The 72089-nt window shown below is 39.2% G+C and overlaps 1 pseudogene; it reads left to right on the top strand.

Moving 5' to 3' along the window:
• The first annotated feature begins 43919 nt into the window (after window positions 1-43919).
• LOC118611737 lies at window positions 43920-44038 on the top strand (annotated as a pseudogene).
• The last annotated feature ends 28051 nt before the right edge of the window (window positions 44039-72089 follow it).

The following is a 72089-nucleotide window of genomic DNA, read 5'->3' as shown; positions in this document are numbered from 1 at the left end:
TGATCTCTGCTCCGATGAGCTCCAAGCAGTGCTTTTGGGTGAAAGGTGTGTCGTGGGTTTCATTTAATTTTGCCTGAGGCCGCAGTCTCAGCCTAGCCTTTGGGTGTTTGCCAGGCAAGTAGAGTTTGGAGCTGATGGGTGCTGTGTATGTTGATGCTGCAAATAACGAAGCGGGGCATCAAGACCAAAGCAGCATCGCAGTTACGGAGACCCCTGCCCTGTAGCCATCTCGGGCGTCACCTGGTACCTGGACGGCCCCGAGCTCCCTCGTTGAGTGCCACTTAGGTTGACATACCAGAGTGGGAAGTGCATGGTCTTTGAAATCAGATTTAATTCCCGTAAGTTCTCTGGAACTCAATTTCATCTTATGATAAAATGAAATTAAAATATAAATTCTACCAGCCTGCAGTGATAACTCAGACATAAGATGAATGGAAAATGCCCGGCACCTAGCAGTCTCTTAATTCATAGCATTCTATTTCCATAGTCCTCTTTTCCATACGTGAATACATACTTCTTACCCCTTACTGGTCTGCAAGTATCCTAAAGGGAGGAGTGTCACAGCTTCACCTCTGATGGCCCAGGCAGGGGAGGCCAGCTATCGTCAAAGTGGGGTGTCATGAATCCTCTTCAGGGTTGAGAGGGTTAAGTGACCAGCTGAAAGAGAAATGAAGATTATTCATCGTGATAGAAACGGGCAGTGGGCCGCGAATCGAACGATTTGGGCGGGACCGAGACAGACGAGTGGTTGTTCTCTGGAGGGAAAAATGTCGAGAAAAAATTTGGAGGCTAAGGCGACATAAAATGATGCTCACGCGAAGCATGGAGGAAAACGTGCATGAAAGGTGTATGCAAATACCGTGTTCTGCATCTCACAGAGAGGATGATGGAGTGGTACCCAGTGATGAGTGGACTGATGGGCAAGAAATTCAATCTGTCGGTATTTCAATGAGATTCAGGGATACTGCCCTTATAAATGGCACAGACATATTTTGTAGGTCACGGGCAGCAAGAATGAAGTGCGTAGGCGCTGGAATCCTCACCCCCACATTCCTGTCTCACCTTCTCTTCAATCAGAGCAACACGAGTCTCATTTTGCCCCCTTAGAAACTGACATCCTGCTCCTTTTTTTTAATTAGAAAAAAAATGGTATATTATAAAAACAAAAAACAAAACACAGATAATGAGAACAATGGGAGGCAAATAAAGAATTTCAGCCTCTCCTGCAAAGACGATAAGGTTCATAAATTATAATCTCGAATCTACCAGGCAGATTTCAAAATAGGTCCATTTGAGCAAAAGCATCAACAACCACAAAACCTCTCAGGAGGGAAGGGCGAGAAAGCGAATTCTCTTCTCTGAGCTGGTACCTCTTTGGGTAACGTGCTACCTGACACTGAGCATTAATATTTTACATGCTAGGGAGGAATGTGGGTGTCACACCGCCAGACAGCAGCCCCATCTACCAGAAAGGGCACGCGAGGAAAAGGGGAAAGGAAGAGATCGCCTTAAGGCAAGCTCCACATTTAATTGGCACTGAAAAAAAAAAAAAAACCAAAAAACAGAAGAATATATGTAGAACAAAGCCGAATTTCAGAAGAAATTAACAGAGATAAGTGTAAAGGAAATTTAAATATTGTTTTTTGAAATAATGTGCCATCAGCATGCTTCTGAGAGAAGGGAGTTATATGTCTCAACAACGGTGTCATGACTTCTTTCTTTTTTTAAAAAAAGAACTTTTTCAGTTGTAATAAAATGCAGCAACAATGAAACACAAAGACGATGAATACGCAAGTAGGAATACGAATAAATTTAAAGACATTGAAATCTCTATTCAGTGTTACATTTCCTATGAGTCTTACTCACAGATCTAAATATAATTGAAACTGAATCTAATACTCTCTTTAGATAAGCAGAAAAATAAGAAGTGTGTTCATCCCACTTAAGCTGGACAGCGAATGTCATTTTGCTCGACTGAGACTCAGCTTGTGTCTGTAGGACAAGACTATGCTAAACTGCCCCAGAGAGAAAAATTCTTTGTTCTGTTTTTTTTCTTGATTATAAGAGTGGGTTTTATATTCATCGCCCTGTTCTCTGGAACTAGTATAATGTATAGAATAGAATAGTTTTTTAAAACATGTTTTTTAAATCTTCGTAAAAAAAAAAAATATATATATATATATATATATATATATATATATACCATAAAATTAACCATTTAAACTCTTTTTAAGTGGACAGTTAAGAGGCATTTCCACCATCCGCTGTTAGAACTGTCTCATCTTGCAAAACTGAAACTCTGCACCCCTTAAAAACTGACACCCCGTGCTTCCCTCCCGCGGCACCCCGTGACCACCATTATACTTTTTTCTCTATTAATTTGACTACTCTATAGCCTCTCATAAGCAGACTTGTACGGTATCTGTCCTTTTGTGTCTGGCTTATTTTATTTAACTTACTGTCCTCAAGATTCATCCACATCGTAGCACATGTCAGAATCTCTGTCCTTATCAAGGTCGAATAACGGCCCATTGTATGTACAGATCGCATTTTGGTTATCTATTCATCAGTCAAAGGAAATTTGGGCTGTCGGACGTATGTTTTGAAAGCATGGAAGTGGGGAGGAATGGATGAACGAGTGAAGAAATTAATAAACAAGTGAATGAGGGAAGTAGAAAGAACTGACGCTTTGGAGAAACTGATGTAGCATTACCGACCGTGAAACTAAGTGAAGGACTAGCTCCCCGCCTCCCATCTCCTCATCTGTCAGGAAGGGAGGTGACTCGATCAGAAAGCTGCCGAGCACATAGCCAGCTGTGGGACGATGGCACCAGGGCCAGCATGGGTGGTCATCCTCCCGTCAGCCACCAGCTTGGAGAGGAAGGCACAGCTGGGCATGTTGAGAATGAAGAAAAAGGCCTTAAGTACCCATGTATACTCTGCCCCGTTTGAAACCTCTCTCATCCACCCTGAGAAGTAACCTGTGAATGATTTGCATAAAAATTAACTTCCGCTCTTCAAAACTACGCACAGCGGTATCCATAACTTGACAATGGGGTGTTTGTCAAAACGTGATCTCAAGTGACTTACACCCAGAACTCCTGAACTGATATTTCCGTGGCAGTCCTTACAGGGGTACAATCTTCTCTCTTATTCCAGAAGAGTCAAAGGGACCATTCAAAGCTTATACAGCAAATCTGCCTTCCCCAGGGGACCCTCCGATGCCACCATGTCCATTTAGGATGAGCGTTTGTCCAGACCTTGAGGGTCTTGTGTGCGAGGGAAGATGTGGAGCCTAAGCCTGTGCCCATTTGAACAAACACACCCGATTGTCTTCCCCTCTTGGCCCCTGGGTTCCCTCCAGCAAACAGAGGCCACAGGAGGCGCCATTTTTCGATGAATCTAGATGGCCACTCTCCCCAATTGAGTGGACAATTCAAGTACTTGGGGCCCAGTTTTCCAGTCAGCCCGGGGCGCCTCTGAGAGAGGCAAAAGAGCCAGCTACCTCAGTTTCCAAATATGTCAAGCCAAGTACCGGCCCTTTGTGCAACAAGTGCCCCACTGCACGTAGATGAAAGGTGTTTTGAGGGCGGACATATTTCTTTTTATTATTATTTTGTCATCCACAATAACCAGAGCCCTTGAGTGCTTTCTGTGGTTGCTTAGAAGCAGGAGTTCTCAGCCCCTGCTTGAAAGGGGTCGACAGTACGTGAACACTTAACCCTTGCCCTGCTGAGCAGCCCGTGCGATCACACACACGTATAAACATTTTCTCCGTGTGGGTGAGCAACGAGCGACGGTTGTTTTTTGCTCACGGGTGCTGTGCAATGGTGAGCCCCACCTAAAAATCACAGCCTGACAGGGATTATAGGTAAAAGCATGATGGAGACAAAAAAAAAAAAAAAAAACCACGAGCTTAAGAGTTGGTCTTGGTCCACAGATGGCTTTAAAAACAGGCCCTGTCTTTTTAAAGACCGGTTAAAGGTGCCGTTTTGCAAATTGCCACTCATTTGGGTGGTGACCAAACTGATCACAATCATTTGATCGCATTACCCTCCTAGAGTCCTTGAAATTCGTCATCATTCATTTTTGCTACGTTCACTGAAGCCTGAGCGCTTTGATTGTCTCGCAGCTTCTAGATATGCGGCTGTCCCTAAGGCCAAATAAATCATAGACTTATATTTTTTTAAAAAAATGAAATCTGAGTAATGCCCCAAGTAATAGTTTTTAAAAATTAGTAAGCAATTCCACATATACACATTGTGCTGGATTATTATATTTGCTTCCCCTCTAATTAGCCAGCATTGATGAAGTTAACAAAATATACATACATATTTTCAATTAATCGATTAAAAAATTAAGTAAATAACAAGAAACGGAGAACTCTAGAGGACACGCATGAGAATTATCAAACCAGAGAGCACATTGCTATTCATAAGGCAGATGACAACTTGAGCTTTATAGATTTGAGGGTGAAAAATTTATATTGTAAATAAATATATGTATATTTTTTTCCTTTTGGATTTTGCAGCCTAAATGTTAAAAAATGAAATATTCAGTTACTTGGCATGGCTGATTTTCAGCCAAAGGCTTTCTAATTTAGTAATTGCAGAAATAAGAGACGCCTTTCTCAACGTGGCATTAAAACTCTCGAATAAAATAGGGAAAATGAAGGTCCGAGAATGATAGTCTTTATCAAAGTGTTTATAGAGACATTATATGTTCCCGTAATTGTTTAGGCCAGTGAATTAATGAATCTGCTCTCTAAGTCTCCATTTGAAATGATTTCGATGGTGCACGCTGCTCAGCTCCACTGGAAAAAGCCTGTTGTCTGCAGTTCGGGAGAAGGGCCTTGAACTCTGCCATTCAGTCCCTTTCAGCCCCTCAGCTGAGTCTAATTGCCAGAAAGCACACGAGACCTCGAGCCTGATTGTTCCTCCACCTCCTTTGAGGTTTGGAGGCATGAAAAGCAAAAGGGGGGAAAAAAAAAAGCTCCCTTTTGATCTTCTGTTTCATTCTGTCTCCATCTCCCTCTCTCTCTCTCTCTCTTCCTTTTTTTTTTTTTTGTCTGCCCACTCCAACGCTGAGAATGACACATTTCTTTATAAGACTTCTTCTCCTTCTTATAAGAACAATAATTAATAAGGCCTTTCGAAAAATGAGGCTTGAATTGGTGTCACCTCAGGGGTGGTCTGGGGCTCTGAAGTGGAACCTCGGTGGGCCCCGGCCTTGTCTGGCCTCTGTACAGGTCACTTTTAAATACTCCGACCCCAATTATCACTGCCTTTCTCTAATGAGGCGATTCGCACAAGGATACAATATTATACGGGTAGGGACGCGAGACAAAAGGGACAAGGTGTAGTTGACACCTCGCTAGCCACATTTGATTATTATCTTTGTGCCCGCGCCATCACAGCTATGTAGGGCCTTCGAGCAAAGCGCTTGTCCCTCCGTTCCCATGGTGAGCTTTCTGGAATGACTTCACAGACCCTCGTGAGCTGCCTGTCGCTTGACAGGATAGAAAGGGAGTGACCCGCTGACCAGTTGCCGCTGGCTTCTCGGGCCCCGGGAATATTATCTGAAGGCCTTTCTGAATTTCGGCGCCACCGGTCCCTGCCAATCGGACTGAATAAAAACCACATTATTTGTATCCATAGAATTTTGCGGGCTTCTCGCACGCATTGACATCGAGAGTTTCAAAACGTCGTTCCGTACGTGTCATCTGTCCCCAAGCTGGCGGAGAGCGGGCCGGCTTTGAACGGGGCAGCATGGGAACACAGCCTCTCGCCAAAATATCTAAGAGGCTTTTAAAATAACCTCAGTAAATTATACGCGTCCTTTATCCCAGAGTTGCTATGTATGAATTATGTCATTTTGGCTCTTTATATATATATATATATATGTAAAATATATTAAGATATATATATTAATATATATAATATATATATTAAGAGCCAAAAAGACATTATATACATATATATATGTTGTTGTTGTTGTTGTTTTTACTAATAAAATGTGACTGAGGGAAGGAAAGAGATGGTAAATTGGAGGTTGTATTAGGAAATATGAAAATAAGTCTTTTATTTTTTGCAATATGACCTATGATACATTTCCATTGATCTGGGGCTGCAGGGGGGGTTCTCTATGCAGAAAAAACAAATAAATAGGAAGAAACTTACATTGAGAGAATCTGATGGAAAATGTGCAGCCAGATCCCAAAAGCTAAAAGACTACAGAATCCAGGGAAAAAAAAAATAAAAAAATCTTTGCAAAAAGTATCGTAAATCCAGTTATACAAAATGAAATGAGACGAGGCGTTTTCATTATAGAATGTTTTTCTTTTTTTGTTTTTTTTTTTTTTATTTTTATTTTTTTGTTCAGTGGGCGGTCTGTTTCTTCACTTCGTAAGGAATGCTTTCAGATACATTACAGCAAAATAATCACCATCCCGAAAGGATCACCGCACATCGACTCTGTACAAATCTGGGTAATTAAATATGACCACTGTCTCTGAATAATGAAAGAAAAAAAATGTATCATGACAGTAGATTTTATGATGACGGGGCCGATTCTGAATAGGCTTTACCTAATAGGGAGTGTCTCTGGTTAAATTACTTTTGTCTTAGAATTTTGTCCACCAGTGCCGCGGTGATCTAGAAATTGTTCTGAGGTCCAGGTAAAAAAAAAAAAAAAAAAGTCAGTGAACACAAGGGTAAAGGGAATCCTCTGAGAAGAACAGATATATAATAGTAAAAGAGAGAGGAGAAAAAGAGAAGCAGAGGTGTCTACCCTCATCCCCCCAGGCCTGAGGTAGGAGTGAAACTCTGGGCCCCTATGTGAGTAGGTAGGCCATGTGGAAGATTCTAGCAAATGAGCAGTGAACAACAAAGTGCCGTGTGTCCCTTCTGGGTCACGTGTTTCATGGCCGGGCGGGATAAGACCTTCCAGAGAGCTTTGCTGTCCTGTGTGATACCACTGCAGGGAGCTTAGACATGATGTTGACCTTAGTCATTTCGAGCCACCGAGATTTTTAGGACTGCATGTTACTGCAGCACAACCTATGTATCCTGCTTGACAAAGGACAGATGCCATCCAGTCGAGCTGAGACAAAGCACATCGTGTCATCTCGAGAGAGGACAACAAAGAGCTGTGCATGACGCTATAGGTAGGGCAGCTTTTCTATAGCTCGAAATCGCTGATTACCATTAAAAGCTACCGAAGCCCGTATCGACGATCAAATCTGTCAAAGAACGCATCTCCCCTGAAGCCACACAATGGCAGCATGGTGACACTAGAATATAAAGAAATATCGAAGCGAAGGAACTGAAAAAATAAATACCCGCAGTGCTTTTCTGAAGACGCGTTTTGTTCTTTTCACTTGTTTTGTCTTGCTTTTAGAAAATATTGCACGTGAAGTGGTAAGGATGAACGTATCAGATAAACGATAAGGTACTTTGGCGGGTAAAACAGAAATCAGCAGTTATGAATGGAAATACCTGGGTGGAATCGATCAGGTGACATACATTTATGAATTGTGAATCGGGAAAGTATAAACCAGTAAAGGGAGGGCATGTCTCTGGCAGCCGGAAAGACCTGTCATGCCTCGAGGTATTCGGAATTTTTAAAATAATAGCGAGAATAATAATAACGGAAATTAAGAGTGGACAGACCAGTTATACAAAATGAAATGAGATGAGGTGTTCTCATTATAGAATGTTTTTCTTTTTCTTTTCTTTTTTCTTTTTTTGTTCAACGGGCAGTCAAAATTCATCCCTGTGGTCAAAATTCGTCCCTCCGGCACTGTCTTCCACCCTAGGATGTGATGTCGCTAAATGACAAGTGCTCTCAAGAGCTTTAAACCTACATTACAGAATCCTTCATTAAAACAGTTGTTAACCATGAACTTCTCTTACAGTAAAAAGATTTTCATCACTGGAGATCGGTTGATGAATGAGATCTGAAACGATCGTTTCAAATTGTCGTCAGATAGATTGTTCACTCGAGAGAAAAAAAATGAGTTTGGGAAAGAAACACAGGCTAAGAAACTGACAGGTCAAATCAATGACGAGGAATTTCTGAAATCTGGGCCCGTGATCATTTACCTGACTCACAGAGCCAGATGCGTTTCAGAATTCTGAGTTTTCAGGTTTTGGAAAGGCGCGTCACCTGGTAGTCCCCGTGTGATCAAGGGCAGCGTGTACGTCACCACCATTATCTAGCGTGATACATGTGCTTTGTCACACTGAGGAGGAGACAGAGACAACAGCGGCCTCATGGTAGAACGCGTCCAGCTCTGTCGCCAGATAAATCACGGAAAAGGAAAGCTTTTGGTTTGGGAGCATTTCGGAGCTTGGAATTACAGATGAGGAATTATAAATCTCGACTGACGGAGGCGGGCGTGACAGAGACGACAAGACCCAAACTGTGATCAGCTCCGTCTGTTCCTCAGCATTGCTCTGTTTCTCTCTCTCCCCCGCCCACCCATCTGAGGCCATGAACGCTTTAAAAACACACCGTAGAGGAGTTGTCCATGTTTTTCACCAAATTCTTTTATTAATGTTTGAGCCCTGATGCCAACATCCCTGCACATATGGACACAGGTGTCCCGAGTGTAACCAGGAGAGACAGATGCCACAGCAGGGGGAGTGGGGTCCCCCTAAACCATTTCTGCCTCAATGCGCCTTTCAGAAACCATCACATGCCCTGTGATGGAGACTCCCGGTACCCTTCCCCCGTGAGTTTCATTTTTATAGGTTTGTAACCACATCTGGGCATATTTTACATCTATCTAACGGGAGAGATACTTTTTAAAAGATTGTTTACTTCACTGCTGCAAACTCACAATGTGAAAACACCATTTCAATCTCTTGTGCTTGAATGGAATCCACTGAGATTATCCGAAAACTCCCCAAACTCTCCTGTTGTCTTTTAGAGCTTTTTCTGGTTTGTTGCTTTAAAATAACAAACATTCATTTCATTTACGGGGTGATACATGCTGTTTTCCAGTTCTGAGGACATTTTGCAGCATGTGTCAGTTAAGATCGGGGTGCTTTCCTTTTGGTACATTGCCATGTGTGTGCGCGCACACGTGTGTGGATATCTCACGTGCCTGCTCATGCATGTGCGTACATGTGTTGTGTGTGTGTGTGTGCATGCGTGTATGAGTGCGTCTTTTTAAATACTTGGTTTTGATACAAAAAGTCAGGGACCGGATGGCAAAGAGACTGTGTACAAAAGATCAGAGAGGTGTGAAGAACTAAGATTTTAAACAACCTCTGCCTGGTTCTTATGGAAATTAATTCCCTAATATAAGGTTATAACTTTTATATATATTTTTTGACAAAAAGAAATCTCCCTGGTATCAAAGTACTAACTTTCTGATTTTCTTTTCACCCTCTTCAGCTCCCAGCAATAGTGTCAAACTTAATTAACTTGTGGCTTAACTACGTTTACAATGTTCCTGAGCCAGTTTCTTTTAAGTGAATGATTCAAAGTGAGGGTCAATGCTATTTTTCCCCCGAGTGAGTCACAAAAAGTACTTGGCTAGGTAGGTAGACATAAAATCAGTGAATATATATGCCAAGTCACTGAGTTCGTAATGGATTCTCTGTCTCTTTCTTTTTTTTAAGGGGTTTCAAAATGAGTTTTAAAAGAGTTTTCTCTTTTTCGTTTCCCAAATTAGTGTTAAGGAAATGGTGATACATCAAAAAGCAGAAGGAAGGCCAACATTGGGTGGTCCCTTTTTCCTGTGACTGTACTGGTCACCAGCCCAACAGAGATAATAAATAGTAAACTCTAGTTCCTGATTCTAATCTAGTTTGAAGTACTTATGTGAACAGTATAGTTTACTGAAAAAAATGATCACTATTTGATCCAGTGCAAAATTGCGTTAAGCAGTGAATGTTTAATTGTGTAGCCTTTGCTTTTGCTTAAGAAATTGATATTATGATACTTAAAGTCAGACTCTTGGCTGTTGCAAAAGGGTGCCTATCAATGTAGACTAAATTTTCACATAAAAAGAACAAAAATTCTGCCGTTACGGTCACCCTCGGCAGAATCAAACTGCTTATGGTAAAATAAAACAAAACAAAACAAAAAGTCGCCTTCTCAATTTCCGTCATTTTATCCGGCATCTTTTCAAAATTTTTGTTACAGTCCAGCACAGTGCTGTTGGATTTCCCTTCAGATGACCTAAATTATGGCAGAACTCATACCTGAAACAGTCAGAGGTAAAAACAGACAAAAGCTTTCACACGTAAAACTGCGGTAATAAAAGAAAAAAAACTTCATGACTTCGTTCTCTCTCACGATAAACACGCAAATGAGATTTACAATCTGAAAATTTCTGTGCCATTGATGAAGCATTTTTACCTGGGGAAGCGAGTAACCGAAAGCCAGAATAAAGTGATTTTCTAAATGACAACAAAAATGCCATATATAAACACCCCTTGTAATCGTTCTGAAGATATGGATACTGCATGACAGGGAGAGGTGTTTGGTGGTGCCGTGCTCAGGACCTGCGTGTGGCGGGCGGTTTGTTTTGAGGGTGTGTGTTTGGAATCCCACGTGCTTACTTATTTACCCCCCTAGAGTAAACTCAAGGACCTGAGATTTGGACGAGTCGCAATACCACATCCTTCCTTGTGAGGTCACCCACCGCTAATGAGCAGAGATGCTCACAGATGAAACATCAGGCCGTTAGCGCTCACCCACCAGGGTCCCCTCGAGGGGAAGCTGCTTAGCCACGACCTAATAAAGACATCTGTCCTTGTCTCCACTCAGACCCGGCTTCTGAGGAAACGCGTGTGTAAGGATTCTTTCTTCCGTGCCATGATGTACTTGCAAGTTAAAAAATAAAAAAAGTCCAAATATTTGTGGATTGAAATATTTGGACGTTATCTTTGCTAGGATGAGCCGTTATTCCTTTGAGGATGTGATTCTTCGCTTAGTCTCCCATGGATTCTCTTTAGAAAATCGGAAATGCATATTTTTTCCTCGTTAATAGTATCGGAGTAACATTCCCAGTTTATTATTATTATCATTATTATCATTATTATTATTATATCTATAAATAGAAAACAAAGTGGTACCATTGAAATATCCAATATTCATAAGATTGACTGCAATGTCAAACTCACCTTTGGACATTCAGAAAACTTTGCCTTAATCAACGACCTAATTTTAAAACATGTTTTGATGAATAGGGAAAGTCGAAGAATGAAATTTTAGTTCCCTTTAGTTGGTGGGTTATTTCTAGGCCTTTCTTCGTAAAACACTTACTTGCAAAATAAAAAAAAAAAAAAGAATTGGTATGTAGACATGCAAGGTTATATGTAAATACACAGAGTTTATTTCAATGGCATTATATATTTATTTTATTGGGATTAATACGTGCCGTGTGCTTTTTCTTCGCTGTATGAAATGGAAAAGTCTGTACGTTAGTTAAAATTCAATCGTCAGTCATCAGGCCGCGTCTGAAATTGTGCTAAGTGCAAGGTGCAGGGGAGAGGGAGGGGGAATATTACTTGGTCCCCGGATGAAGTAGTATGTAAATAAATACATAATTATGAAACGTGAGCAGAACGGTGTCTCGCTCCCTCTTTCAGGCTCTGCTCAGCACAGCGATAGGTACAAACTGTAAACTCACTCTCACACACACACAGCACACGTACGTGCATGCACACATATACATATACACTCCCTCTTTGCACTCTTAATCAAAACGACTTCTATAATAAATCCTTAGACATGAATTGTCCCCAAGCTGAAATAGTACATTTATATCAGAAATGTCCCCTATCTATGTTTGCTGAATTTTTTTGTTTTTATCTTCTGATCTTGTCAGAAGTACTGAGTATTTATTTAACGTCTGCAAGAAACCCACTTTGCCTTTAAACGTTGCATTAAACGGCTCCTGTTTCCCTATGGGAAAGAATCGGGTTCTTGTAAATAATGGCTTGACCACATACCCTGTTAATATATGTATTAACAGATCGAATGGAGTGAAGTATGTTAAGGCAATAGACAGTTTACAAGGATTGTGACGTATGCCTACCATGTCTGCACAAAAGTAATAATATCTCAAGATTTTTAGAACAGCGGAAGGCACAGAGTAGAGATGTTGGCTCAGTCTATTGTGTTGTGTACTATTGGGTACCACTGATGGGATGAGGTGTGAGGGGGAAGCAGATTAGCAACAGCGGACGTCATGGGGACCAGGAACACTCCAGTCAATGGAGACACATGTTGAGAACGAGGCAGACGGCTGGGAACGATTTCTCCTTACATAGCTCTGGGCAAGCTCCTGAGCCTTTCTAAGAGAAACTAAAGAGAATATGTTTGGAATAGAGTTTTGTAAAATAGAACCGAGATGGGAGAGGCGGATGTTCTTATAGCTGAGCCTAAACACAGCAGACATCCCTAAATTTTATTGCTAGTGAAGCGGCAGCAGCAGCTGCTGTCAGGCCCCAAGCAGGGGCGTCTAGAGGTGACATGTCCTATAGGGGTGCTAGGGGACATCAGGAGAGCAGACCCACCACATGCAAATGGGACAAGAGTAAAACTCAGACTTCTTGAAGGAATCTATTTTGTTCTGAGGCGACGGATTTTTCAAATCTCCATCTTTATGTAGATTGAAATCTACTGTCTCTCTGAAATTACAAAGCTCTGGTTCAAATGCTCCCTTCTGAAACAATCAGGGTAAATAACGCTACCTTAAATTCATCTAACAATACCTCTCAAGAGCTCTAAAGAGGTATTACACTATGATATATTAATCCCACTTCTAAGAACCTTCTGTCAAGAAATATTGAAGATATAAGTGAAGATACACACAAAATGTTTATCTCAGCACTATTTATAATAGAGAAAACAAAAACCAAAAATTACCTATGCAGCCTACAAGAGAAATGATTAAATTAGGTGTGATATAGTCATAAGATAAAATGTTCTCTATATTTTAAAGTTTGGATACAGAAAAAATTGTTTTAGAAACAAAAGAGATACGCGGAGATAAAAATATACATTTTCACAGTAAATCACTGCTAAATTTTGGATTGTATAAGCATGTTTTATTACATATATAATATGTACATAGTATGTATATGCATGTGTTCAAAGGTTATTTCACTGATATTGCATTTGCTTTATAAATGGTAAAAATTAAATTACACAAATAGGTTAAAACTGTAGAATCATGTTATAAATTTTTAAGTGGTCTATTAATATGTTTTGATGTTTATCGAGTGCCTACTTTGGTTCGATCTCTAGAAATACCAAGCATATAAGACATTCTAAACATTCAGAAAAGCCCAGAGAGTAATAAAATTTCATTTAAGAGTTTTTATTCATTTAGTTGCATATGTTCAGCAATGCACATTTATTTAGTTCCAGTATTCATGTTAGGTTTTTGAAAAATCTACACCTCTGACAGAAAGAAAGAAAAAACACCATCAGCATCAATGATTAAGATCCTGAAGATGAACAAAATAGAGGACACAAAAGTTATTTAAAATTTGTCTGCATAGAGGAAAACAATGAAGGATACTTCAAATGGCAAATATAAATGTTTTTACAAACACCTGTGGAAAATATCATTTAAAATGTTTGCTAACAATAAGACCCAATTACAAAATGAATTGAAGAATTTTCTAAGCTGCATTAACATGTATGATCTAGAGTTCATTATCATGAATATCTTCATTTCAGACACGTATTAATTAGATTTTCCCATACTTCTTAGTTATAAAATGCGTTTAATCTATATACTTTTGAGATCAAATTAGCAAAACATTCATTTTTACGACGAAAGGTTATATCACGTATTTTAAACTTTGAATCGTATGTCTGTCTGTCTGTCTATCTATCTATCTATCTATCTATCTATCGATCTTACGTTTCCCATTCATAAATCTCGTGATTGCTTTGTTTAATATAGCCAAAGGTCGAAGTGAAAGAGCCGTGGAATTATTTAAGCAGAAAAGGTGCATCATGAAGGATTTTTAAAGAATTAGACTTAGGGTCTGAAGATAACGAATTGGATTTTTTTTTTCCCCTTACCATGGTGCCAAGTTTATTAGCATGATCTAAATATTGCCGGAAAAGTTTGCTCACATTAATAAATGGTCAAGTGTTTCGTTCTTCTGCACAGTGATGCTGTTTCAGAGAGAAAAGGGAGGGCAGGGTCGATTCTGAAATGTGGCGGCATGAACGTGACCTCCTCCTCTTCTACCGTCAACTGTCCTGCAATGAACAGCTGCTGAGGTTCATGCAAATGTGACTCAGTTGAAGTCTTAGGCTGGGCTGGAGCTTCTGAGGAAAGAATCAGCCTTCTCTTTCCCACGGGGCCTGCAAGATTTTCCCCTGTATTTTTTTTTTCTGAGGAATTCTGCCATTTTAGCACTTACGAGTAGGTCTTTGATTCATTGTGCACTTCTTTTTGTGTATGCCATTAGGTAAGGGCCCCAATTTACTCTCTTGTGTATAAATATCTGGTTATCTCAAAATTACTTGTTGAAAAGGCTATGCTTCCCCGCTGAACTGCTTAGACATCTTGGTCAAAAATCATTTGACACGCATGTAAGAATGTCCATATTCTCAATTCCGTTGCTCCTAATTCATATGTTTATTTCAGAATCACTATTATAGTGAGTATTGTGGCTTTACAGTACATTGCAAAACTAGAAAATATAAGTCCTCCAATTTTGTTCTTTTCCAAAACTTGTTTTGCCTATCCTGGATTCTTCACATTTTCATATGTATTTTAGAAAAAGCTTGTCGATTTTTACAAAGGTATGCTGTAATTTTGAGTCCATAGATCAGTTTGGAGAACGTTGTCATTTTAAGCTCCAAATTCTTATTGGTTTAACACAATGATGTTTGTTTCCCTTTTGCCTTACGTATTATCTGAGCATGCTAACATTGCCTGCGCTGTAGGCAGCGTGTAGTCTACTGTGGGACTTTGGAAAAGTAAAGTAAAAATTGCATCTTAATATGTTTTTACTGCATTGACTCTTAAAGTCATATGCATATTCTATTTTGGCACAAGGGTCGAGAGTGACCAACTCTACCTGGCAGTGGGGAAAGGGGAGTTGACAGCCAGAAAGTTTGCAGGAGTGATGACCAAGCCAGATATTAACGGATAATGGGAATTTAGCAATAAGTGCCAAGTGACAGAGGTATTGTTGGGAGTGCCGTGAAGTTATGGGAAATGGCCAAATCATGGAGAGTCTGTATTCTGTGCAAAGAAGCTTGGACATTTGTTCATAAAACGGGGGAGCTGCTGAAACGTGTCAAGGCATGAGGTCAGATTTAGAACATGCTGGAAGAGAAATTCAGTGTAGAGAGCAAAGAAAGGACCGGCGATAGATGGGGTGAAAACGAAGACTAGCTAAGAGGGTACCAAAAAAATAACCTGTGAAGTAAACGAAATTTACATTTAACATGACTCATGTCCTTGACGCTTATAATTATCGCTTCCCTTTGAACAATTGCTTCCAGAATTTTCGTGAGCAATGACATCATACCATCTCCTCTTGACTGTACAGATCCTCTCTCTTCATATTTTTATCTTTGCACATTGGGATATTTGCTCATATCTAGTCTTTTAGCTTGCTCTTCATGAAGACCAGAATCTATTTGACCAACTCGATCAAATATGATCAACCAGTTCTCTTAGCAACCTTTATTTTTGTTTATCTGGAGCAGAGATTTGAAACTTAAATTTTAGAAAATGTTTTGTTTGAAAACGTTTTAAACAGGGATTGTCTAAAAATTATCTTACAATCATGAGACTTCAATTCTTCTTTTACAAATCTTGTTTTTTCTATTCTGATCAAATGTTTTTTTTTTTCTTTTCTCTTTTAAAGAATTAAAAGAGAAAATGATAAGATCCTAACCAGCTTATTCAAGTAAAGCTGATATGTCCTAACTTTGACCCTAATCAAGTTTGAATAATTGTGTAAATTATTTTAGAGTAAAGAAATCTATTGGAAGAAAAAATTTCATGACAATTTTTTTGTAATCATTGTTCTATTTGTCCTTGGTATATTTTCATAGAGAGTTCCAATGACATTTCACAACTTGTCATCTATTAGACACACTAGATATCTGAGCAAGTTTGTATATGAACAACTTTCCAGGCACATTTACCTAAATTAAGATGATTTTAACATCTTAATATTCTCAGATTGTCCCCTGACTCAGGTTTGGGTATCAAAAAGGACTGTATGGTATGTCTAAAGAATTTAAGAGGAAAACAGATTTGTATGCTAGAAGAACACAAAGATTCAATTCCTACTCTATCAAAAAAAGTCTAAATATAACCCTTCTCCAACACTCCGATATGTCTGTCTTCGTTCTCCTTAGTTAGGGAGTTCAAGTAGCTTTCTCTGTATGGCCTAGAAATAACTCCTATTGAAATATCTTCAGAGAGGGGTTAACACGTTGATAAATACACTTGAGCACACACCAACATGCCAATCATAGCAAATGGATGTAACGGGTGGCAGAGGTGTGTTATTCACACGGCAGCGGCCTGTCTCAAGTTACCTGAGTGTCGTAACTATGTATAATAATCACACACTTGTCTTAATGTGTCACGATCTTAACGGGACAAACCACTGTCCACTTCAAATGGAGACAGTCTGGCAAACCTGATCAGATTATTGCTGTCATTATTTCAAGCAAATTAACAGGCGACTAGATCGTTCACCTCGTCTGACACCAGCGTGAAGGTTGACAGCCTGAGCTTCAAATGAGAACATACATCAGGTCGATTTGCAAAGAGCTCACCTGAGTTGACTCATTCAGTCCAAAGGCTCTTTACTTGGGGTATCGTTGACAATGAAAAACTTCCCTGGAGACAGTTTAGCATTTTCGCATTAAACATAGTTGTCACTTCTGCCAGAGGTCCCTGGAGTGGTTAGGTTCTGGGTGAAGGCTTTGAAAAAGACAGCCTGATCATTCTAACCTCGTACAGGTTACTCTTTTTGTACCAGAGCTTCCCCACCCCCACTCCCCTGAGAAGTATGGCTTTCTAGGCATCTCCAAGAAACCATAGATACCTCCTAACCCTAACCCTAACCCTAAGCCTGACCCTAACCCTAACCCTGACACTGACCCTAACCCTAACTTTTGAGGATCATTCATTATAATAATATCATCACAGCTTAACCAAAGGGGAAAGCTTGGTTAGTGACGCTTGGGACGGCAAGAACCCTCCTCAACGTACATATGTTGTCTCACAATATATGTCACCCCTTAATTAATATATCTCTGCACTGTCCTGTTTCCCTCGCTGCCATTTAACTTTGCTTCAGCTATGTGTTTGCAGGGTCTCTGGTGCACGCATGTCTCTGAGTGTAGCCATGTGCCTGCGTGTGTGTAAGGAACACCGGCACCATGCCTTCTGTGGCCTCCAGTAATTTCCAGCAGCTGTTCCCTGTCCAGTCCCGCCTCACGACACTCAGGTCTCAGATTACATTGTCATTTGGGTACACAAAAGAGGAGTGAATGGCCTCATCCTCCCAATTTCTGCTCAGTCTGGCATAATTGACTTTTCTCTCACATCATCTGTAAGTGCTAAGGAGTTTTTGCCTCTTCTTTAATTCCTCCTCTCTTAAAACTCCCAAATTCTTTTTCTTCTTTAAATCCCCAACATCAACATTCTTCACTGTGTGGTCAAAGCTGTTGAATGTCCTACGTCTGTAATTCTGGAGCAAAAAAAAAAATATGAAAAGTTCCAAGGAATCACTCAAAATCCTCATCACCTGGGCCCTGCGAAACCTTGAGTAAAAAAAAAAAAAAAAAAAAAAACATTATTATTAAAATATTTGGGGGTGCCTCCAAGACCTGTATGCTCATCTGGCCACCTACCTTACAAATCCGCACTTGTTGGGTATTTGGAACCAAGACAATGCGTTCAAAGGGTCACAGGTTTTGAGGGCAGATCCTCATGCATTTGAAAACTGCCTTTGCTAGTTAATTGTTTTGTGACAGTTAGAGTCATCACATTAGCTGAGTCAACACCTGTATTGGTACCTGTGTCAATCAGGCTTCCGGAGGAAATGGATAGTACATTTAGATTGGGTCATTTGAAGACAAGGAGTGAAAGAAAGCTCTTTTTTCATGATAAAATACTAGGTAATAAACATAAGAGAAATAATACAGCTGGAAAATCACCACTTTACAACTATCGAAGCCATAATTAATATAGGCAAGACTCATCAACAGATACTAAAACTACCGTATGACATTGTCCTTAAGGAATAAGTATATTTACATAATCTCAAACTATTGCCACATAGATTTCTTATTAATTACAAAGGTAAAAAAGATACCTTAAAAAAAAATAAACAACCTAAATCATAGTATCATGTACCTCCTGATGTGGTTCGCTGAAGACACAATGAATCTTATAGTGTTTCTGCCAGGAAGTGCATAACGAGAATCAGATCGTCAGGAAACAATTAGACATTCCAAATCCAGGGACTTTTAAAATAAAACACCTGGTCCGTTTCTTCCCAACCATCAATGTTGTGAGAGAAAAGGATAAAACTTAGGACCAATTTCTGTTTAAAGAGAATAGTGAGACATAACAACTAAGTGAAATGTGTGATTCTACATTGGAACCCAAACTGGAAGGAAAAACAGATTGAGACAACTACAGAAAATTGAATTTGAACTATATATTAGATAATACTGTTATATTTTTGTGTTCAGTTTCCTTAGTTTAATAACTGTATTGTAGAGGATGTATTCTTCTACGGTAATATCGTTATCCTTATATAAGAGACACATGTGGAATCACTTAAAAGTTTGTATCTCATGTTATATGACTTAGCAAAATAATAATAGTTATATATAATAGAGAATTTGGCTGGCCTTTGTCCCTGGATCCTAGGAAGTATCCTCCAAACAGTTGGAATTTCCTGCCGTTAGCAGTTTCTGTCGTTGTTATTTCTGGTGGGCCCCTTGGGCCTCATCTGATCGTTTATGCTAACGAGGTGCCTCATGGTGGGCCCCTAGAGAGTTCGTAGTAATGAAATTACTCAAGATGGAAGATGTTCATGCCAGAAAGACCAACCATGCGATTAGAGGGTTGGAGCTTTGAGATACTTGGTATCTTCCCAAACTTTGGGGAGGACAGTGGGACTGAATATTGAGTCATATAGCCAATGAGTCAATCGATCACACCTACTTAATGAAGCCTCAGTAAAAACTATGGAGATTAAAGTTTGGGTGAGTTTTCTGGTTGGGAATGTTCTTTGTATTCGTCACACATCAATGTGCCAAACCTGAGACTCTCTGGTTAGGTGAACAATTAGATCATTAGATTAATTTTTCTTTAGAAAGTAGGCTGTTTGGATTGGTAAAGGCTGTTGTAAGCCGGCGTGACTTTATGGTGTTAAAAATTCCAAAAACTAAATATTAAGAGATAAAACCATGCCACTACTATTATGAGAATAAATAAACTGGTAAAATTGGGGGAAAAATTTTAAATTAAAATCCTAAGACCATGCCGACAACAGCATTCTAAATAATGAAGCACAGTCAATCAATAGAGATAGTTGACCATCCAAAGGTATTTTAAAATCTGTGCCCGGCACATAGTGGATGCTCAATAAATAGTAATAATAATAAACAGCAGGCAAAAAAATGAGGGATTTGAAGAAATGATAATTTTAGTAGTTCTTTCCTTTGGCATTCTCCATTCTTAAAACTGAAAAACATTTCTGCAGCATATTTTCATCAAGCTGGGGTGCATTACTGGGCGGACAGTTCCAATGATCACTATAATACTGAAGAGAAAATTATCATAAAAATGAGTAGATTTGCAAGGTACTAGCAAAGTATTAGCCAGTGTAGTAGTTTTTCCCACCATGTCACATAGGTGTCCAAATTGAGAAGTCTGAGAACTCAGAGTGAGTGACGAGAGAGAGAGAGAGAGAGAGAGAGAGAGAGAGAGAGAGAGAGAATTATGAAATTAGAAAGGAAGAGAAAGAATGAAAGAGAAGAGAGAGAAGGTTAGGAGAGAAGGAAGGATGAAATGGAGCCTTTTCTTTGTTCAAAATAGGTATCACATTAACCATTAAAAATAGAACTTCGATTCTAATTTCTTTCGACTTTCTACACTGCTGTGGCTCCACTGTCCATCAGCAACCTGTGTCCTTCTGTATGACTTTTGTCCTCCTTATACTTTCTTTTTTTTACATCAGTATCTCAGTCAAATGCTCTTAACATAAATTTTATAAAATCTTGTACACGTTGCTTGCACCTTCTGTAGTAGTAATGCAATAGACTTGAAAATGCATATTAATTCAGTTGCAATCAAATTACATGAATGCGGGAGAAATAATTTACTCCATTTCATTCTGTCTCTTTCTCTCTCATCTCTACACATTACCTACGTTATATGTTGCATTTCACAGCATTACATTGTTATGTGGCTGTCACTCTGAGTGTTTTCTGCTAGGAAAACCGATTCTTTTTTTTCCCCTTAAAACAGTCAAGTGTGTGACAAAGCTGATTTCCTTTCTCAGCTATATGTACCGGCTTAAACATCAGAATATTTCAGCCAGACTTTTTAATTATATATCTTAGCAGTCCAATGTATTCAAGAGCTGTACTTAAATATTCAACCTGAAAAAGAGAGAGTATTAAATTAAAGTAAGCTACCAGCTAGAGCAACTTCGCTCGGTGTTCTGCCAGAAGAAGTGACAATTTATCTAATTAATTTTCCGTACTGGGGACATTCGAAATTATTTCCCTCTGGTATTTTTTGTTTTCATTGTCCCGGAGCATGTATGGTCCACAGGACGTACTTGGCTTCTGTTAAAGGATGACATCTACCAGCCAACACTTTAATAAGTATTTGTTCTGTGCCTAATGATATGTATAAGGTATAGTATTGAGCCTGTGAATAACCCAATGAATACAAATGATCTATTTGGGAACGTTACAATGGGTCTGAGATGCCTAACATCATGCAGCAGTTGGCCATAAGCCATCTGTGAGTTCTATAAGACAAGCTTCAAAAAAGGCGCAAACGGGGGCACAGTCCCACCCCTTCCTGTCATTCTTAAAAATATTTCAGTGTGCCCTTGAAGGAATAAGTCGAGCAAGGATGACTTTGAACACTCAAGGATCCATTGGTCGATTAATAACTATCAACATTGATCACCCCAGTTATCATTTTAGAAAAACAAGTCATTGGCCAAGTCATTGGAAATTCATCTGCTTTTGGCTCCTAAAGTCCTATAATCCGAATCATAACCAGTGTATTTTACTGTCGTCACCCAACAGTCTTTTGAATGGTAAATGATAAGTACTCAGCAGATGCCATTTCCCATAGTGACCACTGGGCTGGACCGTTTTCAAAGGCTCCCAGAGGGGCTGAGATTGACACCGAGCCTTGAAGGGTGCAGAGGACTTAGAGAAACCCAAGGCGGAGAGTGACACGTGTCCAAGGGGAAGAACAAAAAGAACAGTGTGCAGAAGGATTCAAATAAAAAAAAAAAAAGAGCGGAGGAGAGTTCAGTACCAAGGACAGGGACACGGGCGCGAAGAGGAACACGTGACATGCTTGAGGCCAATCAAATGCAACTACACGGCTTACCTTGTTTTCCAATATAAGCTAGTAGTGGGTTTTCATATACACTTTTCCATTTTTAATGCTATCTTGGAATACCTACTTTAAGATACGTTTTAATTGTTTTTTGTTGTTGTTATTCTGAGGTTTTTTGGAAGGGGATGAGAAGGCTGAGGAAAAATGTGTATAGTAGAGCCTCAGACCATCTCGATAACTTTGGTTAGCAGACATCAACCACGACAAAAAAAAAAAAAAAAAAAAACAAGAATTGGGAAAATGGCATCTGCTGAGCCTTCTTCGTGTTATTTACCATTTAATGGAATGTCGGCTGACAACAGTAAAATAAATATTACATTTTACCCGGCGTCACTTAAAAAGCAAACAAGACGCAGAGCCCTACAAGACAATTGCCGTGGCGGTATGGGGTAGATATAATGGGCTTCAAGCAGCATAAAGTTTAAGCTAATATTCTTGAGCTCAGGAGTTTACATCTTCCTCTCCCCTGAAACAGCCCCTTAAATGATCCCCATAGGTAAAATCATCTCAGTGGGCTTTGCAAAAGCACTGGAAATAAGTGTAGGTTCCCATTAAAGCCCTGGCTACATATTAAAGCCAAATCGACACCTTTTACCAACAGAGATGTTCGAGAAAGATAAAACACCGCAAAACCCAGATCCCGGTTTTGTGCTGCTATTTCATGTCAAGGCAATTACAGTGATCGTATTAGGGGAGATGAGGGCGGGGTGGTGTTGTCACCCACGGGGAAGGGGACGCAGGCCTTTAAGCAGTCGTGTAGAGCAAGCAGACCGTCTTAGAACTCTGGGAAGGAACAAAGCTCCACGCTGTCGGGGTATTGATCTGCTCAGAAAGTGCAGAGAGCTGAACTATGGGTGATTCTCTTCCCCGCTGGGTTTAGAGAGGTCTGAAAGAATACAGTATTGATCTGGCCCTGTTCTCGAGAAGTAACTTACAGATAAGCCCCGACTGGAGGCCACCAACCTTGAGAACTAACTGTTGCAAAGACACCCCCTCTGCCAGGCGTCCAGTATCAGAGCTAATGTGCGTGGGTGACAAGGGGAAGACACTTCAGCCCGGCCCCAGGGGGAGCTGAACATGTGTCTTCTCCCTTACCTGATTCACCGGCGTCTCCAAATTTCTGAAGGAGTTAAAACAGTGAGTGAGTGAGTGAGTGAGTGAGTGGGGAGGAGGGGCGGGCACAGCTGAAGTCTTGTTCGTGTAGCTGTGTTTTGTCAAGGAAGAAAGATGTGAGTGTCTGAAGTTGTATGCGTTTGTTTGAATCCCTTCAGAGCCTCGTTTACCTCACCTTTTAAATGGAATTTTGTAGATCGTGGTCTGGATTCAACGCCATACATAAACCTACTCAGAGAATGGTGGGTCTAAATGCTCAGGGTTCCGTTTGAGAAATCCATTTTCATCTTTTCTCCACTTTCTCTCCAAAAGACAATCTCCCAGACACTAAATTCCACAAGTCAAAAAAAAAAAAAAAAAACATTTTTTTTTTCAAGAAAAGGAAAACTTAACAAAATTTTCACATCCAGAGCTATGCGGAGAGCTCCTTTGCCACTTCGGCGAAGCTCCAGTTCCAACTTGGAGATAAACATTCACCCCACTGAAAAGTCTTCATTTGCATACCACTCGGAGCTTATGGTTTCCTGATGGAAATGAATGGAACCACAAGATTCCACATGGGTTCAACCTCCAGCCACAAGTTAAAATTGGCCAGATGTTACTGAGAAGTTGAGCGATGGGGGCGGTTAGCTAGGGATTTATCCTGGTGCGTAACCAGATGCAAATACAAATCTATTTGGACTGGGATATCAGGCTATAACGACTTCGTTTCCACCCAGGTTAAGGTTATTCCATTTCTTAAGGAAGATGGCTCTATTTTTATCACTCTTTTAGACGAGCTAGCCCAATAATTCTGCCGGAAGTGTAAAACAACCTGGGTCCCCTCCTCAGCCTGTGAGAGGTGACATTATCTTTCTGGATTATGTCGTGTGTAAAATGGGGTACGTCCTATGTCTCTGACACATTAAAAAAAAAAAAGACTTTTGATGTCCTGAGTGTGTGTGTGTTTCCTTTTCCCCCTAAATCAATATCAGTTATTTACAACTTAACCTAATTGCATCATCGCTTTCTGAATCAGGTGTGTTAAATACACAGGCGCTTCTCTCAGGCGATTTAAACAAAAACAGATTTTGTCATTTTGACATATTCGACCTCAAAAGAGGCAGGTAGATGAGAGGCAGGTGCCACCCCTGAGATGACTTTCTCCAGCAGGAAGGAAAGCTGAAGCAAAAGCGCCAGGAACGCATCTTACTGAAAGGTCTTGGCTGTGACAACAATTGCATCTCACAATTTTCAAAGCGTTTCCCGTGCATTGTCTATTTTTTATCGTCCTCGAGGGCGCTGGAGGTCGGCCTACGCATTCATCCCGGCTTCATTTCATCCACCTCTGGTTGACCAGAGCTGGACTTTTTCCCAGGCGATTGGAGAACACCCAGGAAAGAAGCAAGCTGGACAAAGGGGCTGCAGAGGTGGTTTGATTTCAACATAATCATTTCATCTCTCTTAGCAGAGATCCCCTGGGCCTGCCCTCCAGCATACAAACTCGCCTTTGTTCATACAGCAAATGGCAACGGAGATGGAAAACTCCCCTTCGAACTGTAACTTGTCTCTCTGAAACGTTTAAAGGGAATGCGGCCTCTCATTGTCCGACGTGAATGCGAGGGATTTGATCCTTCCTCCGAAAGCTAATATTTAATCTTTTAAAGCCCTCGGAAGGTATCTTGGAAGCTCTGATAGAATTTTTAAAGCCAAATCAAAATAAGAGTACGTACGTTATTTTCTTCCTGAAAAGCATTAAGTATTTAGCATCATGTAAAGCACACCCTCTCTAGGTCTGATAACCTTTATATATCAAATCATTGATTTTCTGAAATTCGTCCTTAATTAAAAAGTCTTTTTAGCCATCCTTTCGGGAAGACACGACTTTGAAAAAACAAACAAACAAACAAAAACACGTGTGACCAAGGTCGCTGACCCACAAAGGTAGAAACGCACAGTGACTTAAAAACGTCATGCGCGTAAGGAGTGCCAGATGCATTGTACATAGAAACCCCGTGAGCAGTACGCCACTGCCTCCCTGACAAGACACGCTGGTACGTGGGAACGCAGTAATTACCCATGTGATAAGAGCGCCCAGGGCCTTTGTTATGTCTCTGAGTCCTCCTTTTGTCTTCCTTCTCGGGTCTGCTGTTCTCAGAGAAATCAAGATGAAGGGATCGAGGCCTCCAAGCTGGGGCAAGGAATTCATGACTTTTTCCGGTGGTCAGTAAAGCATCCGAAGGGACAGTTAAAACAGAGTCACTGAAGTGAACAAGCTTGATGCGGCCGACAGGCAGAAGCACCCCCTCCAGGTACTCCCCACCCGGTCCCCTCTGGTCGCTAGGCCAGGAAGGTCAGCCATCTCCATGGCGCTTCCTTTCAAGTGCATGGGCTGAACGCCAGCAAACACTTTCTGCATGACTGCTGGCGCACAGAAATTCCTCAGAGGGAGACCCCTGACCGACCAGAGAGGCAGAACCAAAGCAGAGATCAGGCACTTTGCTGCGACGTGTGTGTGTGTGTGTGTGTGTGTGTGTTACTCACACACACACTATGAAGATAAGGCGAGCCTTTCCAATCTAGAAACACCACACGCATACACACATTACGCAGACGAAATATAGGAAATAGAAATAAGGCAGACCGTCTTTTCAGCAGTAAACAACTTCTAAGACACTGAGAATGTTGGTGGCGCTGCAGTTAGAAACCTCTATTTTGATCAAGTTCTATTGTTTTGAAGAAAGAGTGAATATAGTGATATTTATGCTTTTGCACATAATACATGATGCTGCAGTTAAGGTCTTCTCTCTAGTCAGGTGTCGTCCCATCATTACGTGATACAGAAAAAGCAAAACAAAAAAATTGCTAGAAAATTCTTTTCATGTTTTCCAGTAGAGGATTTTCTTTGCTATACAGATGCACAGGGCTGTGGTCAGTTGTCACATCATGCATCCAGGGATAGTTACATCTTAATTAATGAGCCGAGTTAGCAAAATAACCACACTAAATGGGTGTCACTGGCAAGTTCTGGAAGAAGCCAGAGACTTTGGGGGCTCAACGTTTTCCATTTGCAAAACAGAGGCTTTCTGTTTCCCCAAGCGATCTCTCTCACGAGCCAACGGCTGAGGAGCGTCGTTACGTGACCACCAGCTCTTGGAAATTTCTGTAAGATGTCATAGCTGCTAAGCACAGTACTAAGCAATTTTGTTACCTTCCTTTTCTGTGTCTACTAAAAATAAACACATAAATTAGAGTCACCTGTGCTCCAGCAAGTCATGGGCCAGAACATGAGTTTCTATAGTTGGACGATCAACCTTATTAAGCTGGAGAATCATTGTGCTGGAGATACTGAAGGAGGCTCAAGAATAATTCCCATAGTCAGCGGATTTTTTTTTTTTTTTGAGCTCCTACTTTATTTCAAGCTGTGCAGATGCTTATATGTGATGGACACAGCCCAGCCCTCAGGGAGCCCCTCCCCCTAGGGAGGATGGTGACATAAGGCAGGTGATTCTACAGGTGTTGAGTCACGTGAAAGACAAGCCATGGATACTGATGGAGCGTGAAAGAAAAGCAAACTTAGGCTGAGGAATGGGAAAGGCTTTGCAGAGAGCAGGGTGCTCACGTGATAAGATAAGAAAATGAAAGGACTTATACACCTGGCGTTACCGATTCTCTGTGATGATTATCACGTGTCCACAATAATGTTCGGGCTCATTCTCTCCTTTCTAACTGCACCCTAACTTATCTACCATTAATTGTCACAACACACCACGTAGATTTTAAAACGCTCTTTTAATTAAATTTGGAAATTACACTAGGAAAACTTTCTCGGTAATCTGTCTAATTAAAAACAGAAAAAAATCGATATTTTTTGGCATTCTAACCAAGCCACATAAAATACCCTCAACTGATTTTAAAACCCATACTTCAACCATATATTAAACTTTTATTTTCAAAAGCACTAACTCTGGAATATCTCTCACCTTGCCGTCGTCCCATAATTTATTGTCCTTACGAAATTCTGTGACTATTATGAAATTTAAGGCATGGGTTTTAAGCAGAAATAGGGTTCCTTTTCCCACAAAACTTAAGATATTAAATTCTCTCTTTATTGAGTAGCTGTGGCTTAAGGTAGTTGCAGGTGTAGTCTTTTCAAAAGTGGGAAATCCGACTTTTCAAATGTGGAATTTGAAGATAAACTAGAAAACGTCAACTTGCCAACTAGCAGCATATCAAAATGTCAGCTCAGCACCTCAAAGAGTCTAAACGGATTATTCGGCCCAATTTTCTCAGTGCTTAATGCCATATCCTGGCTTAACGCGGCCTCTTTTGGAGGAACGTTTAACTCTTTGTGCACCTCATGGCCCCATTTCACGCGATAAAGTTATCATTTCCTAAATGAGATTCTGACAGCCGGAAATATTTTGCTTAGCTGAGAAAGGACCCTGGCTTGCATGTCATATAGCCTGCACATTCGATAGCCTCAATTGCTTCCTGCCAAGAATGTACCCAAATCACACTCACGCTTCCATTAGTGGGGCCTGATGAGAATGTAATAAGAATACTCTTTGCATTCTCCTAAAAGGGACAGTGGCTTGAATCTTCCGATAATCTTCTCTGACCCTGTGGATGTTGCTTAATGCCTTAATAGCACAAATCTTTAACCGTGACCTCCAACCTCTGAAGGAGTAGGTATGCCACGTAATACTCGGAAGGGGCTTCAAAGGCAGTCAAGTCTGTTTTCTGTATGATTCATGAATTTTCTTCGTTGTTCTTCTGAGTCCTTTGCTGTCAAAAACCATCAGAAAACAGCCTGTCACCACATTTAACACATTGAAGATGAACTTGTTCCTTATACTTTGCCGTAATCAACCCTCCAAAACTTCAAGCACTCGAGTTATTTGGTACTAGAGTAGAGCTCATTTTCCCACAGGACGTCCCTACTAATATTTTAATTAAACCATTCTTTTATTATTCAGCCATTTACTGGCACCCACTATGAGTCAGGCACCCACCCATATCATGGCTGGGGATACGGCCGTGAATGAAACTGACAAAGTCATCCCCTGTGGGACTCACTTCCGGATTGAGTATGGAGGGAAGAGATAAGCAAACAAATAAGTGAAAGTATAAAATGTCAAGATGTAAAGTACAGCATGGGGAATATGGCCAATAATACCGTAATAACTATGTACGGCGTCAGACGGCACCTGGACTTACCAGGGTGATCACTTCGTAAGGTATAGAAACACCTAATCACTATGTTGTTCACCTAAAATTAATATAATATTGTATGTCAACTGCGATTGAAAGAATTTTAAAATGTTAATTAAAAATGTAGAATGTCGGGTAGGAAAAAAAAATAAGCAGAAGGGAGCGCTCAGGGAAGGTAGCAGAGACCTGAAGCAGGGGACCAGGGGGACAGAGATCAAGGATGCTGGTCCCTTCTGCTCCGGACTGGGAAATAGATCCTATTGGTTCTGATTGGTTGCTAGCACTGTCTAGACGTCCACGCCAAAAGCTGGGACATCAATCTTATCCTTGCTGGTATAAAAGGGAGCTTTATTTGAATAACAGTATCTGTCATGAATGTCAGTCCGGGATGGACAGTAAATATTCAATATATGCATCTTGTAGACCTGTAGTATATTTGCTGTCAGCCTTCCATGGTCTTCTCTCTGGCTCGTATATCTTCATTCCTTCTTATTTTATTCTTTCTTCAGTCTTTGCCTTGTGTGCCCTTTCTCCAGAGCAGAGGTTACTTTCTCTCTTAAAGTAAAAGTTAGGGCTGTTCACAGCAACTGAGATGTGGTCTGGCCAGCATACAGAAGACCGAGAATCTCAGAACCTTTTTTTCCAGACTCTATTCTGAGCCATATTCAGTCTAGGACTCTATTAATCTGATTTGCGAGGACTTTTCATCACATCCATGTGTTTCGTGCTAAGTGGCCACCGGTGAGCCAGGCACGTAAGAACCACTTTCCTCTGTCCTTCCTTGGCTAAAAACTTAACATCATATTTCAAGCAAGCAGCTCTGAGAATACCGTTTTTCAAAACAGAGCCCAATCACTTTAGCCTACAGGTTCTAAAACACGGTGTAAAGCCACAGTTTGATGTTGCCCGTTTCTAACAAAAGGTTAATGCTTTAAGCTTAAAAAAAAAAATAATTGGATCTGTTGGTTGGTAATTGGAATAAACATTCAAATTTGAGCATCAAATTTCTCATTAGTTTCACATCAATACCTGTGCTGCAAATATGGATCAGTGAGCTGGGCTTCTTGCTGCCCAAGTGAATTCATTAATCACTCCCCCCTAAGATGGCCATGTAAGTAGACAGCTGTTCTCCACAGCTGTCTGATACAACTTCTCTCGTGCAGACGGTGGGAAACTTTTTTGCACGAGTCGGCTGTTGTTTGAGCTGGAAGTCCCTCTTGCAGTGACAGATCCCGAAGCCACTGGGTCTGAGGTCAGCGAAGCATTCGAATTTGTAAATGGCCACTTTATGGTCACGGATACAAAGGTTGGAAGCCATTCAGGCTAAGTTTCCATGTCTTATCTAACTCATCACCGGGAACAAGAAATCCGAGGCTATGCATTTCAAGCCTGCAAGTGTATTGGGTGAAATCTACAAACCTAAATTGAACTCTGAAAACCCTTTTTTTCTTGCCCTAAATGATATGTCCTAGTTCTTTCACTCTCTTGATCTTCCAACTGGAGATGGTTAACTTTATTTTCATATTTTGGATACCCTCGGCTGCTCAGAGACATCGGAATCCCCACGCAGCTCCTGTTCTCCATTATATCGAAGCAAGGACTGCAGTAATTGGACCTTACCCTGTTTTAATATATGCAATCAGGAAACTCGAAGCGGCCTTGATGGCCCCTATAATATTTCCCTTAGATCCTGTGATATGTCGGTACCACAAGTCCATCCACACAGCAATGACCTCATGTGGCAACATTTTTCCATCCACTAGAAGAACACTTAGTAGTAACATGAGAACCCGATTATCTTCTCTTAGGAAAAAAAAAAAAAGAGGAGGAGAGACTAAGAAAAACAACACACATAAACATGAACTAAGAAACTATTGTGCTCTTGTAAACAGAACCAGCAAGAGAAATAGATACACACAGGAGAAAACAATTGTTTTGTGGAAAGGAAGTAGGTAGGCGTTTGTTGAGAATCAGAGACTTGCAGGCACTTTTATTTCTTGGGAATGGATTTAGTCTTTTCGTCTTAAGGAAAAGAGAAAGAAATGTCAAAAGTTCAACTCTTGAAAACTTTCGTTTCTCTTATTAATTGCAATCAGAAGAATGTACAACGCGAGGGGGAAGGGAAAAGACTGAATATTTCCTGGGTATTTCTTAGGCCAACCATTTATAATTGGACTTCGCTACTGTGTGCTTGGGATAGCTCTGAGGTAGACAACGCCACCCTGCAAAACGAGATAAGGCAACTAGAGTTCATTCATTCATTCATATTCATTCAGCGTTCACTTATTCATTCAATATTCCTGTATCAAATTTGTCCTGAGAAACTATACTACGTACCAGGTACTATTCTAGGCCTTGGGAATAAAGGTAAACAAGGCAGAAAAGAAACCTGCTTTCACAAAATGTACATTTTAGTGGGCCGAGACAGGAAATAGACAAGTGATTAAGAAAATATCAGCTAGTAATAAATGTCAGGGACAAAAATAGAATACAATAATATCATAAAGAGACATTGGAAGTCATCTGAGGTTGACGGTGTCGGAAGGCACACGATGTGGGGGCCTGAACCCACTTCTGTATGAGTGCAAAGCCCCAATCCTTCTCCCTATCCACATTATAGGGCCATCATGAAATATATGACCAGTTTTGTAAAGGCTAAAATCGAAAAGAGGACTGGCAGCCATGTGTAGAATGGACAGAATAATCAGATAATTAAAGTGCATGTTTTCTATTTCTGCTTGGGCCTCTCCAAATTGCTTATCTCTCCAGCCTCATTTCTCTGGATAATTGTCCAGGCTAAACTTCTTTAGGAAATAGCTTTACCGTGAGAATATTGTTCCTAGATTTTCACGTCCTTAAAATTAATGTATGTCCCCAGGTAGCCTAGTCCAGTGTCGCTTAAAATTACCCCAGCTCTGGCGTGGAGGACGTTGGGACTATGACTTGGATTGTATTCAAATCAGCAGAGGGATGCAGTGACAAGCAGGATGGAAAAAAGATTTATAAAACATTTTAAAGTAGTAGATAGAACGACACACCCAGAAAGCCTTAGAGAGTTGAGACGCCAGTTCCCAGTGGGGTCTATTAATGGAAATTGTTTAATGAATGTCTTTTAAAGTAATTACCTATTAAAATACTAAACACTTGAATTGAAACTTTGGTCCCTAAGAATCTTGGAGCATTTTCTAAACTCTTCACTCAAGGGATGTTTTCATTCACTGCTGAATTACAACCCCTTCCGAGGCTGATTGTTTCAACTCCTCTAATAAACCCATCAGCGTTTTGTTCTTGTATAAATCTAGCTGACTGAAGAATAACCCGAGAGGCAAAGCAAAGCTGATAACCTCTAACCTTTGAGATTTTTACAGACCTGTTGACGCAAAATCCAATATTTATATTTTCCCCTTTTCCCTTTTGTGTCCTTACTAACTTGTTTATATAATTGGTCCTAAGAGCTCATCAGACAAAACTGGCTTTGTGTCATGGCTTCTATGGAGGAAATTGCTGGGCAATAAATATGAATATAAAAAGTACCAAGAAGGCTCAGATTTTGAAATATGTTTGCTAATATTCTACTCATAAAAATGAATTACATTATTTTCCTGGAATGTTCCTCCTGGCTCCTGTTTTTGCTGAGATTCCGAATATGGATCCAATTTCTCCTTTAAATTTGAGTTGTATTTCATTCCTTTGGCTTGCAACTTTGAGGATGGAATTAAGGAGAATTCTATGTAGTCAAATCTACAATGATCCAGAAGACTTTGTGTAAGTGAACCTAGCGAGGAAATAAGCCCACCTTTGTAAATTATTTATATGTGCAATTTTTATACCGGTGAATTTTATAAAATGTTATTTGATTATGAAATTTCTAACAGTTGTATCACAGGTATGAGAATATTGAACTACAAGAAACAGTCCTAGATGAAGGAAATTTAGAACTAAAAGAAACTTGAGAAGACATCTGGTTTACTCTCTTCTCTTTAAAGATATAGGAATAAAGACCCAGAAAGTTCGTGGGCCTTGTCACACAGCTAGTTAAGGGTCACATAGCCCACACCCTCTGAGGCAAGATGAACCTTCTGCATGCTATTGGTGTGGAGTATTTTTGGCCTAATTAGATCATCTTATCTGAGAGTCAGTGAAATCTCTGTCTAAGGAATATCTTATTAAGAAAAATTCTTACCAACTAAGAAACTATACATTATGCATTGAATACTTGTGTCCCCCAAGAGTCATATGTCGAATAACTAACTCCCAGTGTGGCTGTCTTTGGAGAAAGGAGGCTCTAAGGAAGTAATTAAGGTTAAATGAAGTCAAAGAATTAGTGTCTTTCTAAGAGGAACGTCAGAGAACATTCTCGAACATTCTCAAACATTCTCTCTCTCTCTTTCTCTTTCTCTCTCTCTCTCTGATTCTCTCTTTTCACTCCCCCTCCCCTTGTCCCTTTCTCCCTACACACATAAAACACAGCAAAGTGATAGCCATCTACTGTAAGACAAGAGGCCGCAGAATGAAAACTATCACGCCGGCACCTTGATCTTGGACTTCACAACCTCCAGACCTGTGAGAAGTAAATCCTGTCGTTGAAACCACTCAGTCTGTGGTATTTTGTTATGGGAGGCTGAACAGACTAGTACACTATAACGATTCCAGTGAGATTTACCTAAATGTCCCATTTTTCATTTAGTAAAAGGGACTTATTTACTTAGCAAGTACATGATATTCAATGAAAGAAAAAAAGAAACTTTGCAAGACGGTGATTCTCTAACATGGATAGAGACATAACTAGTTTGGGAAAGTATATTTTAACATTATTGCTGCTGCAATAAATATTCTTATAAGTAAAGTTTGATATATCCTCGGTATTTTCTTAGAAAAGTTGAAATTGCTGGGTCAAAGTACGCACGTCTTAAGGCTTTGCAGGAGTAAATTTTCACAGAAATGTTAACTGCATATTATACTCCTCTCCAATTATTGGCTTCGAACAATAGGCCAGCATATCAATGGATAAGAAGCAGTGAAGAGGGCCTTCTGTGCAAATCCTTCTCATAGAGAGCTGCCTGTCACACTTAGAGAACTCTGCTTAGATCATGATCCCACAGAATAGTTGGAAATCTAGGAGACAGTGAGATAAACCAGGAGGAGAGATAGCTTGCTTTCACCTTTGTTTATTAAAGGCGAATTACCACCCACCACGATATGAGGATATACTGCGGTCAAAAATTGGCACGTGTGCGCGCGCGCGCACACACACACACACACACACGTGCAAACCTTTGACTTAATTCAAATGAAAGTCGTCTGTAAGAATAAAGACAAGCAAGATTCAGGTATGAATATGACCTAAACGATAGCTTCCTAAACCGGGGCTTTCATTTGAATACTATATTTTCTTTTTCTCTTCCTCCTTCCCACCCTCCCTTCCTTCCTTTCGTTTTTAAATTCTGGAATGTAAACCCAGTTTCACGCAAGGGTACAAATGGCATTCCTCTCGGCCACCCTGGAGAGTAATACTTATGAATCACACTCCAATCTCAGTCATTACCGAGTGACATGATAAGAATTTTATTTTCTACATCACTTCATATCAAGAAATTCTTCAAAACGATGACCGATGCAGTTAAGCCTCCCAGAAAATGAACAGTTCGGAGGATTTGGCTAAGAAACCTAGTCACCTTTTGAAAATCTCTGTCTAATAGCCACGTGGGGATTTTTTGAACTAAAAAGACCAGCTTTGCCTTGCCTGACCTTTGAACCTATCTCGGTCAGAGGCACAGGAATTGAAGTCTGGATGATTAACTTGCGTGGAGCAACAATGAAAAAATCGAGCTATGATTCAGAAAATCTAAAAAAGAAGCGGTCTGTCGTTTTACAGCTGTATCTCCTGTATTAATGACGTTTCAAACCAGTATCCTCCCACTCGGCCCTGCCCTCCCGTCCGCTCACCATTTCTTACACCTGAACATACTAAGCAAAGTTACATTTTTTTAAAGGAGAGAAAAGTATATCATAGAGATATACTAATCCTGGAATTCCTTAGAGGAGTGAATAACCTTTTCTATTGATATGGGAACCCACCATTGATCTGTCACAATGTTTGTTCTAGCTGGTTCCCAGAGGCGCATTCAGTTTGAAATGTTAAGGCTAGTTCATTAGGCGTCCCTCCCTCGTTTTTTTCGTTTCTCCCAGAGAATCAAGATAACACTGTGGTTAGTTAATGGCTGTCTCTTGTTTCCCCCAGAGTCTGCCTGTCTGAAGCCTGCAGGCTCCAGAAGCTTCTTTCCCCCCTTCTCTTTGCTATTAGTCACAGCTGGTAAGGCTCACAAGAGCCAGGCCTGTTTGAAAACAGTTGGATCCCGGAAAAAAAAAAAAAAAAAAAAAAAACGTTTGTCTTTCCGCTGCAAGCAACAAACTTGGCTTGGGCTGCCGGGAGGAGATGGATTGTGGGGGAGAGGGGGGCAGGTGTGCGCCAAGAATGAAGGAAGAAAGGGAAATCGCTCACCGAGTCTCTTCAAAATCCTCTCTGAGGAGCTCGTGGTGGGTCGCCTTGCTGGGAAGGTGGGCGGACTGGCTGACATTTCTAAAGAAGTGATGCTTCTTGAGGCTCCCGCCTCCTATCTCGCACCCGTGTGCTCCCCTATATTCTAGTAACGGGGTGACGGGGGGCTGATGAGGGAACCCTCATCCTAGATGTGGCGAGATAACTGTCGCAGTTCTCCAAGGACCTCCCCCCACCCCATCTCCACTAGTCACCCCCTTTCCTTCTAGACAGACTTTTCATGAAACCAGAGGGGAAGGAAAAAAAGAAAATAAGCACTTTGATGTCCCGGGTCAATTTAAATTGCAAAACCAAACCCAGGGGCCTGTCGCACACCCTCAGGTAGGAGAGGATTTCGGAGCAAAAACAAGGCCTAAGAATTATGCCCGATTTCTGATAACCCTGTTATGGGGTTGTTCGTTTGTCGCCGCAAAATTGACCCTAGAAATGCACAGTAATTTTCTCTTTGGTCTCTGAGAGGGTCTCGGTGAACTGTTAACAGGCGCCACACATCTGCTTGTCCCCGGAGTGGCTGGTGTCCTGTGTGTGCAAGGGACAGCTCCAACAGAGTCTGTGAGGATACAGGTGATAACAATGAAGTCATCCCCGGTGACAGATTACCCTTCGTCACAGCCCCTGATCTTGATTCATGATTGCTACGGTTGCCTTGGGTTTATGAGGCTAAGAAACATGGATGCTTTGGGGTCAAGTTTAAATACAAGCCGGAAGGGTTTCGTTTCCCTTTCTGGGTGTCTCCAGGATTCATATCATGCTCAGAAATCACAGAGGAAAGTTTTACGAGGGATCAGGTCAAACCCATAAAAGTAATGGCGTTCTTCGTGTCGCCTTACCCAGGGCAGTCCTAAGGTGTCTTCTTACCTGGTTCAGGTTTGAGGTAACGTGGGCGCCTCTTCCCAATTTGGAACGTGCTAATGAGAGGTGACAAACCCAGGAGGGTACAACACGGATGTCCAAATTCAAGCTCGATGAAAAGCCACACCACGCTTTTATTCCCTTTCCAAAAAGTAAACATGCGTGTGATGTTTCTAATTAGCGAGTCTATCACAAGTACGTTTTAGGTTTTCATCTTCGTTCAGAAGTCACAGAGATAATAAAGACCATGTGGGAAGATAGAAAATTAGAGATCACGGAAGTGTGTCTGGGTTGCTACACAATAGAAAGGCCACTAATAGGTGTGTAGCTATTTTATCTTACATTTATTATTGGGAAGATATGGATATTGTGTAATGTTCCTGAAACGCACCGACATTTACACCTATCCTTCAAATACGAATTTTTTCAATCGCCCAAATTGGAGTAAAACAGCCATGGCCCGAAATTAAATCAAATCCTACCTTACGTAAAGATTTTACTTAGACACACAGTCTGTGGGATTTTGTCTAAAACCGGCCTTTAGACGACTGTATCCTATTGACAGCTCACCCTGGAGGTAAACGTGCCTCTGGGTGCGCGCGCCGTGATATCGGCGTTGTTCATTTATTCATCAGGCATTAATAAGGGCTGCATTATTTAATACAACTCATTTTCAGCACTTTTGCTTCCAGCAAAGTAGCCTTCTTGGTTTTCTTCTCCTGGTGGGTCCTTCTCCGGTATGTCATCTTTCTGGCTTAACTATACGTTGATTGTCCGTGGCCCTGGCCCTTGGTCCTGAATGAACCACATTTTCCTCCTCAGAGAAAGAAAGACTTGTGTTCATTCAGCTTTCGCTGAACACCTACTGTATATGCGGCATTTTTTTTTTTCTGGTCACTGCAGGGACTATCAAGGTAAATAAGTCTTATCACCTGCTTTCTCGGCAGATGAAATAGTAATCATAGAATAACTAAAATCAGTTATCTAGCACTTATTATGTGTCACGTACTATTCTTGGTGCTCTGAACACATAAATTCATTTCATCTTCCAAGAATGTTCTGAGGAAGCTACTTCCTCTCTCCCCATCATACAAAGAAGCAAAGGACCATGTAGAAGGGTTGAGTTATCACCCAGTGTTGCACAGCAAGAAAACGAATAACCATGGGACAAAGGGGAATTCAAAAATAAGATGGGAAATCATACAGGACACACAAGAGAAACCCCATGGGGTCTCAACCAATAGGAGGGGAACAAAAAAACAAAGGCCAGATTTTCTGAAAAGTTAACCTTTTAAAAACAATTATTAAAAGACTGTGTTCCAGGAACTTGCAGAAGAGTCACTATCGTTCTTGTCCCTTTGGGGCAGAAGGAAAAAAAAAAACAAAGATGGGTGACAGAAGGTATGACTTCAGTTGAAACTTGGGTCCATCATTGATTGGTTGTAGGACCCTGGACAAGTCTCTTACCTCCGCTGAGCATCATTTCCTTCTCTCTAAGCAAGAGTCCGAATATTAGCCTGCTTCTCAGTAGTCAGGGACAGATGCCGAGGGTTAGGATTTGGGTAAGGGGAAAAGGAGAATGGAAACAGACTCCTAGGTTTCTACACTTGAACCAATACGTAAATGGTGGTGCGATTAATTGGAGAAAACGGGGAATGAGGGAGGCAGAAAATTGGCAACGATATTTTTAAAACGTTCCATGTGCAATACCGTTAGAGAACAGCCCGTTCCCACCTTTTTTCAGATCTCTTCTCCCTAACCCATCAACACTCAAAATCGCATGGTTAGTCACCTTCTGCTTCTCCTCTGCCTTGGGTTTTTCCATAGTGCGTATTTCTTTTAGAAATGATGTTAGATTTCAATTTTTTTATTGTTTATGGTCCATGCTGGAATATAAATGCTACAGGATGAGTATTCTACATTGCTTATTATGGAACCTCTAATGCCTAGTACAGAGGCTGGCATATCGCCAACACTCAACAATGAATGAATGAATGAATGAAGAAAGGAATGAATGAATTTAAGTAGATATGTTGATAAACTGTTGCATAGAGGCATTCTGGGATGGGGTGTTAGCCTGGAGCTAAAAAATATATACACATTGACTAGTCATGAGCAGTCGGATAGGATTGAAAGCCATGGGCATATGGATGATGGAGAAGGATCGAGAAAAAGATGAGGGAACACCAGCCAAGAGAGGTCGGGAGACTTACCCATTGTCCCAGAGCGAAAGGGCTGAGACTTTGGCTCTCTTCGGGATCCGCCTCTCTCCACCTTGGGAGGGACCTGGTCCCACCTCTCCAGCCTCCCCTTCTCCTGCCCACCACCAGCCAGATCCCAGGCAGCTTCATATTGTCACATCTGCGACAGGGAGCGGCTTATAGGACTTGAAACACATTTGCATTTGTAATGGGGAAAACATCTGTAATTGAAAATAATGTATTTTGAACAGCAGAATTTTAGGGTTCAGCTGCAGGTCGTTCTCAGGGATCATGAAATAAAAGCTTTTGGGTGTCCGTTAGTTGTAGTGAGTAGTCACCTATCAACATGTGTAAAAAAAAAAAAATCCCATTCTCAGAAGATCAGTGATCAAGTCGATTTAATATATCTCATCCTGTTTTTCCTCCTCAAAGAATTTCCCAGCCTCTTAATACAAGCAGAGTGAGAGCTCGCATCCCCTCCACCCGCCCCCAAAAGCCAAAATGGTGCCTTTTGCTATGGCTTTTGCTGCTAGCTAAAGAAAGAGACAGGCTCCACATTTCACACCAAGTTTTTAAGTAGGAAGCATTCGGCACCTGGTTAAATCCTGTAGCCTACGGCAAGTCACCGCAATTCACAAACAGAGACTGATTTCAATTCTGTTGGTTGCACACAGTGAGTGAGTTCTTGAGCTTGGAATGCTTGCGAGTAAGAAGCAAACATGCTGGCAGGAAATCCATGCTCCTCTTAGGGTAACAAAAAAAGAGAGAGAGAACATCTTTTTCATTTGCTTCAGGGGACAGGTGACCTAATGTGGCCTTTTCCCTAAAGTCCGTGATGGAAGGTTTTAGTAGTTGTGAATTCATGACAAAATTAGGAAAGCAAAAAGTTTGGAACATTCAATCTGCTGAGTGATTCACTCTTCTGTTCTTCTGTGATTTAATCAGTACTGAGACTTGACTCGTAAGTTGAGGAAGGGCAAGACTTCTGTCTTCATCAGAGGAAAAAGGCCTGACTATCCATTTATAACTAACTAGTTCTCCAAACGTCTTCTTTCTGGCTTATTCTATACATTGATTGTCTCCTATTTTTCTGGGCAGAAGATTTTTATTGAAGAAATTACCGTTTGAGGAAAATAACGTTTTTCATAGAATCTCTAAAATCCCAATACCAAAGGAACAGAACCTACGCGTATCCCTACAGTTTGGAAAGATTATAATTGACTCGGCAGTTTCCGTGCGAATTAACATGTCTTCATGTCAATATGTATCAAAAAAACTGCAGCTAAATAATGTCATTAAGGGCCATTGTTTAGAGAACAGTGAAAAAAAGAATTTTTTTTTTTTAAAGTGTGATCAAATATAGCAGAACTAAGTCACGTTCAGTCATTTCAACAGACAGCTTCTCAAACGGTGAACCGAGGGGGTTAAACCAGACAAATCTTTCCATTTAAACTTTTTATCCGCTGGTGTTCTCAGACTTTGGGTAAAGCGAGATGGCAACAGCCAGTCTGAAACGACAGTGAAACATTCTCACCTTAGACATCCCTTGAAGGCTTAATTTTGCTGCCTGGCGAATCTGCCACAGAGAATCCAAACCCACCTTTACTCCTTTCGGTTAATGCAATAGTCTATTAAACATGCCGTTTAGCACTGAGGTTACTCTAAGACACCATTAAAGTTGTCTCGAATAATGTATTTTTATTTGCTTTGGGGGACGGGGATGGTACTGGGTTGTATGCAAACTTGTAAAATAAAACTTAGAGTGTCTGAAAAGAACTTCATTTCACATATGACCTTTTACAGTAATTGGATCTGAATTATAATCAGTCACCTGAATCCTGAAATAGATAAAATAGTTTTTTAATGTTAAAAAGTTTTAGCCCTTCGTTGATTATCTATCAGTGCTTACAGTCCTGTGAAAATAAGATAAATGAGAAATTTGGTCTCTAATTAGACTTCACTAGATTTACAGCTCTTAATTTATAAGCCGATGCAGCTCATGCCGGCACTAACGCAGATAGAAATGGGGCCACAGTTTTCAATTGATTTAACAATTTAATTGCAGCATTAACATCCATTAACATTTAACTAACCTTTTAAACTAACCTCAGGCACAACCTTAAAGACTAAATGAAGTAAAATTGCATATAAAAAGGTACTAACATCCAGCTGTAAGAAGCCTAAGTGAATCTTAAGGGAGATTTAGAGTTTCTTCCTTACATCAGCAGGAGGGAGTCTGTTTTCCTTCTTGCAAAATTCAGCAGGAGAGTGTGCTCTGATTTATAGGGAAAGGAAATAGGCACATTTGATGGTTGTTAAGGCTCAAGCCTGTCTTCTCGTCTCTAGCGATATCTGAAAGATGTACCATCCCTTACAATGATGAAGAGATCGTGGCCAAATACAAGATGGGATCCGAAAAATAGGACCACGCCAGGGTTGCATGCCAATTTGATAGGGAACTGTAATATAAAATATTTGAAACTCTGTTGGCGTCATGAAACGTGGAGAATACCTGTATTAAATTCAGTTAGCAGCCCTGAACGTTGGTTGGTTGGTTGGTTGGTTGGTCGGTCGGTTTGTTGGTTGGTCAGTTGGTTGGTTGGTCGGTTGGTTGGTTTGAATTTGGGATTGGCTTGCATGCTGAGTGTTTGTCTTTAAAATTTCTTTCAGCCTCTCTCTCTCTCTCTCTCTCTCTCTCTCTCTTTCCCCCCCTCCCCTCCCCCTCCCTCTCTCTCTCTCTCTCTCCAATTGAATGGGAAGATTATAATTGAACAATAGATTATATTTTAAATTTGCAGGAAAATGCAGGGTCTTAGTTGTAAGCTCGGTTTTAAGACCAAAAAGATGAAGGGAGAAGCTTTAAGATATTGTCCCCTGACTTTCAAAAACAAATATGAAATCATAAAACTTCCATTTTCACACACGTGGGCTCCTGTCCAAACACGAGCCGCCCCCTTGAGATACTTCTTCTATTAATGTAACTGTAGAGTTTCCTTAAATGTTAAGGTTGAATGTTTCTGCAAAGCAACACTTGGGACGGTTAAATAAAGTCCCTGAAACATCAACAGGAATGCTGGTACCACACACAGCCCTGAGGCGCTGGGATAACCGGACTGTTCCCATCCACACCGTGTCTGTCCTGAGATGTCTCAGGAATCAGGAAAGCCTCTCAGCCCGCAGAGCTAGTGTCCCAGCTGACAGTATTCATTATCTATGTAGTAGTTCAGTGATCTTGATATTAAAAGCCCATAATTGTAAGCGTTGACACGGTATATTTTCACTCTGCTATTTTTTATGCTTCCAGGCACTTCGGTCCCAATCTATGTCTCAGGGCTCTGAGGATATATTTTAGTAATGCTATGATCATCCAGGAAAGGTTGGGGGTGTGATAGACATGCTTCCTGTGAAAATCTCCTGTAGCATCTCACGAGAAAGGACTGTAATTAACCTCGGTAAACAGGAAGAAAGGTGATCTGAGAAACCACCAGGGTGATAATCAGCCTTTTCTGTTCACATTTGGTTTAGTAATGCCTTATATACAAACATCACAGATGTGTGTAATCTGTCTTATAGATGATCATACACCCCAGTTCAGCCCAGGGTGCGAAGGCTCTGAAGTCAAACTATATGGATTTATAGCCTGCCTTCACCACTTGTAAGTTTTCTGTCCAAGGCAGGTTCTTTAAACATTCCAGTTTTTAAGATCTTTTTCTTAAAAAAAATAAAAAGAAAAAAAAAAGAGACAGTAGATATTTCTTTCCAGGTATGCGTGCTGAAAATTTGGTTTTATAATATGCTTCCATAGGGTTTTCATGGATTTCAGTGTGTGTTTCTACTAAATAATTACATCTCATATACAGAGAGGAATTGTGGAATTTGGAAGAGAGAACATTAAAATATAGTTTTTAAAAATAACTTCGATCATCCCTGTATCAGTTATTATCATTAACGAACGAAGCGAAGTCGGGGCTGGAGGTTTCTGCCCCCTTATTCCTGAGAGCCAACTACAGCTCAGACACACAGCAGGCATTTGATTGACATTTGTTAAATGAATAAATGAATTTACAAGTCCCAAGTAGGAAGACTTCTTCCCTTCACTTCCTCACGCCTTTATGAAAGTTGCCCATTGAAGCAACTAACTCTCTAGCCATTTCCATTTTAAACATCCAAACTGTAGATATACTTCTCTCGAAACAAATGGAACGCTAGCTGACTTCGACACAGCCCTGACATTCCCAGGAGGGTGTTCAGCGGTGTTTCTACTGCAGTCTTGTTCCCAGACCTGTCGTCCAACGTGGCGGAATCTCAGCCAGTGTGGAAATGTGCCGTCACTTAGCATGGTTCACCAGGTACCCACCTCTCCCCACCAGCTGAGCTGTGTTGCCGCTGGTGACGAGATGGCTCGTGACAAGCTCAGGTAAAGGGGACAAAACAGACTCTGGGAGACAGAGACGTGATTCTTTCTGTGTAGAAAGTCTCACTTTCTCCCTCTTTTCTCTCGCTCCTAATGGGCGCCACACGGAGCAAACATAACTTTTGCTTCCATTTGCCAGCAATAAGATAAGGGGAAAATAATATAGCTTTGCAACCCCATAGAAACATTAGCCGTGATTTGCTCTCCACAAGTTGATCGACTTAACCCATGAAACCCAACATCATAGTGCATGCTCTGAAAATTATAATTTGCGTTTGAAGGTATCATTTTGCTGGGTCTTATTTCTTTATCTAAATAGGCCATCCCGTTGAGTTCCTCTACTATTTATTCAGGCAGGTGTTTACTATTTTTGCCTCTTCGTCTTGAAGGCATGGACTCAGTATGTTTTTTAAAAAATATGCTTATAACCCTCATCCTTCTGTTTGATGTTAACATAGCTGCAAATAAATAAAGCCTTTAAAAATGGTCAAGACTTAAAGGCAAAGCGTATTTGGGAAACAAATATCTGAAATGTATTTTGACAGTATCTCTAATATACAAAACTTATCATTAAATCGAAACACTAAGATTTCACTAAAACATCAAAGATGAACTTTTTTGGTAAGTAGCTACTAAAAATGGTTTTGTTCTATCTTACTAGTGAATTTTAAGCATTAACAATAATTAGCAAAATATTTTTAAAATATGAAGATCCCCCTGATGCTGAGTGTTTTACAAAGAGGCTATTGTAGGTATGAAAATTAATATGATGATCTTTTTGAAAAGCCGTTAATCAATATGAACCAAATGTCTTTAAAATGTTTCAACGAAGTTAGTTCACTTATTGGAATCTTGACCGAGGAAATAGTACTAATTGTGAAAAAAATGTTTTGTGTGCAAAATGGTCATTTCTGTGTCACATAAATTGTGAAAAATTAAAAACATAGGCAATCTTAAGTCAGACGTTTAATAAGTTATGGTAAGGTCATTAAATGAAAATCCATAACGTGATCAAAGCTTTCAATGGATTCTGGGTTAAAAAAACGATTATACCCGATTATATATGTTACAAAGGAGGAAGTAAGAGAAGGAAATAAAAGAAGGCATCCAGTGATAATGTTTTTGTTCATACTGGTTAGTTTCCGTTCCTTACCTTCACTTTTTTGAAAAAGAAACATTTATTTGCCAAAAAAAAAATTGTATTAGCACACATAGATAGATTTTCCTTGGAGCTATCATAGAGTATAAGGAGAAGCATGATGGTATTTCGAATATATTGGATCATCCAGCATATTGCCTTTATCTACATTTAAAAAAATACACAAGGAGAGTTCATCAAACACTACTACAGTTTGTTTTTGAGATGCACGAGTTAAAATTTAAAAAAAAAAAGACAAAACAGGAAAAAAAAAAACAAACCAAAAAATTCACGTTCTACCCTCTCTCCTGTCTTCGCTTTGAATTTCCCTGAGTATACTTTGTTTTTCAAAAAGTCTCTCATCAGGCGAAGGGGTGGAGTGGGAGATCCTTGGTTACTTACTAGGAGTGAACACTGAAAACACTGTGCCCTGATGCATTGTGGGGCCTTTCAACAGTCTCTGAGGAGACCGCCTGTGGATCTCCTCGCCTGTCGTATGTCATGTGTAACAGAAACCCAGTACCCAGTCACCAAGGAACCTATCAATGCTGTACAGAACTCAATGGCAATGGCACTCTCCTTTGTGTCGCCTAAAACCAATATTTCTACAAGAAAAAAAAGACAACTTTCCCTAATCCTTTCTACTTCTCTTCTTCTCTTATCCCTTTGCTCTTGTAATATATTCTCTCTCTCTCTCTCTCTCTCTCTCTCTCTCTCTCTCTCTCTCTCTCTCACACACACACACACACACACACACACACACAAGCTTCCACAGGGAAGGATTTGGGGATGTGGGGATTTGGGGTTATAAAAATATCAGCATGGTCTACAGCCATGCCACCCTGAACAAGCTGGATCATGTCTGATCTCAGAAGCTAAGCAGAGTCAGACCTGGTTAGTACTTGGATGGGAGACCACCTAGGAAGACCAGGTGCTGTAGGCATAAAAAAATAAAATAAAATAAAATAAAATAAAATAAATAGATAAAATAAGGGATTGTAAACTGACAAGATCTTTGCAATCTGTGAGGTCAACCAAGGGTTGCCTCGCCTAAAAAAAAAAACAATCAGCGTGCAGAGGATTTTCCCTACTTACCACTGCAGGCTGTGTTGACATACAAGGCACCCGAAGCATCTATTCATTCTGGAATCTTCTGTGGGGAAGAGAGTCACATGGCTGAGTCCTTTGCATTCCGGCTGCGTGTCACTATTATATCTGGAGTAGCATTTCACTCTTATAGTCATAACCATCTGTTAGTCCCCTACAGTCCTGCTCAATTTCCTTTTAATTCTCTTGCTTACATCTTTGTAGAAAATAGCTAGTAATGGGAGAACATGGGTCCAAGAGAGGCACTAGACTTAATTCAATGACACAACCTCATGTCACCTTGCCCTTTTTGTATGTTACAGTTATGGCAGCGGGTGGGTAAGAAGGCTACATAATGTTTGAAAAAATAATGTTAACACGCTGATGATAAGTTTTGAATTGGGTTTTGAATATGCACTTTGGCGTGTGGGTTGATCATGTTTCAGATATATTTGGGGGGGGGTGGAGAAGAATTGGGGACACAGTGTAAAGATATATTTGATCTCAAATGATACACTGGATCTTTTGGTTCTGAAGCTGTTCCGTATTACAGTGTCCCTCATCACCTACCTGTCCTGCCCCAAGCAGTCCCCACAGAGGGAGGAAGGGACATCCTGGGGACATCACAGGCCCTCACTCTATTCTTGCCTTCTCCTCCAGGCCACTCATTAAGGGAGAAGCTTACTCAGCTCTTCACCAACTGTCAAACTAAATCTCACTATTTCATACTCTTAAATCCGTTCCTAAAAACGTAGATATTTCAAAAAGTATTTTTAATATGTTTTAAAGGGGTTTTTAGCTTTTAATCTGAGTATCCTGGGTTTGTCTCCTGATTCCATCTGTTATCGATTATATGTTTATTCTGCGTAACATTAAGAACTAAATTACATGATACATATGAGCCTAACTCATAGAGTACGTCCAGTAAATTTTAATTTCAATTTCCCCTAATTATTACTGTTACTGTTCCTTTTACTATTTTATAAATACTGTATGAGATTAAAACTTCAGCGATTATAAATTATTTTAACAGATACATTTATATTATAGCTTTAAAACAATTTTAAAAAGGAAACAAAGATTATGTTATTTCTATTATATAGATGAAGAGAGCGAACTACAAAGTGTTGAGCTTTATGCAAAGCCCCACACCTAGTAAGTGACCATGTTGAAATAAAATGTTTTTGCTTCTTGTATCTGAAATTTAAGCCAGGTTGACCCTCGAGCTGTCTTATTCTCACAATATTCCTGCTTGGGATTCGGCGGCTGTATTACCTTTCTCATTGTATTAACTTGATTGATTGAGAGGTCGGCTATGTACTCTATTAGTTTGGGCAGAGTCCAAAACTAATAAATATAACCAATGAATCTGTCCCCTGTGGGAAATGACACATTCATGGAAATCTTAACTATCGATAAATGTAATCCAAACTCATTTTTAGTGATAAACAATATGATTCAAAACTTCCCCCGTCACCGAAGTGGTAATCCGCACTAAAACCATCTCTGTGTGTGTTACGTACTGTTGAGTCAGCCCCGATTCTTGGCAACCTCATGAACGAGTGATGTCCACAATATCTGGTCCTCAAGAGTCCTATTCTGTTCTTAAAGATTCATGTGTCTTTTATCTAATCACCTAGAAAAATATCTGAAGGCTACAATAAAGAGGCTATCTCTTATTAAGTAACCTCAAGGAATATTAACTCTCTTGTCAGGTCAATGTGGACATTTTTCATGTCCAATACATAAATTTCACAAAGTCCTCTCTATATAGTGAGTACTCCGAAAGCAAAGATAAATTTGCTTTTCCTCTATTGCAAAAACAACACCAAACTATTTTGAATTCTATAATAGTAGTTATACAAACTCATTTGAAATCTATGTTAAACTATAAAATTAAGGACAAATCAATCAATACTTCTTAGATCTTAGTTGAACGAATAAATCTTCCTTTAAATTGTGAGGAAAAAGACAATTTTTTTATAATAGTTATTTTAAGAAGCACAAAAGAAAAAATATCGAGGAAGAATAGCAAACAATTTCTATATTTAGGCAAAAGAAAGAAAAAGGAAGAAGGAAAAGGAGGAAGTCCTATATTATACTAATATAAAGCCAATTATTATGCACTAAAAAGCTTTGTTCTTCTAGAAAAAGTTTTGTTAGCTGGCCATGAATATTGTCATTCTCTCTGTAAGGTCAAAATTCTTAATGATACACCCTTAACTTAAGCCTTCTAGATTTAGTTATTTAATTTATTTTAATTGGTAAATTTATGCTTAGCTAAGCAGTGCTATGGAATTGATTAATAAATTACATTTGACTGCCAGTGTGCTAGGATTCCCTAGTAGTAATATTTGAAGCAGAGTTGACAGTAATTAAATAATTTCATCACAAGTAACAATCGAATATATTCAAACAAATGGATCATTTCTGTAACATATTGAAAATCCTATTCTTATAGTATTACATTGATTGATGGATGGGTGAAGAGGACAAGCAGACTTTTTTTTTAAGAAAGTGTAGATGAAAATGGTTCTTCCTATTGTAAAGAGATGAAAATAAAACTCTCTCTCTCTCTCTTTTTTTTTTTACAATTGGAAAACTCTGCTATCAATTTGATTCATCCAAAGCCAATAGTGTTCATTTGGAATACTGGCAGTAAAATATATTTTGGGGGAATGCATAATAAATAAAAGGCTCATTAAAATAAAATTGAGTTACATTTTTTTCGCATTGGAAAGCATCTTACAACCGAGGTTTTGTCATAACTTAATGGGGAGCATTTTTTTCTTAGTCGCATGTAAAATAACTGTACCCGAAAATAGATGACTTCTTAGACTTAATAAAATATGATGTGTTTGACATTATTTCTACTTTCAAAAAGTCGCATTAAGATGTTCGCCCTAGACTGGTTATCTTAATATTTAGATAAATTCTAACAACTTTCAACATTAATGATTTATTAGAATAAAGAGGGAAATATAGTTCCCTAACATTGGCTCTGACTTCAGCATTGTAACAAACAGAATTTTCATCGTTGGTGGAAATAATAAAGCATTTTCTTCACAAGGTGAAGGAACTGCGTTATTTGAAAATACTTGGCTGATAATTTAATGTGGCATGTATGAGTGCTCCATTCCGTTTTATTACTAAATTCTACATACCACAATCTGTTTACATGTGATGATGGACATTTGAATTATTTTCAGTTTCAGGCTGTTATATAATTATTTAATGCTGCTAAGAATATTATGTACAAATCTTTGGGTTGGTACATATATATATATATTTTTAATATATTTTCTGAGAATAAATATATGACTATGTCATTTTACATCCCCGTCAACAATATCTGAAACATAAAATATCTCCTGACCTTGAACAAGCTCTTAATAGAAATGTATTATTGGCTCTGCTCATCTTGAAAGTGTCTATATTGGCATAAAAAGACTATTGGAAGAAATGTGCACAGTAAAGATGCTGCTGGTGAAGGATCAGAAGGAAATGGGGAGCATATTATATTTATTTTTAATTAAATTTAGTGGGATGACATTGGCGTGTGTGTGTGTGTGTGTGTGTGTGTGTGTGTGTGTGTATCTTCCTTTAAATTGTGAGGGAAAAGACAACTTTTTTATTATAGTTATTTTAAGAAGCACAAAAGAAAAAGTATATATATATATGTTTCAAGTGTACAATTCAGTAATACCTCATCTGTATAGCGCATTGTGTGATCATCACCCAAAGTTAAATTTCTTTTCATCAACATATATTTGATCTTCTTTTCCCTCTGATCACCATGAAACTGTTGTCTATGTCTATGACTTTTCTTTATTTGTTTTATTCTTTTGTTGCTTTCAAGTTTTATATCCCACATAGGAGTGAAATCATACGGTTTTCAACTTTTTCTGTCTGCCTTATTTCGCTTCGCGTGAAAATCTCAAGATCCATCCATGTTGTCATAAATGACAGTATTTCATCTTTTCTTATGGCTGAGTAAAATTCCATTGTGTATATGTGCCACATCTTCTTTATTCAGTCACCTGTCAAAGGACACTATTATTTTAAACAAGGGGGAAAAGAGCATCGTTACATAGTACCACAAAGGAAATCCAGATCATGGTCTAAAGTTATATGTCCAGAGGAACTTATAAGTGATGAGCGTGGATATTTAATTGCGATTTCCCATCAAAGCTTTGAAGGAAACTGACTCAGTTTACTTTTGTTTCTTTTCTTTTTTATTCTTGTGCTTTTGATGTTGTTTCTAAAATACCCTTACTAAATTCATGGAGATTTACTCTTATACTTTCCTCTGATATTAAACGATTACATTTATGTCTGTGATCGATTTTGATTTAGCTTTGTGCACAGGGGGAGGAAAGTATCCATCCCTTTTCTTTTGCATGTGGCCATCCTGTAGCCCTGTCATTCTTTTTTTGAAAATAACTCTTGTTTCTCCATTCCACTGTCTCAACACCTTTGCCAAAAAAAGTGACTGACTACAAAAGCAAGAGTTTATTTCTGAGCTCGTAATGCTGGTTTTTTTTTTAATGAAAATTTCATTTTTTTTTTTTTAGAGAAGTTTTAGATTCACAGCAGTATCGAAAGGAAGGTGCAGAGATTTCACAGATGTTCCCTACCCCCACATGGGTCATCTTTCCCATTATTAAGATCATTTACCAGAATGGGGTGTGCGTGTGTGTGTGTGTGTGTGTGTGTGTGTATTTTCTTTTCTAACCAAGGATGAACTTACATTGTCACATCATAACCACCCAAGTCTACAGTTTAAATCGGGGTTCACTATGGGTGTTGTACATTCTTTGTGTTTGAACAAATGCATAATGACATGTATCCATTATTATGGTATCATACAGAACATTTCAATGCAATCTCTATAAAATTCATCACGCCGATGGCCCATGCCTGGTGGACTACTGGAGCTTCGCAGTCTTGCTTTATAAAGCCAAAAGTACCTTTCCACGACACAAAAACCTTATTATGTACGATTGGTGTGCATTATTCCATAAATTCAGAACCATTTTACTATTTTCCATCTCCATTAATGTCAAATTAGACTGGAACTCCTCGGGAAATATAAACCATGAGCATACGAACACTGGAGGAATTAATTATGATTGATTTCATTAGTAATCTGTGTCTAATGTCTTTATGGTAATGAGAAACACTGACTCAGTAGTCAGTGGCTCACCTAGTGATTACTTGAATACGGTCCACCATTCTGTTTCTCCTTCTGGCACAAAATGAGTTTTTAATGTTATTCACATTTTTTAACTGAATATTTTGTTTTGGGATGACTATCGATTCACATATAGCTGTAAGAAATAAAACAGAGATCCTGTGTATCTTCGAATCATTTCTGCCAATGGCGACATCTTACAAAACCGTATTACAATATTACAATCAGAATATTAACGTTGATAAAGTGAAGATATAGAACATTCTGTCACCACAAAGATCCCTGTGGCATTCCTGTCGTGGGCACAGCCACTCGCTTCCCTCCTGCCCACATCTCCACCACTCCCTAGTAACCAGCAATCTTTTCTCTTTTTGTATAATTTTGTCACTTAAAAAATGTTATAGAAATTGAATCATACAGTATGTAACCTTCTGGAAGTGATTTTGAAAGTTATTTTTCAATTACAATTGACATACAATATTGTACTAGTTTCAGTTGTACGACATAGTGATTAGACGTTGATATAACTTATGAAGCGATCATCCCGGTAAGTCTGGTACCCCACGTGGCGCTCTACATGGTTAGGACAAGGTTAGGACTATACATACATCTTCTGCTGTTCCTTACATCCCTGTGACTATTTTAATGACTGGAAATGTGTATTTTTTCATCCTTCACTTTTTTCACCCATTCGTCCCCTCTCCCTGCTGCCTGGCGACCACGAATTTGTTCTCTGTATCTATGAGTTTGGTTGTTTCGTTTGTTCATTTATTTTGTTCTTTAAATTCTTCATGTGAGTGAGATCATGTGGCATTTCTCTTTCTTGAACTTTTTTCAGTTATCATAATACCTTCTAGGTCCATCTGTGTTGTTACAAATGGTAAGACTTCATTCTTCTTCATGGCTGACTAATATTCCATTGTGTATAGGTACCACATCTTCTTTATCCATTTCTCTATGGATGGATACTTAGGTTGCTTCTGTATCTTGGTCCACTTTTATTTAATGCTGCAATGAACATAGGGGTGCATATATCTTTTCGAATTAGTATTTTTGTTTTTTTCAGACAAATACCCAGAAGTGGAATTGCTGGAACATATGACTGTTCTATTTTTAATTTTTTGAAGAATCTTCATACTGTTTTCCATATTGGCTGCACCAATTTACAATCCCACCAACAGTGCATGAGGGTTCCCTTTTCTCCATATCCTCATCAATATTTGTTGATTTATTAGTGATGGCCATTCTGGCAGGTGTGAGGTGATATCTCATTGTGATTTTAATTTGATTTTCCCTGATGATTAGTGATGTTGATAATCTTTTCACATATCTTTTGGCCATCTGTAAGTCCTCTTGGGAGAAATGTCTATTCAGGTCCTCTGCCCATTTTTAAATTGGATTGTTTGTTTGTTTGTTTGTTTTTGCATTAAGTTGTATGAATTCCTTATATAGTTAGGATCTTAATCCCTTATCAGATGTATCATTTGTGAATATCTTCTTCCATTCAGTAGGTTATTTTGACATTTTGTCAATGGTTTCATTCACCATATAAAAAAAAACAGTTTGACGTGGTCCCATTTTTTTACTTTTTCTTTTATTGCCTTTGCTCGAGGTGACATATCCAAAAAGGTTTTGTTAAGAGTCATCAGAAAGTTTACTACCTATGATTTCTTCTGGAAGCTTTATGGGTACAGGTCTTAAATTTAATTCTTTAATATATTTTGAGTTTATTTTTTTATATGATGTAAGAAAGTGGTCCACTTTTATTTAATTTTTTGTTTGTATCTGCCCAGTTTTCCCAAAATCACATTTTGAAGAGCAGTATCTTTTCTTCCATTGTCATACATTTATTTCTGGACTTTCTATTCTATCCCATTGATCTATGTATATGTTTTCATGCCTATGTGTATGTTTTAATTACTGTAGCTTCGTAGTATAGTTTGCTATCGGGGGAGTGGGATACCTCTCGCTTTGTTCTTTCTCAAGATTTCTTTGACTATTTGGGGTCTTTTGTGGTTCCAAACAAATTTTAGAATTAGTTGTTTCAATTCTGAGAAGAATGTCATAGATCTATTTATAGGAATTGCATTGAATTTGTATATCACTTTAGGTAGTAAGGATAGTTTAACAATATTAATTCTTCCTATCCATAAGCAGCATAATCCGTCCATTTAGTTGTATCTTGCTCAATTTCTTTTTTCGACGTCTTACAGTTTTCAGAGTACAGGTCTCCTACCTCTTTAGTTAAATCTGCCTGTGGCATTCTCATCTTCTTCCTGATTTTCGATGAAAAGCTTTCGGCTTTACACCATTGCAGATGATATTAGCTGTGGTTTGCATATATAGCCTTTATTATTTTGAGATCTGAGATCCCTTCGATTTTAAGATCAGCTTGTCAAAGATGCAGCTGCAATCTGACAGGGATTCCTTGCACTGAATTTGTAGATAAGTTTGTTGAGAACAGATATCTTTATATCTCTCTCTATACATATATATCTATATATTCTATTGTGTGATTAGCGCCTAGAGTCCAGTTTCTTTCAGCTACCATATATTTGATCTCCTTTACCCACTTCACCCGCTACCAACCCCCCTATATTTGACCCCCTTTACGCTGTCTACCTCTTCCCTCCTCCCCCACCCCTTACCCTCTGGTATCCACTACTCCATCGTCCATGTCCCTGAGTCTCTCTTTGTCCTGTTCATTTGTTACTTTTAGGTTTATATCCCACATGTCAGTGATATCATGTGAGTTTCAGCTTTTTCGGTCAGGCTTATTTCACTTAGCACGATTGTCTCGAGGTCCATCGGTGTTGTCTCAAATGGCAGAATTTCATCTCTTCTTGTGGCTGAGTCATATTCCATTGCATATATGTACCACAGCTCCTTTAGCCATCATCCATTGTAGGACACTTGGGTTGCTTCCATGTCCTGGCCACTGTGAGTAATCTGCTATGAACATCGGTGAGCAGATACCTTTTCGGATATGGTGTTTCAAGTTTTGGGGGTAAATACCCAGTAGAGGGATTGCTGGAATGTGTATGGTAGATCAGAGTCTCAGTTTTATGAGGGACCTCCATACTGTTTTCCATAGTGGCTGTACCAATTTGCAGTCCCACCAGCAGTGTATGAGGGTTCCTTTTCCTCCACATCCTCTCCAACATTTGTTATTACTTGTTCTGTTGATTATGGCTGAGAATAGATATCTTAATAATATTAAAAATACTAATTTATAGACATGGAATCATTTTCCATTATTTTTTTCTTTAATTTCTTTCAATAGTGCTTTATAGTATTGAGTGTACAAGTCTTCCACTTTGTTCAATCGCTATATAAATATTTTGTTTTTTGATGCTAATATATGTGGAATTGTTGTTTTTTTTTTTAATTTCAGGATCTTTGTATGTTTATTCTCTCAGTAATGGCCAGAGATATTTTTTATTGTACTTAGGAAGAGAAAATGTAGGTCTGCTCCATCTACCCAGAAGTAGAAATTTACTTGTTATTTACTTTCAAAATCTAGTTTATAAATGGAAAATTTACTGATAATTCAGTGATGAGTTCTAAGGGAAATACAAGTTTACAACCATCATTTTATTGAAAGGAAGCACAGACATCTCTTTTTTTAAATCAATCTTTGATATACCTATTCATAAAGCTCCACTATGTTCACGATTCTAACATTTTATCAACTCTTGAACAATCAAACATTCTGCAGTGTCTCATAAATAACAAAAAGTGTAAATCTTTTAACACTTTTCAAGTAGGGAATTAAAGTTTTTCTTTATACTAGTTTACTCAGGCTACCATAACATATATCATAGCATTGGTGGCTTAAACAATAGAAATATTTTCTCATAGTTCTGGAGGCTGGAAATTCCAAGATCAAAATGTCAGCTGATGAGAACTGTCCTTGGCTTGGAAGTGGCCTTTCTTCATTGTGTACAGGGTGGGGGGAGGGGTTGAGGAGAGAGAGAGAAAGAGGGAGAGAGAGTGAAAGAGAGAGAAATAAAGAGAAGCAAGGAAGTGAGATTCAAGGAAATCTGCAAATATGAAAATTACATCTCAAAATACTGTTAATATAACTACTAGTATATGGTATTACATGAAACCAAACATGTAAAAAATAGTAAATTTTAAATGTGTTAATTGAAAACTAAACTACCAACATATCACCTTGGATTAAAAGACTGTAGTGGAATATAAAATGATTAACTTTTTCGGGAAAAAAGGAGAAAGTCTTCAGGATGAGTTTCTTAAATTTCTAACAACAGCATTAACCACAACAGAAAAAAAAAATTCATAAATTGGACCTCATCAAAACTAAAAACTTAGACTCTGCAAAAGACTCTGGTTAAAAAGAAAAAGACAAGTTGCAGATTGAGAGAATATATTTGCAAACCACATAGTCAACAAATCATTAGTATTTAGAATATATAAAGAAATCTCAGAACTGAACAATAAGAAACCAAACACGTTTGAAAAAAATATGAAGAGACATGTCGCTGAAGAAGATATGCAGACAGTAAATAAGCACATTTTAAAAAAGACATTTCACATTATTACTTATTAGCACTTCACTCTTATGACCTCATTTAATCTTAATTACCTCTTAATATAGTAACACCAGCTCGTTGGGGGTTTGAACCTCCACATATGAATTGTGGCAGGGACACGATTTAGTTCACAGCATCTTCTATTGGCTTTTGTTCCCAGTACCAGAAGGGACCTGGCACACAATCTTCACTGTAAAATGTGGTTGTTGGGGTGACTGTGTGTCGTCAATGGATATGTGATAGGAACGATGGATGAAATCACGAATGCATCAACGCCTACAATATCTAAATCTTCTCCTACGTATTCTGGCAAGGTCTCAAAATAATAATATTCCATCCCAGGAAATGCGCTCGTTATTTTATAGTGTATCCTAATTAAGCCTTTGGGAAAATATGTGACCCTCATTTTATAGGTGAGAGAAATAAGGCTTATGAAGTTGTGCGACTCGCTCAGGACCATACAGCTTTTTAATGTGACGCACCGTGATGTATATTACTGTCCTATGTCAAATTTTTGAGAGAGCCAAAACCTTAGCGACACTTAAACTAAACCATGCATGTAGAGTAACTCTAATTCTAACATTATTAAGAAGACTCCAAATTTGATTCCCTTTACTTACATCTATAAATAGTGCATTCGGTAATTTCAAATGGAGATTGATTTAGTTTGGTCGAGAAGCTGAACAGTCAATTCCAACTAACCAGTATTTTAAGCTCCAATGGAGGACAGTGCTGGGTTTGTGAAGAAGGCTCAGTGGGATTCTGAGATGTTGAGGGAAGAAAGGCAAAAAGTTAGGTCAGAAGGTGAGGGCGCTGGAGAAATGCCTCCAGAGCTAAATAAGGCAGGATATTGACTGTTTTCTCCTCGGGATTTTGAAAAAAAAAAAAAAAAAAAAAAATTCATGGACAGAAACAGAAACATCAACTTAGAATTTTTTTTCCCCCAACCTCTAAAAGATAACTTTCTTGCTGATAAATTTTCCTCAATTAGAGGTATTAGAGACAAGGTCTATTGTGAACAAATATTAATCTAGAATTTAATCATATTCTAGTCCATTGGTAACGTTTTGTTTTTTATTTTTGTTTTTGTTTTTGTTTTGATGGTTTCTTTATAATGTTTAAATGCATTCTGGTCACTTTTTTTTTTCTTGAAGGTTTAATTCGTTACCTAAAAACGCCATGATGGAGGCCAGTCTAGGTGTGTGCTCCAGTTTAGTGAGGTGAGATTGTTGGTGAAGGGAATGATAATGAGTCAGTCTTGCTTCACTCGTGAGTAGGATAGTATGCACACTTGAGTGTGTGCAAGGTCTGCTGGGAAGATCACTTCCGGCAGACACAGGTCTGAGGATGGCAAGGCTTTAGGAGAAATACATTTCAACAGTAATGGCCTCATCGGATCTAGGACTTTCTATATCACCCATCACCTGGCAGTCTTCCCCAAGTAAGGGACCAGTTGCTCATTGCATGAAGCATCCAGAGTAAAATGAGATGGACATCCAAAAGTGAAGGATGGTTTTTCTGACACTGGCCTGATGGCGGTCTACCTCTTCTTGCCTAATGTTAAAGTTGAGATATCCCTTGGACGTGGTTCCCTAGTGTAGCAGTCAGCAAGTCTGATTACACGCAGAAGGTCCTGGGCCTGTGCCCCGTTGGAGCCATGGTCCGTGGTCTACGACCACACCACACTGAACAAGTCTGATGTCTGATCTCGGAAGCTAAGCAGGGTCAGGCCTGGTTAGTACTTGGATGGGAGACCACCTAGGAAGACCAGGTGCTGTAGGCATAAAAAAAGAAAAAAAATTGAGAGATCCCACTTCCGTTGACCTCGTCTCCAAAAAAGGGCTTGGAATGGCTACAAACTGCACTGAGACAAGTCAAATTATATCAAATGGAAATAAGCGTTTTTTATAATACCGATACTCTGACGTGTGTGCAACAGCTTCTGTGTGGATCCTGGTGATAATTCGTGTGTGATGCTAATACCCCTTCTCTGTGGGATTCCACAGAGATGGACTTGCCTGCCCGTGAGGGAACTGGAGGCTTCATATTCAGGGATGACAAGCTTCCATATTAAATTGTATCCGATTTGTTTGTTTGTTTCTGCTTCTTATTACCCTGTGACAGACAATGTCATACCTTCTTTCTTTCCTAGCAAGAGAGGAGGTGAGGGGACTCCACACACATGCAGGGTTTGATCACTTTCATGAAACAATTCAGTGCCCAGGTTATTTAACGGGGACCCGAAAATAAGGAAAGGCAATAGAGAAATGACGAAAGTTCCTTGTTATTTCGTTGACATTTTTTTTTTCTGAAACCACCTTTTCTAAACCTTACCCTTAACAGTTACTCTCAATCTTTGCCTTTGTCTCGTTTATCTAAAACCAATAATGGACTCTGCTCCCATCATTCAGCGCTGCTCCCAGAATGATGACAAAAGAGTCTCAATTCTCTTGTTTAACAGCTTATTCAACACCTATTGCCTCTGGGGACCTTTTAAAATCTACACTTCCTGGCTACCAATCTTCTAAGGTGAAAAAAGAGACAGTTCAGTTGAAAAATAGAGCTAGATCTCTGCATTTCTCCACTACAATAGTAGAAGTCATGGGTGAGACAAGAAAGGCCATATTCAGGAAGAAGATGGGGTCACTTGGGAACAGAAATTAAGATTAAATCCTTTGATTTTGAGAAGTTCAATAGAGTCTGAGTATCTTGTAGCTCGTTAATCTAGAATTCATAATAAGCGAGACTGAGGCTAGATTGAAACAAATCTTTGCATAAAATAATTTGCTTGACAAATTATCAATGTACACAAAACAATAGGCCGGAATATTTATTTAACGGAAAAATTTCAAACACTCAAGAGGCGAGTATTTGCATATAATAATGGACTTATTTGTATGTGCAAACTGAAAATTATGAAAGCTGACTCTTGTGAGAACCTCTGTAATGTAAGTCACGATCTGTATCAGAAAATAGCAGACATGACTTTGCTTTTAAAAAAAATTATAACTCTGTTGTAATTATTAAAATAGATAGGCTTTTCTTCATAATTAATCTGAATTAGTGTAGTTTTACAATATTTTGCATTGATTATATGATATTCTCTAAGCAAATTAGTAACATAAATCTCCACACAAGAAAAAAAAAATCACACTGCATTTTCAGGACGAAATGTTTCTGCTGTAACTTTTTTTGTTAGTGCCCCCAATAAGTCACCTGCCATACTGCAAAGAAGACACAATCACGTGATGTCAAATAAGGACAGAAAAGACCAACACAGGGTCAAATATTGAGGATTTTGACACTTTACAGTAGCCTAGAAATCCACTCGGTCTCAAAGTATGCATAGGAATTTTCTTCTGGATTATATAATTGCAGTACCATATGCATATGCATATTATCTGTAAAATAGAACCAACAGAAGAATAAGGAGTAAAAAATCCTCAGACAAATGATTTATTTTGTTTATTCAAAGCCCAAAAACTGTAAAATGGAACCAACAGAAGAATAAGGAGTAAAAAATCCTCAGACAAATGATTTATTTTGTTTATTCAAAGCCCAAAAACTTTTTGCATTCACTAAAATTATTAATAGAATACCTAAGTATTCTATTCTAAATAGTTCTTCTCTTTGAAAGTCTACAGAAATTTGAAAGTCTGACTCTAAGTTCAGTTTATTCCAATTATTTGGTTATACTAGTTTTCACAGTTGAAAATAATCTCACAAAAATTCGCCACAATTCATCAATATCTTCCACCAATCATACAAAGGTTGTTATCAAAATTTGGCAAATTCTTGTCCCAATTTTGGGCAATTCGTTCATCATGCAAACTAATCAAAAGGTGTTGCATTTTTATATGCTCAATAAATGGGTCCAAAACACACTAAAATTGTAAAGTGGTTAAAAAATTGTGTTTCTGGGGTTTTATGTCTGTGTGTGTAGGTGTGTGCACTTGTGCATCAAGGCACGCGTGTCTACCCGTGCTGATAGGAGATTCATATGTGGACACGTATCATTCGATAAACATCATCCATGACAGTGAAAACATTTTCAAATGTTCTTTTTCCAAAATGCCATCACCTCCTTACCTCAAGGTATGGCCGTCGATTTCTGTCTTTGTTTGTTTGTGCACATAAATTTACATTATTTTTTATCAGATTTTTTTTTTCAGAAATTGTTTTTAGCTTCCTGTTCATTTATGAAAATTAGTAAATTCAAGCCAGGAACATGTGAATTGCAGTATCTCGTGATATGCTAAGGGTAAATGCTAAGTCAGGATTCTTGAGTCAATATCTGACCTAATAATAAATAATGAGGACCCAAGTGCTAACTACCTATTAAATAGTAATAATGCTTAATTTTCTTATTGTATTAGAAAAAAATAATCATACCTTTTAATATGTTTTTCCATACTCCGCTATAGCTCTTCTTGGTACCCCTGATTCCCTTGCGCCCCACTTTGAAAAACACTGATTTAAATGAATTCTTACAGTCATCTCACACAGAAGAGTGCATTTTTTCTGTCCTAATTTCTTAGGGACAAAACCTCAGATTTCCTAAGCAATACGAAGAATTAATAATAATAATAATAATAATATTAATAGTGTGAAGAACTAAAACTAATAATAAAAGTGATAGACAATAAAATAATAATGTGACTAATTTAGTAAATAATAAGGTAAAGAATTTAAAAAATAATAATATATGGCAGTAATTAGCCAAAGCATGATTTTTTTCCTCAAAACGTATGTTTCTTGCAGGCATTTTTTCCAGGTTTTGACAAATATCAAACATAAATTACAAGCCAGAACACAAATAAGATTACTGATTGTGAAAATACTTTAACAATATTTTTTTCTCTTTGAAACACATTCATTCTTTCTGTTAGTCTCCAGAAATTTATAGGAAACTACTTCACAGAAAACAAACACGTTTTATTTAGCAATTAAACAATCGATTTTTTTTACCGTATCCATATTTTCAAAACGTTCATAAAATGAAAGTGAAATAAGAAACTTGTACATTATCCATGCCTTTTTTAGCGTAGATAAAATTTTAAACAATAAATAAAAACATGTAGATTTTCAAAATAAGCTTTAACTGGATAATATGCCATTCATTTTCTCCCTCACTGAATGCCACCACCAGTAACACTATGGTGACACAGTATTTTAATCCTTTCTTCCATGTCACTGTAGTATTCTTCCAAATATCAGAAATATGCAATATTGCAATCTTCAGTCATAAAGTTGTCACTTGTACCAAAATTATAATAATACTAGAAAAGATCAGTGTTTTGGTCAAATGCTAACTGAAATTTATTTGCGAATCCAAATATGGATAGTGTGCAAATTCTTTCTGTGGTAGAATTTCAAGACGGTGCAATTTCGTCTCCATTGGAGTTCCCAGCATGTGTAGGAAAAGCAAAACAGAACAAATCTGTTCCCCATCAACATAAGGTTAATTTTTTTTCTAATTGGTAGGGGAAAAAAAGTCTTATTCGACTGGCCCATATTTCTTTCCAAATTAAAGAGTAACAACCCAGCATCATCACTTTTGGCACGATATCTTTGATTGGGCATGAAATAATAGATTTTCCCTTTACGGTTATGTTTTCTATACTTTCTTAGTTATAAATACAAACATATATTTGAAGAAAGAACATATATGTTTGGCTCTATTAATTAATGGACTGAGTTTGTTTCAAAATCTTTTGTGTGAAGTTAATTGTGTATTCTTACGTGATCATGCCTGTTGAAGCGTGTGGTATTTGGACTCAAGTAGCCTGTGGTTGATTTATGTTATTAAAGAGTAAAATTTGTAAAAGCCACTTAGGAAAGCAAAGTTCTGAAAGGGCATGATGATAATCCTATTTCTTTCATTGAATGGCCGTGTAGATGTTTGCACGTCAAAGGCTACATTTCACTCATTCATTCAATGAACTTTTACTGAGTGCCCGCTGTGCCCTAGATCCTCCGTTAGGTGCAAGGGTAAAAATATAAATATAATCCAGCCCTTGCCATCAAGAGACCGCCCGTCTGTTTTTATCAGTGGTGCTATAAACGTAGTCACAGTAAGAGAAGTTAGTAGCTGACACTTATTGAGTTCAACAAAGGCTGTGAGAGAAGCATTTATTGGTTCATCAAGAAACATTGATTGAATGGCTCCCAGGGGACCAAAAGATAAATATGATATAATGGCTGCCCTCAAAGAATTTAGTGAGAAAGACTGGCAGATGAGAGGGTTGCAATATCCTTAAATAATGGCTGAAGAGGTACAGCGCGCTATAGAGCACCAAAGTACAACCAGCGAACTTACCCGTCGAGATGCTATTAAAACGATCCTCTCAGGAAGCGGAGAAGCCGTGTTGCAGACAGGTCAAGAGGTCTGGACATGGGTTTTTTTCTGTAAGTAGCATGAAGTAAGTAAAGCAGGGACGGCGGATGGAGACGCAGAGAGAAATGAGGATGATAGGAACTAGCTGTGGTGGCGGGAGCCCCATGGAGTCTGGGCTTGCGGCCTTGATAGTCAGACCTGCGTGATGGTGCGGGGAGGGGTTGTAAGATCCTGGGATCCAGCTCCATTCTCCAAAAGATCCGAATTCTCCTTGTCTCCTTAAGTTTCACGGTCGTGTACAACGGCCATCAAGCCTGTCCCAGAGCCCTCTAAAATGCAGAGAAGGGAAGGGGGACGTTTTGACAGTGAGATTCCACCAGCAGGCTCTAGACCTCAGGTTCATTGAGGTATGTAAATTAAGTCACGCAATAAACACTGCCCGAACACCTTTCACGTGGTAGGATCCGCATTAAGTGACAGTAGCGCTTCCGGAAGTGTGTTTCTTGCTTTGAAATCACCTAGCATCCTGTTAAATGCGGACTTGGATTCAACAGGCTTCCTATAGGGCCCACTATTCTGTATTTCCAGCAAGCCTCTAGTCGACTTTGAAGATGCTGTTCCAGGGAGCACACTTGGAGAAGTGAAAAAGGAGTTAAAAAAAAAATGCAAGCAGAAAATAAGATATGGCCCCTGCAGCCATAGAGCTGATAATCTAAATGATGAGACAGATACTAAATAAATCTTCGCAAAGCAGCGTGATGGGTACTGTCACACAGGGATGCTCAAGTCCGGTGTGAACAAATGTCAATAATTGTAAACGTGTCATTGTCATCAGACACTTCTATTTACAGACTTAGAAAAACGCTAATAAGGAAGTGTGGGCTTCGGGGCTTAAAAGGAGAGAGATTATATACTCCTTCCGTTGAGTTTAAAGATCTAAAAGCAATTTGTAATATAAGACTTGATTAGAAGACACAGGTTATGGTCCTGGATAGGAAAAAAAAAGAAAGTGAGTTTGCTGACTGAGAGTCAGAGTGAGAAAATGTTACTATAATTTTTTTTTTCCTTCTTTCTTCGTGCATTTTTTTCCCCCACTATTCATATTGATTTTGGCCGTAGGCAGATTTGGCTAACAACTTTTGAACGAAAAGCTATAGTTATTACTCATAAGCCTTATTAGCAAGAAAGAAAGTAATTCTCCGGTCTGTTCCTCACAGGCTGACCTATTTTGAGAAATGGATAGCATCAGTGATATGAAAACTTTCCACAACAATATAAAAGGGAAGATTTCTAATTGAAGGCTATAGTTTCTCTCAGAATATATTTTATTTTATTTCCACTGGTTTATTTGAGTACATCTTTTTATTGGATAAATGTGACAGGGAACCTTGTATATATTTAAGGTGTACATCCTATAAGTTTGATTCATTTATATATTTTACTCTAGTTGCTACTGAAGTGATATTTATCATATTACATACTTACGGTGTAATGTCATTTTCTATATACGATACATTAAATCTTAAGCAGAATATGTTTGAGACAAAGCTATTTCATATTCCGTCAGGCTTGAATAGTCAAGGTAATTTTTCACTGAAAATATTTTTATAACAGACACCATCCTATTATCCTCTACAAAGGTATATCTGTTTCTATAAATATACATATAATCTATACATATAATTCCCAGGATCTGTTACTGAGACAGTTTATGAGATGTAATTTGAATATCAGTCTGGTTAGTTCCCAATATCACTTTAAGATTACCTAAACAAGAACCTGTCTCTTTAATACACCATGTCTCATTTAAAAAAAAAAAAAACAACTCTGAGAGGATTTTTACAAATATGATATTGAAAGTATAAGTTAAAATGTTGGATAAAATTTGACAACACAGATTCTGTACAGACAACATCTTTTTATTGGATAAATTTGACATGGAACCTTGTATGTATTTAAGGTATACATAACCCTGATAAGAATATATTGTCAGTGGACTTGTGTGTTAGTCTATTTGAGCTGCTGTGACAAAAGTAGCTTAAACTCGGTCGTTTATAAACAGTACACACATTTATTAATCACAGTTTTGGAAGCTGCGAAGTCCACGACCATAGCATCAGCAGACATGACGTCTGGTGAGATTTGCTTCCTCATAAATGACTGACCTTTCGAGGTAACCTCACCTGGTGGAAGAAGTGAGCTAGCCTTCTGGGTGTCTTTGATGGGGCACAAATCTCATTCCCGAAGGCCCCACCCTCATGACCTTGTCACCTCCCAAAGGCCCCACCCGCTAGCCCCAACACCCCAGGGGGCTGGGTTTCAACTCATGAATATGGAGAGGACACACACAGCCAAAGTCACTTGAAAGCAAAGAGGACATTCGCATGGAAGAGACAAGACTTTGGTCGTGTAATATTTATTTATTTATTACATGAATATGGAGGCCGAATGTGTCTTTGCAGTGAATGGGGGTGCAGCCTGGGAACACACACACTCGGCGACAATCCCCGAAAAGAGAAGAAGGCATCAGGTAAAGGAATTACGTTTCAAAAGGAAGAACACTTCCTGGAGTTTCCTAAACATCCTGCCTGACGCTTCCGCCCCATAACCCTAAATGTCCCATATCAAGTGGCCTCATGAAGCGTGTCCTACACTGGCTCAAACCGTCACCTCGCCGCGGCTCTCACGTTACTTAGAAAAAACCAGAAGGCACAGCTGCCTTCTTCCTCATGCCCTGGCTTCATTTCTCCCAACAAAGCAATATCCACCGAACTAGAACAACTGTCAACACGCTAATAAATAAGTATTTCACGAACTCGCACTGACGGAGCTGCGTAGGGGTGACAGGTAGTCAGAGCCGGTCAAGCGACCGAGCAGCTCGCTCCTGAGGGTGTCACTTCGAAAACAGAGGCACCGATGGGCACCCAGGGTCCCCAGGCGTCTGGCTCCCACATACTGTCACCAGTGAGCATAGATATTAACAGGATAGTGATTTTTATCACTACGGAAGTTAAACAGGTTGATTATTAGCGTTATGGGAGAGATTTTACAGGCTCCGGGTTTGAAAACCTCCTCTGCTCACAGCCGGTGTGTGCATGTGTGTGGATGAGTGTGTGTTTCTGTGTGTGCGCGTGTGCAAGTGTATGTGACTGTCGCACTGCGTGGGGCTCCTCAATTTTTTTTTTCATTGGTTTGTCTGTACAGAATGAAGGCATCTGAAAAAAATAGTAAGAAACGGTGTTTGGAATAAGTAAAATTATTCATTTGCACGCATTCCCTCCCCGCCTCCTGCAACTCTGTCATTCTGGTATATCTGAAATGTGGGATCTAGAATGTTCATGTCCTCTGGGGTGGCTTCTGCAGAGAATTAAACAGGCATGGTGCCCTTCCATGTCCACTGCCGAGGTGGCTCGCCTCGTACATTTTTATTATTTTGTGTGACTCGGGATACCGACATACATTAGTTTGCATTGCCATGGTGCCCCGTTTTCTTAAAAATGAACCCTCCTTTTCGAAACAGAGCCTTGTATAATTCGGTGGTGGCTTAGAATGATGTCACTACAGGACGTGGTCCCTTCAAAGCCCTATGAGAGTAACTCTCCCCTTTCCACTGCGGACCCTTTATTTCCTGTCCTTCTGCAAGTCCTGTGCCAGCTGAGAAGAACATTCCAGAAAGGCCTACGTGCCCCTCTTCTTTACCACATCAGTGTATCCTCCTCCTTCAGCCACTTCCCCTGTGAAGTAGTGAAAGCGAGCCCTGTTGAAGCCTTTTTGTTCCACCCTGGGCCTCAGGGAATGACAAATGTCTGAGGACATTGCCAAACCGCACCGCAACCTCTTGGCCAGTCATTGTGGCTAGGGTGGGTCCCCAACGTCAGCATCCGTGGACTTCCAGAAAGTTCATCGTACATGCTGCTGGTGTTGCTCTTACAAAAATCATACATATACATAATGGGCAAAAATTCACCCAACAAATACGAAAAAAACTGGTTAGTAGCGATGCAAAAAAAAAAGTGGGGGAGATGATGTGTTTCTGCCATTTCACTCACGGGGGTAGAGTTTGTCCTACTGGAGCAAGGTTATTTATAAATATTTCCAAAGAAAACACACGTATGGGGATTCGTGTCTGTCCACTGAAAATCAGAGAGAAAGTCAGAAACTCCGGTAATACAGGATGTGGACACGTGAGTCTGTTTGGCTCGAAATGTTTGTGATGAATAAATAAGGCAACACTTTATCCAATTCTTGCCTCCCAAAGTTTGTCAAGCTTCAAACTGTAATCAGATCTTCATTAGCTCACGAACTCATTTCTTCCATCAATAATAAAAGACGGCATGAAAGTATCTATGAGAAAAAAAAGATATGTGCAATATATAAAAGGCATATTTATAATTATGGCCAAATTCACCTTTTTTCCTAACTAGAAAGATATCCATCTACCCAGAGCCTTTTTTTCCCTGTGATAGTACAGCTGGCCAGTTTTTCCACCATTTATGTTAAAAACTGGTTAATGCCAGTTTTGTAGATATTTGGAGCTAGGTGGGCATGCTTGGCAATAAACGAATGATTAATCACATCATTCAGATATCTGTAATTAAAAAAAAATGTATTATCTAGAACCGTCTATTTAAAAATATGGTTGATTTCTGACCAAGCGATTAGGGGTGAGGTCCTTTTTTTTCACCGAGCGATAAGAACGCAGATGTATCTACAGGGTTAAGGCAGTTAAATAGAAAGATATATGTTTTAACGGAGATGTGCTTTAAAATTACTTCTAATTTATCCACTTACCAGACATGTATTGAGGTAAAATGATCAGCTGTAATGTGCAGTAGAAAGATATATACTTTTTTAATTGTAGCCAAGAGGAAAAAAGCAGCATGCAATAACTTAATCGTTGCTAATTATAATATCACTGAGGTAATTACAATAGATTTTGATTGTCTCATTTTCACACCAGAGGAGGGCACAATGCTGGCGTCTCTCTTAATACATATTTGTTTTTAGAGAAGAGCTGACAATTACACTAATTGTAGTCACAGCATGAAACTTTGTTTTTAAAGAAAAATTCGTCTACATGTCACATGGAATAAATGCATTCTTTCTGTTTGGTGAGGTGCAAATTAAAGACACATTAATTGCTTTGTTTATTGCGGGAAGAGATTTCTGCATCGTGGCAAGCAGTACCAATTTTGCGGGAGCAAAATCCATTTCAAGGTTCTCAACATCTCAAGAAAGTGTCCCTGCTGCTTAAATGGGTCACTTTTACGAAAGCTTTGAGAGACAGTGTAGTCACTTTCCCCTAGAAACCAGTGATTCTCAAATTCGCCATTTGCATTCAGGAAGGTGAGGGATAATCTTGATGAGAATATGTCAATGGGAGCTGGATTTTTGGATGCATCTTGTTCTACTGCTGCAGAGACCCGCTGGGTACCACACACATCCGTGCCTGTGAAGAACCGGTTGATAAAGTCTCATACCACGGGGAGCTGCTCACCTGGTTCTTCTTCTTGCCCACACGTGGGCTGCAGTTCAGTGGAAGTGGCTGTCACTGTCATTCTCTCCTTGGACTTGTGCTTTTCCCTTCACGCGATGCCCACACACGCTCCCCTGCACTGAGCATCCCCCTCCCCCCAATAAGCTGTAACTGGATTGCTGGCCATTTCTATTTTCCCCTTTTATAACCATCTTGCCAGAACTAAAGGAAAAGGAGGACCTGCTAGCCAGCTGGAACACAAAAGGGCAGAACTGGGACCTGGTGGCCAGCCAGTCGCGAGGTCCCTAGAATGCAGCATTACTGAGCCTGATGGCACTCTTTGCGTCAGAAGCCGTTTACAGGCAAATCCACATCCAGTGTCTTTTGAGTGACTTACGTGGACAGGTAAACTTTACCATACATAATATTTAAAGTGTCACATGCTACCCTGGAGCATACGAAGCGGATCCTCAGAGGGGTGTCACTTGAGGACTATGGCATAGGGGCTGCAGGACGAGAATAAAATTATAGCAGAGATGGAAGAACGTACTAATTTGTTGCACGGCCCTGTTTGGATGTTTCGATTTTTAAAAATTTGTTTCACTTGCTGAGGAATCACTTCGTATAAATGTTATAGAACATTTCATATTAAATATGTTCATCCAGTCAGGCAAGGTGGACATTCTAGCCGGCGACAGTCAACACAAGACAGCTCAGCCGGGACACTTCTCAGTGTGGCACTTCCAGAAGTCCCCAAGCATTTCCCAGGCTCTAGGTCGTCACCTTTCCTGCTCTGTGACACCCTTCCCAGTCAGGCCTTCCCCCTTCTCTACTGCCCTCTTGCATCTAGTTTCTAGTTTCCTTATCTCCATTCCTGCTTTTACTATTCTAATCTAAAACCTCAGGATTAGTCCATACTCTGTAAGGAGAGATAATTGGCCTCTTTTTTCCCCCCATCACACCAAAACCAATCAACTAACATGTCATAGGCGGGTAATCCATGATCATAACGTCCTCCTGTTCAGGAAGTTTTGATAGCGGCCCGTTGCCTGCCAAATCAAATTGCCAATCCTGAGCATGGCCTGTGAAGACTTTTACTATTCTTTCCCTGAGCCGGAAAGCAATAGGGTGGTTTCCAGACATCCTATGCTGCTTCCAGCCAAGCCGGACAACTCAAGGAAGCGCAAGCAGCATTCAAGACAGGACAATCCCAGCTTTCTTATCTATTGTTGCATTTACTTTCTAACTCCTTGTTTTCTTACATTAATAAGTGATAGGGAGGAAATAATGCCTACCAGGAATGATGTGAGACTGGAATCAGATATGCATTTCTACTTATCCTCAGCGACTAGGAAGATGGCAAATGTTTGGTCCCAGCGCTTGGGCACATAACAGATGCTTATCACCATTGTCGTTAAATCATCATCTCACCGCCATCGTCATCATTACCATCATCACTGTCAACACCATCATCATCATCATTATTATCACCGTCATCACCAGCATCATCACCATCATCACCATCATCATCATCATCGTTATAATCACCATCATCATCGCCGTCATCACCACCATCACCACCATCATCACTACCATCATCATCATTCATTAACATCTCTCTTGTTCTATTCCCATATGTGTTCTCTCTGAAATGTTATTTCCGTATCCTCAAAAGATTCCCACCTTGCTAAAATACTGCCACTTCCAGGAAGTGGCCTTGCTCTGTGCTTTATCCTTCCCTGTGCTTTTCTAAAGCCTTCACCCAGTGGTGCCTTTTATTGCATTCCTCAGATCACCAGGTCCCTGAACGCCACACTGGGGAATGCAGGACTAGTGAACTTGAACCCTTTCTGCATTTGGAAAGCCAGAGCTCTTACTAATCTTGGATGAGAGACATGAGAACCTTCACCTCCCTCAAGTGCCAGATCCAGACACCACTGGGCCCTGTCGAACCACCCCCTCAATACCTCATTTAACTCTTCCTCTTCTGATCTTTTTTCTTCCCTCCCTCTTCCCCGAGGCCACCTCTCAGTCAGGCCCTGTAGCAATAAGGTGTGGCTACAGTCAACAAATAATGAGAAGTCTTAGAAACATAAAATACGTTTCTCCCAAAATTCACCGAATAGATTGTATGAAAATACAAACTTGACTGAAGGTAGATTTGGAGATCTGGAAGGTAATAAATTTTTTTTAAAACGTAAATTCCCCATTAGCAGGAGCAAAATGAAACAAACGAACCAACCAAACAAACAAATAAATATTAGTAAGAATGTAAAATAGATGCTGGAATCTACTCCCATCACTATGTAATAGAAAGTTCCAGAATAAAAGATAAACAATGAAGAAATAATAGAGTAAAATACCCCAGAGCAGAAGACACCTCAGTCTTTATGATTTTTTAATCAAGAAACAGAAGTTTGTGTTTGCATTATTTAATACATAGAGCAATTCACCAAATATATTGCAGAAACTGTTAGTGGTGGTTATTTCTAGGGAGTAAGTTGAGAGAAAGAGGTAGAAGGAAACTTTTACTTCCCATGTGATTCCTTTCTATTCTGTATGAACTTTCCCTACTATAGGCATATAGTACTTGTATGATAAATAAACTTTCTGCTTGTTTTTTTCTAACTTAGTCTTATATCATGAGCATTTCCAAGTAATTAATTTTCTTCAAACACAGTTCTTTAATTATTTTACAGAATAATCATTTATAAGTATGTCATACATTATGCAGTGCCTTACCATAATACCTCTAGGATATTTCTTGATTTTTGCTGCCATAAATAAATCTCTGAGAAAATCTTATATTTCTTTTTTTGCATATCACCGAATATGCCCATAGAATTAATGCAAAGGAGTGAAATTATATCTTAAAGGCTTTTGGTATATATTACCAGTTGCCTTCCAAAAAGATGATAAAAATTAAAAGTATAAACAGGAAAAAAAAAGATAAAAGTGCTCATTTCACCATATCCTCAACAATGACAGATGCTGGTTATGAATATTTTGTTGATATGAGTGATCCATCATTCATAATTATCGAATTCTTCCCCAAGGCACTAAACTAAGATCCAGTGATTTCTAATGAGCAATAAATAAGATAATATCTAGTCCTTGACCAATGATCTACTTGGGGACACGGGTAGTAAAAAATAACACATAATTTAAGGTAGCTTTTGACGGGCAGCAAGAACAAAAGACGCACGTTTGTTCATGTGGTTGACAAAGTCTTTCTGACCATGTTGCAGAAATCAGAAAACACAAAAGGGCATAGCTGATACCTTTGGCTGCCTCAAATGAAAACCGGACACGACAAACTCCTTTACAGAAAAACACGGCAAAACCAAGATTGAAATACAAGCCACAGAATAGAAATGCCACGTGTAATAAATAACAATAAAAGAGGAAGAGAAGTTCAAGAGGAAGATAGAGGCAATTTATGAACGAAGGAATACAAATGGCTAGGAAACATGCTGTAGCATTCAACCTCATTGATAGTCAAACGATGTGGGGTTTTTTTGTTGATAATATAGACAAAGACTTAAAGCATTATTAAAACTCAGTGTTTAATTTTTAACGTTAGATGTGGTATTTGAGGAAAAAAATATGAATCTGAATCTTTACATAATCTGATTGGCTGGATTCAATAAATGTATGGCCCATTTCCTCTCTTCTCCTCCCAACAAATGACTTGAAATGGAAAATCCCCGAGTTAACTAGAGATTTAAGGTTTGAACTGTTTGAGAACCTGGATCACATTTATTAGGATCCTTTTACAATAGCTCATCATTCCCTACATGGGTGCTGGTTACAAAAGCATGTCCAGTTTGTGAAAATTTGGCCATTTGTACAACCGGCATGTAAGATTTTCAGTATTTGCAATATAGTTCCATTTTCGAAAGGCAATCTGAGTTCATTGGGAATATAAAAAAATATTACGTGATTTTCTGGAACTACTTGCTATAATAGACGTAACCCTCAAAATGCCAAGATAAGTGTAAATATCCCACAGTTTAGAAACCGGAAAATGCTCACACTATGTATTGTACTAAAACTCTAGAAAAGGATTTAAAAGAGCTCTCGTGTTTTTTAACAAGTCAAAAGTTATCTTTATATGCTTTAGAGATTCTAGCTCAACTTCTAGAAAACCCCAAATGTGAGTAACAAACAAAAAAAAGGAAAAAATAGCTATACTAAATATTGTCAATTTATTTTCAGATTTCAGGAAGATGTTATTCATTATTCTCAACTATTTTCAGCAAAGGAGAAGTGTGTTTATTTTTTAATCCTAAAATGATTGAGTTAGAGCCAACACATGAAAAAAATGTTTTCCAATACTACGCTATCCCTAAATGCCTTATTAATTATAACTCTACTTCCTAAAGTTAGTTCACAAGATAGAAGGTAGGGAAAAACATCAAACATTTTTCAAACCCTTAAGCTATTTCAGTTGAGAATGAGGTATATATTTACTTCATCTGATTTTTATCCTCCAAGCTGGTTTCAGCTTCTCAAATTTGTTACTTTTTCATCTTTCCCATTTGTCGTATTGATTTTTCTTTTCTTCCTGGCCAGCGCAGCTTAGAAATTATATCTCCTTATGAAGATCTGTGAAATCTTTTATGGGAAAAAATAATCGAGTTCTGTCAACTGAATCACTCTTGTCTGTTCCTGAAAGACACACAGAATAAATTATGGCTGGCCAAATATGACCTTTTAAAAACCACACTGGCTCTTTAAGGTCTAAGAATTATGTCCACCTCCTGCCAAAAGGAATAATTATATGATACAAACTCAAGTCCCATTGTTGGCGTTGTATGTAATATTTATGCAGGATAATCCCCTTAGCATGTAAATAATTCAGGATTTGAAAGTACTCAGTGAGCAAACAAATACTAAAAATTCAAAATGTTGCCATACTCCCTAAGTGGTGAATTATCCAATCTTGGTTATATTCCATGGCCGAGGGAAGGCAAATCAATCGGAAATGAAAAAGAATCTATTTGTGCTAATATACATTCTGGGAAGAATGGGTCGTGTGCAAAATAATTGTTTACTCGACATAGTGAAAGTGGCTGAAAGATATTGTATTTGTTTAACTCCTATAATATCTTTGAGATCTGAGTAGGAACTTAAAGAGGTTTAAGCAAAAAAGGAAAGGGATGTCCATTTGAATTGGGGAGATTATACGAAGGCAAAAATCTGAAAAGGAAGGTAGATGGCAAATTAGCCTGATTGGAGCAGATACTTCCGCTATGGGGGTGGGGGAGGGGAGGCAGGGACTAGACTGGGAGAGGGTGTTGGTAAGTAGAGCTGAAGCATATTTTTATTTGATCCAGAGATAATAGAACTTGTGGTAGACTGAATGTTTGTGTCCTGCCCCGCCCCCCCCCCCCCAAAAAAAATTCATGCATTGAAACCTAATTCTCAGTGTGATAGTGTTTGAGGCGGGGCCTCTGGGAGGGTCATGAGGTTGGACCCCCTCATGAATGGGATTTGTGCCCTTATTAAAGAGACCTCAGGGAGCTCTCTTGTCCCGTCTGCCATGTGGGGACACAGAAAAAAGGTGATCATTATGACCAAGACTAGGGCCCTCGTCAGATGATGAATTTGCTGCTGCTTTGATCCTAGACTCCCAGCCGATGCAGCTGTGAGAACTAAATCTTTATTTACCCCGAGTCTAAGGTATTTGCGTTTTAGTGGCCCCGATGGGCTAAGACAGAGATACGTTAAAGGGGACCGAGGGAAAATTGGTAAAAGATGCATTATTTAAAGATTGTGAGAACTTGTGCTATTCTCAAAACTCCCTCTTCGTTCATTTTCATCCGTCTCTCAGTGTGGGAGCTTGTAATGCCTATGAGTACCAGGAGGCCAGCTAGTCTAGCCTCTGCTCCAAGTAAAACTGAGCAATTCCCAACGGAGAATCATTTATTGTATATTTCAATGACTGTGGAGGATGTGGCCTGACTTTGCAGAGTGATCAGTTGTATTTTATATACAATTTGCAGTTAAAAAAATTCAGCCTATGTTGAGCTCAAGCCTGCTCTTCAATTGGTACCATATCTTTTTACTGAAACTAGGTTGAATAAAAGGCAGAATTTTTGCCAAAACGTGGTACCGAGAGAAACTGTACTCTTCCATCCCAAATCCCTAATAATATGTACATGTTGCGCAGTAAGATGCTTCTCTAACTAAATGACTAACATGATGGAGAATTTTTCTATTTTTCTGTAATGTTAGATCTCGAATATTTTAGAGCACGCAAGAACTTATGATATTTTTGCATTTCTATGCTCTGTGTATGCTTTCTCATCTTCTTGGAAATACTTCCCTTATTCTTCTGAT

The sequence above is a fragment of the Rousettus aegyptiacus genome, unplaced genomic scaffold (assembly GCF_014176215.1).
Source record: "Rousettus aegyptiacus isolate mRouAeg1 unplaced genomic scaffold, mRouAeg1.p scaffold_m13_p_14, whole genome shotgun sequence".
Taxonomy (NCBI): Eukaryota; Metazoa; Chordata; class Mammalia; order Chiroptera; family Pteropodidae; genus Rousettus; species Rousettus aegyptiacus.
This window is presented reverse-complemented; position numbering and strand designations above follow the sequence as displayed.